This window comes from Rutidosis leptorrhynchoides, chromosome 9, assembly GCF_046630445.1.
Source record: "Rutidosis leptorrhynchoides isolate AG116_Rl617_1_P2 chromosome 9, CSIRO_AGI_Rlap_v1, whole genome shotgun sequence".
NCBI lineage: Eukaryota > Viridiplantae > Streptophyta > Magnoliopsida > Asterales > Asteraceae > Rutidosis > Rutidosis leptorrhynchoides.
Window position 1 is genome coordinate 18,887,305 of NC_092341.1, and position 72,089 is coordinate 18,959,393.

At 36.8% G+C, this 72,089-nt stretch overlaps 2 protein-coding genes across 2 annotated transcripts; both read left to right on the forward strand.

Moving 5' to 3' along the window:
* The first annotated feature begins 8,738 nt into the window (after nt 1-8,738).
* Nucleotides 8,739-9,368, forward strand: LOC139867800 (uncharacterized). The gene has a single exon (XM_071856151.1). The coding sequence runs from the start codon at nt 8,739-8,741 to the stop codon at nt 9,366-9,368; it is 630 nt and encodes a 209-aa protein (XP_071712252.1).
* Nucleotides 9,369-9,398: 30 nt separating this feature from the next.
* Nucleotides 9,399-27,245, forward strand: LOC139867801 (uncharacterized). The gene is made up of 5 exons (XM_071856153.1): nt 9,399-9,779; nt 24,577-24,816; nt 24,922-25,288; nt 25,897-26,687; nt 27,051-27,245. The coding sequence occupies exons 1-5, from the start codon at nt 9,399-9,401 to the stop codon at nt 27,243-27,245; spliced, it is 1,974 nt and encodes a 657-aa protein (XP_071712254.1).
* Nucleotides 27,246-72,089: the final 44,844 nt, after the last annotated feature.

The window sequence follows — 72,089 nt, forward strand, 5'->3', positions numbered from 1 at the left end:
AATCTTGTGGTTCACTTGTACTTACTTACTTAAACCTATGATTTCACCAACGTTTTCGTTGACAGATTTCTATGTTTTTCTCAGGTCCTTGAACGATACATGATACATGCTTCCGCTCATTATTTGATACTTGCTTTGGATGTCGAGTATATGTGCATTTCATGGAGCGTCTTTTGACTTTACTTTAAACCGTGTCGCCTAGATTTCATTCGTATTATAACGTTGTAACTTAACTATTGGTTGAACAATTCTTGTAAACTTTGGGAACAATCTTTATTTTGAAATGAAGGCGACATATTTTGGTCAAACTTTGTCTTAAAGACTTATGACCACGTAACGGGACCTAAGTAGACGGCGCCGTCAAACATGATTTGGTCGGGTCGCTACAGATGGTATCAGAGCGTTGGTTGTAGGGATTTAGAGTTCATTAGTGTCAACCCCGAGTCATAGGGTACATTGGTGAGTCTAGACTACAACCGGCATATAGACTTGAAGTAGGAATTACTTGACTACTTGTGCATTTATACTCGAACGCTTCTACTCATATCTACTCTTAGTTCATCTTAATCTCACGTTGTTTAATTTGATTGACGCGCCACCTTGACTATATGAAACGATGTCGAATGCACATATGAATCAGGGTAATATAATTTCCGAGATTATATTACGGTGACTCATATGAACGTTCCGACATTATGACATAAAGAATTTAAGGCGAGTCGAGGAAAAACTTCTCTTTATCTTTATTCTATATCACGGTTAGTATTATTGAGAATACTAATCAATGATATTCTTGTGTCTTGAAGGAACAATGGCTCCTCGTCGTGTACGCCGCAATGAAACTCCCGAACAAGCTCTCGAACGGATGATAGCCACCGCCGTAGATGCGGCCATGGCCGGTCATTCATCCAACAACAATAATAATAACAACCACAACAACAACAACAACAACCACCAAGGAGCCGGTAACTCTAGCGAAGGGTGCTCCTACAAAGCTTTCATGGGGTGCAAACCCCACACTTATGATGGAACCGGGGGACCGGTTGTGCTTACTCGTTGGTTTGAACAAACCGAGGCCGTCTTTAGCATAAGCGGTTGCCGAGATCAAGACAAGGTCAAATACTCCACTCACACTTTCTCCGGAATTGCTCTAACATGGTGGAACACCTATGTTCAATCGGTGGGTACCGATGAAGCTCATGCCCTCTCTTGGGCCGATCTAAAGGAAAAGATGATTGTTGAATATTTTCCGCGCGAAGAAACCCGAAAGCTTGAGGAAGAACTAAGAGCTTTGAAAGCGGTCGGAAACGATCTTAAAGCTTATAATCAACGCTTCGCCGAACTATCCTTGATGTGTCCTAATCTTGTTAACCCCGAATCTCAAAGGATTGAGCTCTACATGCTCGGTCTTCCAAAAAGCATCAAACAAGGGGTGATGTCATCCAAACCCACTACTCATCAAGCCGCTATGAACATGGCTCGCCAACTAATTGAAACGGTTGACGAAATCGTAGTTCCGGCACCTAAGGCCGAGGATAAATCGGGCGGCAACAAAAGAAAGTGGGAACCCTCCCAATCAAGCAACAACAACTTTGCCAAGAAATCTTTCACTTTCGACGGCAAGAAGGGTTATGCCGGGAATCTACCTCTTTGCAACAAATGCAACAAACATCACTTTGGCGAATGTAGTAAGTTAATTTGCCACCGGTGCCAAGGAGTTGGTCATAAGGCCAACGATTGTAAAAGTGCCACTCCCGTCGCTCGAAAGTGGCCCAATGCACCAAAGACGGGCACTTGTTACGAATGTGGCCAAACGGGTCATTATAGAAATGCATGCCCAAAGAAGAAAGATAACCCCAATACGCGCGGCCGAGCTTTCAACATCAACACCGAGGAAGCCCGGGATGACACTGAACTAGTCACGGGTACGTTTCTTCTCAACAATTCTTATGTCTCTTGCTTATTCGATTCAGGTGCCGATAAATGCTTTGTATCCAAGACTTTGACTCATTCTTTTAGCACTCCACCTCTTCCATTAGATACCACTTATACCATTGAAGTGGCTAACGGGAAACTATTAAGTGCCGACACATATTACCGGGGGTGTACGTTAAACATTTTGGGTAAGGAATTTGAAATTGACTTGATACCCATGGAACTAGGAAGCTTTGATGTAATAATCGGTATGAATTGGTTAGTCAAAACGAAATCTCACATTCTTTGTGATCTTAACGCAATCCGAATTCCTATCGAGAATGGTGAACCTTTGATTGTCTATGGCGATAAGAGTTGCACCAGACTCAACCTCGTTTCGTGCCTTAAAGTTAGAAAACTGCTCCGTAAGGGTTGTTTTGCGATCCTTGCCCACGTTAAGAAAGTCGAGTCCGATGAGAAGCATATCGATGATGTGCCAATTGTTAGTGACTTTTCCGATGTATTTCCCGACGAATTGCCGGGTCTTCCACCTCATCGACCGGTTGAATTCCAAATCGATCTTATTCCGGGAGCCGCACCCGTAGCGCGTGCACCATATAGACTCGCTCCATCTGAAATGCAAGAATTGCAAAGTCAAATCCAAGAACTACTTGATCGTGGTTTTATCCAACCTAGCCATTCACCTTGGGGCGCTCCGATTTTATTTGTTAAAAAGAAAGACGGATCCCTACGAATGTGCATTGATTATCGTGAACTAAATATATTGACGGTTAAGAACCGATATCCTCTTCCTCGCATCGATGACCTCTTTGATCAACTACAAGGGTCTTGTGTATATTCGAAAATCGATCTCCGCTCGGGTTATCATCAATTAAGGGTTAAGGGGGAAGATGTCTCCAAAACCGCTTTCCGGACTCGCTATGGTAGTTATGAATTCCTCGTCATGCCATTTGGTCTCACTAACGCACCGGCGGTGTTCATGGATCTTATGAACCGCGTGTGCAAACCGTATCTCGATAAATTCGTTATTGTGTTCATCGATGATATATTGATCTATTCTAAAAATGAAGAAGAGCACGAACAACATCTCCGACTTGTGCTTGAACTCTTGAGACAAGAACGACTTTATGCCAAATTCTCCAAGTGTGAATTTTGGTTGAAGGAAGTTCAATTTCTTGGTCATGTTGTAAGTGATCAAGGCATTAAAGTCGATCCCACAAAGATCGAAGCCATTAGTAAATGGGAGACTCCTACTACTCCTACTCACATTCGTCAATTTTTGGGTCTCGCCGGGTACTATCGTAGATTCATCGAAAATTTCTCTTTGGTTGCACGTCCTCTGACCGCATTGACTCACAAAGGAAAGAAATTCATTTGGGCGACCGAACATGAATCCGCATTCCAAATCTTGAAAACGAAGCTAACCACCGCTCCTATCTTGTCACTTCCCGAAGGCAATGATGACTTTGTTGTATATTGTGATGCCTCGAAACATGGTTTTGGGTGTGTATTGATGCAACGAACGAAAGTCATTGCTTATGCTTCTCGACAACTCAAAATTCATGAACGAAACTATACGACACATGATCTCGAACTCGGAGCCGTTGTCTTTGCACTTAAAATGTGGAGACACTATCTTTATGGAACCAAGAGTACTATCTTTACCGACCACAAAAGCCTTCAACACATTTTCGATCAGAAGCAACTAAACATGAGACAACGAAGGTGGATTGAAACCTTAAACGATTACGATTGCGAGCTTCGTTACCATCCCGGGAAGGCAAATGTAGTAGCCGATGCCTTAAGTCGAAAAGAAAGAGCGGTGCCTCTCCGTGTCCGAGCTTTAAACATCACCATTCACACCAACCTTAATAGCCAAATTCGGGTAGCCCAAGATGAGGCTCTCAAGGATGAAAACATCTCTCTCGAACACTTGAACGTCCTCACCTCTCGATTCGAAGTTAAAGAAACCGGACTCCGATATTTCGCCGGAAGGATTTGGGTGCCTAGTTATGGGGACCTACGAAGCCTTATTTTAGATGAAGCCCATAAGTCACGATACTCGATTCACCCCGGTGCCAATAAGATGTACCACGACCTTAAACAACTATATTGGTGGCCGAACATCAAAAGGGACGTAGCTACTTATGTTTCCAAGTGTTTGACATGTTCCAAAGTCAAAGCCGAACACCAAAGACCGTCCGGACTACTTCAACAACCCGAGATCCCGCAATGGAAGTGGGAAAGGATAACGATGGATTTTATCACCAAGCTACCAAAAACGACGGGCGGTTATGATACCATTTGGGTTATTGTTGACCGTCTCACCAAATCCGCACACTTCCTTGCCATGAAAGAAACGGACAAAATGGAGAAACTTGCACAACTTTACATTAAGGAGATCGTAGCCCGACACGGTGTACCTTTATCGATTATCTCCGACCGAGATGGCCGTTTCGTTTCTAGATTTTGGCGTACATTGCAAGAAGCGTTGGGAACGCGTTTAGACATGAGCACCGCATATCATCCTCAAACCGATGGACAAAGCGAACGTACAATTCAAACCTTAGAGGACATGTTGCGAGCTTGCGTGGTTGATTTCGGAAAAGCTTGGGACAAGCACTTACCTCTCGCCGAGTTCTCTTACAACAATAGTTATCACGCGAGTATTAAAGCCGCACCTTTTGAAGCGCTATATGGCCACAAATGTCGTTCACCTCTTTGTTGGGCCGAGGTAGGCGACGTGCAAATCACCGGACCCGAACTCATTCACGAAACCACCGAGAAAATCGTTCAAATCCGAGATAGGCTTAGGACGGCCCGAAGTCGTCAAAAGAGCTATACCGACAAACGACGCAACGATCTTGAATTTCAAGTCGGTGACCGAGTAATGTTAAAAGTCGCACCTTGGAAGGGTGTAATCCGTTTTGGGAAACGCGGGAAGCTAAATCCGCGGTATATTGGTCCTTTCGAAATCTTGGAGCGTATTGGAACCGTTGCTTATCGTTTAGATCTTCCGCCTCAATTGAACTCCGTTCATCCTACTTTCCATGTATCCAACTTGAAAGAGTGTCTTGCCGAACCCGATATCGTCATCCCTCTCGAAGAACTTACTATTGATGACAAACTTCATTTTGTGGAGGAACCGGTTGAAATTGTGGACACCTCCGTCAAGACATTGAAACAAAGCCGAATTCCGATTGTCAAGGTTCGTTGGAATGCCAAAAGAGGACCCGAGTTTACTTGGGAAAGACAAGATCAAATGCAAAGGAAGTATCCTCATCTATTTGTGAATTCAGAAACGCAAGATCTCGAGGCAGAAACAACGACTACTACGCCTACTTAAATTTCGGGACGAAATTTCTTTTAAGGAGTAGGTAATGTAACATCCCGCCTTTTTCCATTTACTTTTCCGTTATACTAATATAAAGTCCGTTATATGTTTATAACATTCTCCCGTTGATACGCGTTTTAAATTATCTCGTTTAGGTAATTCCCGCACCCGAACGAAAGTTGAGGGACTAAACTTGACAAGGGATCAAACCCTTGACTAGGTCAAAGGGTCAAACCCCTTTCACCCATTCATTTTCATCTCCATCTCTCTCTTTCTCTCTAGCAAGAACACACACACCCAAAAACCATATTCATTCATTCATCATCTAAATCCGGATTAGGGAGCTAGCAACCAAATAAATTACATATTCGTGATCCTCTCTTCATCCTCTTCATTTTGGTACCAACTTCATCTCATTTGGGTAACTTTCTAAAATCACTAATTTTATGTGTTCTTGAGATTTTTGAGTTATAAAGTTGTTAATTAGTGTCTATGGCTCATTGTGATGTCGTGTATGTAATTTGTATGCTCGATTCGTTGTTTTTGGTGTAACTAGTTCAATATGAAAATTACTTGCTAAATCCTTGATTTTGGATGATCAAATGTTGTTAGATTGTTAAAGTGCATGTTTTAAAAGTGTTACTAGTATCATTAGCTTCGTTTTGATGTATAGGTTAATTAAGGAAACTCCAAGAACATGATTAATGATTTTGTGAACTTGGATTAGGGTTTGATGAGCTTTACATGAACTTTTGATGCGTCAAATGCTATGAGATATTGTTGTTAAGTGTTTTGTTGCAATGTGTGTTTGATTACCTTCAAAACGGCATATCACATGTGTGAATTGGATTCCCGAAACTTAAAATGCATTTGATGAACTTGAAACTTTGAAAATGGATTCTTAATGATCACTTGACGGAAAATTGGTTATTGAAATTGATGTTTTTGTTTGATGAAACGTGTTTAGTTGTTTTCCTTGTCAAATTACCTTTCCGACGATATATAGTATGCATTTTGGATGTTTTCGGTTCATAAAATAGGTTAATTTGAGTTTTGGTTCGTGACTTGGTCTTTTTCTGCAAACTGCATGTTTCCCAGGTATTGCGCGCCGCGCATATACCCGCGCGCCGCGCAAAATTAGAAATCCCAGATGTTTGCCTTCGTGGTTAAGTTCTGACCAGGATTTACACTTGGGTGCGCGCCGCGCAACCCTTTGCGCGCCGCGCATATGCCCAGCTCATTTTAGTTTTCATTTTTCCTTTCACAAAATGTTTCCCGCTTAACCGTAACTCCGATTAACATGAAACTTGGCCATTCTGCTCATAAATGATTTCTCATCATGAGAAAATTGTCGGACACCCGATCCGACCCCGTTGACTTTGACTTTGACCAAGTTTGACTTTTAGTCAAACTTAACCAAACAATTATACGATCGTTCTAACATGCTTAGTTACTTGTATCGTGCATGAAACTTGACTAGTTGATTCACATGCTACATAATCGAGTCGTAACGAGCCATAGGACTAATTGAACATCTTTGACCTATCGTGTTTACCGTTATTGATACAAACCTATTGTTTAGGTCAAGACTAGCATTGTTCTTTGCACACGTTTACTTGTCGAAGTACTTTACTACTCGTGCATTCAAGGTGAGATCATAGTCCCACTTTTACTCTTTTTGAACTTATATTGGGATGAGAAAACATAAACGATTCTTTTGAACTAAGTGAACACAAGAACGGGAAAACAAACATTCTACATACGAGTTTAGAACAAAAATCCTCAATTCGATTATCATTAGTTACACTTGCCGGGTGTAAGCGAGAACTTATGTTATATGGCCATATGGGTTGACAACCCTCATCCTTGACGGTTCGCTACCGTCTACGGATGAAATATATTTTCGAGAATCAGTGTTTGTTCTAGCACTAAGTGATGGGGTATACTATGGAAGGAATGTTAAGCTTTGATAATTGGGTGCTCGTGAAACAAACTTTTGGAATGTATTACTATTATTTCATTGATGCAAATCTTGTGGTTCACTTGTACTTACTTACTTAAACCTATGATTTCACCAACGTTTTCGTTGACAGATTTCTATGTTTTTCTCAGGTCCTTGAACGATACATGATACATGCTTCCGCTCATTATTTGATACTTGCTTTGGATGTCGAGTATATGTGCATTTCATGGAGCGTCTTTTGACTTTACTTTAAACCGTGTCGCCTAGATTTCATTCGTATTATAACGTTGTAACTTAACTATTGGTTGAACAATTCTTGTAAACTTTGGGAACAATCTTTATTTTGAAATGAAGGCGACATATTTTGGTCAAACTTTGTCTTAAAGACTTATGACCACGTAACGGGACCTAAGTAGACGGCGCCGTCAAACATGATTTGGTCGGGTCGCTACTTTTGGCAGTTTTAGAAAATCTTTTCAACTAGTTCAAATTTGTTGGGTATGTTTAGGCGGTTTGGGATTCAGCCATTTAAATGTCTCTTATCATGGGTGTTTCGCCTGTGTAACATGTAGGAAAACTTACACGTGTAAGCATTCAGTGGGTTAGGATCTATAGCTAATTGCAGATTAAGGGTTGCTTATCTTTTTGTTATATTGTCAAAAGATACACGCTATCAAATGCTAGTCGATGATTTAAGCTTTTGACATAGTTGTCAATCTGAGACGTGTAAAGACGGGAGTTTTGTGTGCTTCAATTGTTTTTTATGAATCTAGTCAGTGAGACTCATAAATAATATGTATCAATTTCTACTAGATTATATAGTAATATCATTTTAATTTGTTTCTGATTTTTTTCATATGTAAATAATACGGAGTGAGTTGTATTCTAAAGGTGTATCTACAACACCTTTCCATAATAGAAGTCATGCTACAGGTCAAGCAAGTCAAGCTAAAGGTCACACTGACATGCACACTGTACAAGCCATATGCAAGACCACATCAGACTCACTCTCTGCAGCCTACATCAAACATCACCAATACTTAATTGACTGTAAATCCATGTAGATATTTATTTTACTCACGTGCAGAATAGTTAGTTAGATAGTTTGTTATTTTTTGGTAGTTAGTTATAGCTGTAGCAGTTACCAGCACTCTATTTTCTTATATACTGTACATTGCATCTCATTTGGATTAGGTGAAATGAATACAATCTTCTCTCTCTATCTTCATCTTCTTCAATCTCCATCTTCTGCAAATTACTTTATGGTATCAGATAATCAACAACGATCCACCAAAATTCACACAAAATCATGCACACAAGGTGTATGATTAAATTCCGCAACCAAAATTCACAACAATAATCAAAATCTTCTTATTCATAATTCATCATCTGTTTCTCCAATTCACAGATAATCACAATCATTAACCCTAAAATCACAAAATCTTACACAACATTCATTAACAACAACACAATATCGATCAAAGCATTCACTAACCTCAATCAATCATGGCGACTACAACTGCTACAGATTTCAACACAGAAGACACAAATTCAAGCAATCATCCTCTTTACTTACATCAAAATGATCATCCATGCCTTATCTCGAAAAAGCTAACAGGTTCAGATAACTATAGCAGTTGGAAACGATCTATGATGATTGTACTTAATGCCAAAAACAAGCTCAAAATTATCACAAAGGAATACAAAGAACTAGAAATCACATCACCTCTTCGAGCACTATGGGAGAGGAACAATGACATGATCATTTCATGGATCTTAAACACTGTCACAGAAGAAATTAGTAATAGCTTAAGTTTCATCAACTCTGCACATCATCTCTGGCATGAACTACATGAGCATTATTCTCAAATTGATGGTCATAGAATCTATCAATTAGCTCATGATATTGCCCAGCTCAAACAGAATAACAACTCCATAGAGATTTACTATCACAAGCTCAATGGTTATTGGGACGAAACAGATGCACTTGAAGATCCATACATGTGTATCTGCACCTGCACATGTGACAATGGCAGACTCAATGGAGAACGTGAACAAAGGAAGAGACTAATTACTTTCCTAATGGGACTTGATGACAGCTACTCCAATATTCGAGGTCAAATCTTGCTAATGTAGCCTTTGCCAAGCACTGCAAAGGCTTATGGTATGATCAAGGAGGAAGAAAAGCAAAGAGAAGGGATCTTGCCTACTCCAGCCACTCCAGCAATCATATCTTTTACTGGAAATGGATCTAGACAATTCAACAACAACACTTACCAAAGGTTCAATAAGACTCCTTCAACTAGCACTACTGAAAGAAGATCAAGCTTCAAACCTGGAGTCAAGTGTGGTACCTGCTTTAGAGAGGGGCACACAAAAGAGGAATGCTACAAGAACATTGGCTATCCACCAGGACACCCCCTGCATGGAAAATTTCCACCTAAAACTATTAACACTGTTTTTGTTGACAATGCAGCTATTACTCCAACCCCTCAACAGGATCAACCACAAGTAGGATCATCTTCAAATGATGTCATGGCTGCTGATGTGTGCAGCGGGGTGTACAAAATAGTATTATTTTTAGTGCGAAATACTATTAAATATGCTACAATTTTACACAAGTTATTTATTTATTTATCGAGTAGATATACTTAAACCTTGCTACAACACTTATAGGCAGTGTACCTAATCGTATTATAGTATAGTTTTTAGTAAGTCCGGTTCGTTCCACAGGGAGCTCGTGAAGTATAACACTATATTTTTTTACACACAATAATTGTAAAAATACAAATATATATATATAAGTAATATTATTATTATAAAGGGGGGTTTTTACCGTTTAATGACCGGTTTGTCGATTTTAAAACTTTAGTCGCAGTTAAAACCAAATGTAAGATATTAAAAATAAATACAAGACTTAAATTAAAGCATAAAGTAAATAACGATAATGAAATTGCGAATAATAAAAGTGCGATAAAATAAACTTGCGATAATTAAAAAAAATGCGATAATTAGAAGTGCAATTAAATATAAAATAAAGGAAATTAAATATGAAATAAAAGAATTATGCTTATTTAAACTTCCGTAATCATGATGTTTGACGTGTTGATTTTAGTTTTTTTTGCCCATGGGTTAATTGTCCTTTGTCCTGGATTATTTAATATGTCCGTCTGGTTTTTGTCCATAACAGTCCATCAGTTATAAATATAAAGTGCGAGTGTCCTCGTCAAATTATCCTTATACCCGAAGTTAAATATTCCAACTAATTGGGGACTTAAACTGTAACAAGATTTTAATACTTTGTTTAATATTTACACCAGGATGTCGACTGAGTGTAACCCAAAGTTTTAATATTTTGTTATCAAATATACCAAGTGTCCTTGTACATAATTTCACCCCTGTTTTAATTATTCTAGTGGCTATTAATCCATCCCCGTGTCCGGTTAAATGAACGATTATTCGTACATATAAATACCCCGCCCATCGTGTCCGATTGAGTGTATATGGTAAATTATAGGGACGCCCAATTGTAAATCTTTATATTAACATTAACAAACTATCATTTAGTTAAACAAATATAAAGCCCATTAATAGCCCATAGTCTAATTTCCACAAGTGTCGTTCTTTTGTCCAAACCCCAATTATGGTACAAAGCCCAATTACCCAATTTTAGTAATTAGCCCAACATCATGATTACTTCGTTTTAAATAAGCATAATAATAACTTAGCTACGAGACATTAATGTAAAAAGGTTGAACATAACTTACAATGATTAAAAATAGCGTAGCGTTACACGGACAGAATTTCGACTTACACACTCAAACGATCTCTATCATAAATCTTATTATTATCATAATTTAAAATTAAAATTAAGATTATTGTTATATCTTATTAAGTTAACATTATGATAGAGATATAGAATATAGATATTGATATTTGATATTAAGGGGAAAGATATAGAAATAGAAAGATAGATTTAGGATCGAAAAATGTTCTCTTCAATTCATCGTATTACATGCGAAATTAGAATTGAAATTTTCATTTACGACCCCTGAACTATGCTCAATTAACAACTTTTTATTATTTAATATTATTCTTATTATGAATTATTTAAATATTATATTTTATTCTTGTGCATAGTTGACTCGTAATTTTTACACCGTTGCGTCGAGCGCTGAAAGTTGGTTCATGTCCCGGTTCCGGATTTTCGAACGTCCTTTCGTATAATTTAATATCTTGTACTTTGCGTTTTGTAACTTGTACTCTTGTCATTTTTAGACGTTCTTCATCAATAATTTGAATCTTTTTGATTGTATCTTGTACTTTTGAGCTTTTTGGACCTTTGCGTCTTCAAGTCTTCGTTTTCGCCTTTTGTCTTCGCACTTATTTAAAATAAACGAATATTACTCGAAAATGGAACAATTGCAACTAAAATCTTGTCTTTCTTGGGGGATTTTGCTATGAAATATATGTTCCTTTTTAGCCTTATCAATATCCCCACACTTGAGCGTTGCTTGTCCTCAAGCAATACAGTCTTGAAATAATATAATACATCACACGAATCACTTCTTTATTCTTCACACTTTGTACATCAGTGATTTTGATAGAGCGGTATAAACAATGATATTAACAATAGAACCATGGTTAAAGGTGGGTGTGTCATCCACAGTTGCCTTGGGTTTAGGTCAACGACACTTGCAATCAAATAGCCGATTTACTTTCGGTTTCCAAAGCAAAGTGCACATTTGAAAGGCGGTTTACAGTCCCACATGACTATAAAAATGTAGATCCTTTAGGAAATTGGATCTTTATGAAAACATTTGATCTTTTGAGAATTCAAGCTAGATTTTACCCTAGACAAGTTTTCTGATTTGATCCATCATCGGTGTTGCAAAATATATTTGTGGATCATTATTTTGGCTAAAACTTTTAGGCTCGTGTAATCCACTGCTATCCCGGTATCGGAAAGCACACATCCAGTTTACTTGTTCCGTATATTACCTTTCGGTAAACTACCGTCCGGTTGTAAAGGAAAGCGATGAACAAGAAACTGTTAAGGCAATGTCCCGTGACATGCAGATGATTATGGTCTTTTAACGTGTCGGATGCTGGAACTATCCTTGGTAGGAGCAATAGTAAAGATCATCCTATGATTTTTCGGTCTGGCACAAGGTCCTGTCTCCGACCATGCTATGCAACCACCGTTCTTACAGTTGACACCCGATTTGGTTCAGGTGACCTAATGAATTCCAGGTGAATTCCTAGGATTTTACGTTCAATGGTAATGAACGCATTGAAAATGGTTTTTCAAAAAACAAATCGGTTTGTAATTTTTGATCAAAATATTTTCTCGTTCAAGCTCGAGTTTAGATATCATCGAATTCCATGAGTTTGAATTCTCAATCTTTAAGGTCAATCTCAAGGATTGAGTAATATCAGTCTTAAAAGCTGATTTTTAATCTTTAAGGAGATTATTCTTTTCTGGGGATCTGATTCATTAGTCTTATCCAGCTAATTTGCACGGTGCCCCCCATTGTACGAGATAAATCCTTCTCATGGTTAGGATAAATCTGACCACTTGGCGACCCTGTTTGATGCTGAGGTCCGTGGATTTCCAGCCGATTTTAGTGATGACTTTTCTAGATTTTTCGTCAACCTACAGCTGATCTGGACGACAACTTCATGACCTAAATCAAGAAGCGCGTGTCTTTTTCGGAAGACTTTACTTCTTTTTAATGATGGAATTGATTCATCGTGTAGATCCATCTCTTCTTTTCTTTCATCGGGTAAAACAGTTTAGTTTAGTCCAAAGCAAAAGTATTTTCAGTTATTTGTTACAGATAGATGTGACATATGTTTAAGATAACTTGGTAAATTTTCCCACACTTGGCTTTTATTTTCCTTTTTATCGTCCTCTATTACATTTTAAATGAATTTTAACATTTTGATTTGTTTCTCAATTTATGTCCTTTCCGAGGTAACAATAATTTCGGTGTTAAAACCTAGTTTTATCGTTCATAAATATGTATAAACATGATTTTGAGTTCATTTAATTGAAAATTTTGAAAAATTTTACTAGAATTGGGTAGTCGGTATATAAGACTAGGGATGTTCTTTATTATCAGAGAGCACTAGATTCTAATACAACTACTGCTTTACTAGTATTTTTAATGGTAACCAAGTGTATAAAGTAAAAAAAATTTTAAAATCCGAAAGAATTTAACCCCTTCCCACACTTAAGATCTTGCAATGCCCTCATTTGCAAGAAATCAGTAACAATTTAAATTATTGAGGGTGATAAGCGTAGAAAAGTGATTAAATTTTACCAAAGTTTCAAACATATTGTTGTTTGTTTGTTGAATGATAACTGGTGCACGTCATTTGTTTATTCCGTCTTGTTTGTTATTTCACACATATTTTGCATCTTGTCGTCAAAATTACTTGCTTTTGCTGAACTTAATGCCAGTCTTTAAAAACGCGTTGTTTTACCCTGTCTTGTAAGATAAACTACAAACAAATATATACATACTATTTTTTTTTATTTATAAAACCTTTAACTTATAAAACAAATATTAATTAATTTTAAAAATTTGTTTCTTTTAAGAATGAGGGCGTTTCGGAACGATGTCCTAGTCCGTCCCTCGACAAAATTTTAAAATTTGTCATTTTCAAGCAATTGTTTTAAAAGCTTAGATTTTTGGATTTTTTAATTTTTTTTGGCATACTTTAAATCAATAAGATTAAAAATAATGATAATAAAAGTTCTCGTCCCTCCCTCGGGTAAAGCAATTTCGGTTCAATGACCTAGTCTTCAACTTACGACGAATTTTAAAAATCATATTTTTAACTTAATGAGATAAAGTAAATTTTTGTTTTTAAATTCACACAATTTAAATATAAAATTCAAAATTAATATTAAAAATTCACACCAAACTTAAAATTTGAAATGCATAAAATTAAAAAATTCATATTTTTTTAAAAATTAAAAATTCACACCAAACTTAATTTAAAAATTCATATTATAAATTCACACCAAACTTATATTAATTTTTCAAATATTTACAATTTTAAATATATTGTTTTTTACAAAGTTTACAATATTAATTTAAGATTTATATATTAATTTTAAAAATATGGTAAAAATAAAATTAAAAATCTTTTTGGCTTTTTATCCCACTTTAATCAATCAAATATTATCAAAAATATGCGCCCCTCTTTTCGGTAAAGTAATTTCGGTTCCAAGACCTAATTTAACTCATGACGAATTTTTGAAATATTTTGGGTTGATTGATTAAAGATATTTATACCTTAAGAATAAACGTTAAATTTCGCAGTGATGTAATAAATTTTTGAATGATATCAATAATTTCAGTCGCCAAACCTAATTTTATTCAATACCAATTTAATACTTTTTAGCGAACAAATTAGCGTTTATTATCAAAAGGTTAAAAATAAAAATAAAAATAAAAACTGTACAGACATACCTGTGAAATAGATTTCTTAGTTATATGATCTATCCCATTCATAAGATAGTCGGTTTAATTGGTTTTCCATGGCTACATAGGCGTAACCTCGAGCATTCAGTGTCTTTTCTTCTAAACATATGAACGGTCCGTCTCTGCATAAAGTAACAAATTCGGTATTTGAATAGGTTTGATTATTTGAACATTTACCTCCATGTGACCATTTTCCGCATTTGTGACATCTTTCTAGGTGTCGTGCTCTTCTTTTCGCTGCGGATTTTGATTTTCCTTTACCAAATTGTAACTTATTATCTTCGCATCTGGATTCTTTTCTAACTCCGTCCATTCTTTCTCTGATTACTGATACTATTTCACTCGGTAGTATGTCATTATTACGTTTAGTGATCAAAGCGTGTAGCATTAGACCATGGTTTAGTTCACAGGCAGTCTTCATTTCCTAAAAAAAATAAAAATTCAGAATGGGGGGAGAAGACTAGTTCTTTAGGGTCTGCTAGGGAAAGACCATTCGGGTTCCATTTTCGAGAACTACACGAAAACAGACAATCTAACTCTAACAGAAATACATATTATCCTTTAAAGACTTGATTCTCCCCACACTTAGTTAGCTGTGGTGTCGAAATTGTGATTAACTTCGTTGTCGACTTCCATCGGACCATGTATGTAATGTTTAACTCTGTGACCATTAACTTTAAATTCAATCCCATTTGAATTTATCAATTCTATCGTTCCGTATGGGAAAACTCTTTTGACTATGAATGGTCCAGACCATCTTGATTTCAATTTTCCAGGAAATAGCTTGAATCGTGAATTGAAAAGAAGAACTCTGTCTCCTTCTTTAAATTCTTTTGAACTTCTGATTCTTTTATCATGCCATTTCTTCGTTCTTTCTTTATAGATTAACGAATTATCGTATGCTTCATGTCTTAATTCTTCTAATTCGTTTAGTTGACTTAATCGTAGACGTCCAGCTTCATGTAAATCAAGATTACATGTCTTCAAAGCCCAAAATGCTTTGTGTTCAATTTCTACTGGAAGATGACATGCTTTTCCATAAACAAGTCTAAAAGGTGTGGTTCCAATTGGAGTTTTGTAGGCTGTTCTAAAAGCCCAGAGTGCATCCTCCAATTTAATGGACCATTCCTTCGGATTTGATCCTACGGTTTTCTCTAGAATACGTTTTAAAGCTCGGTTGGTATTTTCAACTTGTCCACTTGTTTGTGGATGATATGCGGTGGAGATTTTATGAGTTACTCCATATCTTTTAAGAACTTTCTCAAGTTGATTATTACAGAAATGAGTACCCCGATCACTTATTAAAGCTTTCGGTGTTCCAAACCTTGCAAAAAGACGTTTTAAAAAGTTGACTACAACTCGTGCATCGTTAGTTGGGAGAGCTTGTGCTTCCGCCCATTTAGATACATAATCAATGGCTACGAGTATATATAGATTATTATGAGATTTTGGAAATGGACCCATAAAGTCAATACCCCAAATATCAAATACTTCACATACTTGGATGACATTTTGTGGCATTTCATCACGTTGACTTATTTTTCCGGCCCTTTGACAAGCATCACAGGATTTGAAAAGAAGGTGTGCGTCTTTGTAAATTGTAGGCCAATAGAATCCAGCATCATAAACTTTTCTTGCTGTTAGTTGAGGCCCATAATGCCCTCCTGTTGGTCCTGTGTGACAATGGTTTAATATTTTACTGGCTTCATCTCCGAATACACATCGGCGTATTATTCCATCGGGACAACTTTTAAACAGATGTGGATCTTCCCAGAAATAGTGTTTTATATCACTGAAGAATTTCTTTCGTCTTTGGTACGATAATCCTTTTTCAAGGAATCCACAAACTAAGTAGTTTGCATAGTCTGCAAACCATGGAATTTCTTTATAATCTATCTTCAATAGATATTCATCAGGAAAGTTGTCTTGTATGGCTGATTCATTTAGAACTTCTAATTCGGGATTTTCAAGACGAGAAAGATGATCAGCGGCGAGATTTTCTGCTCCCTTTTTGTCTCTAATTTCAATATCAAACTCTTGTAAAAGTAAGATCCAACGAATTAATCGTGGTTTGGCATCTTGTTTAGAAAATAAGTATCTAAGAGCAGAATGGTCGGTATAGACTATTGTTTTTGATAGAACGAGATACGAACGAAATTTGTCAAAAGCAAAGACAATAGCAAGGAGTTCTTTTTCAGTAGTTGTATAGTTCGTTTGTGCTCCTTGTAACGTCTTACTAGCATAATATATAGGTTGAAATCGTTTTTCAATCCTTTGTCCTAAAACGGCTCCCATTGCAAAATCACTTGCATCGCACATTAGTTCAAATGGTAGATTCCAATTTGGTGTTATCATGATCGGTGCATTAGTGAGTTTCTCTTTAAGAATATTAAAAGATTTGATACACTCATCTGAAAAGATGAATGGAGCATCCTTTTCTAGGAGTTTATTCATAGGAGTGGCAATTTTTGAAAAATCTTTTATGAAATGTCGGTAAAAACCGGCATGCCCTAGAAAACTCCTAACTCCTCTAACATTGGTGGGATGTGGAAGTTTAGCAATTACATCTACTTTAGCTCTATCCACTTCGATTCCTTCTTTTGAAATTTTATGTCCAAGAACGATGCCTTCTTTAACCATGAAATGGCATTTCTCCCAATTAAGTACTAGATTTGATTGTTCACATCTAATAAGCATTCGTTCCAGATTAACTAGACATGATTCAAATGTATCACCGAAAACTGAAAAATCATCCATGAAAACTTCCATGCATTCTGCTATCATGTCGTGAAAAATCGCCATCATGCACCTTTGAAAGGTTGCAGGGGCGTTGCAAAGTCCAAATGGCATTCGTTTGTAAGCAAAGGTACCATAAGGGCACGTAAAAGTGGTTTTCTCTTGATCTTCGGGTGCTATTGGAATTTGAAAGTATCCGGAAAAACCATCTAGAAAACAATAGTAACTGTTTCCTGCTAACCTTTCCAACATTTGATCAATGAAAGGTAAGGGAAAGTGATCTTTTCTGGTGGCGTCATTTAATTTTCTATAGTCAATACAAACACGCCATCCTGTTACAGTCCTAGTAGGAATAAGCTCATTTTTCTCATTTGTAATGACAGTCATGCCACCCTTCTTAGGCACGCATTGAACTGGGCTTACCCATGGACTATCAGAAATTGGATATATCAAACCTGCATCTAGCAGTTTAATAATCTCTTTCTTAACTACATCTTGCATATTAGGATTTAGTCTTCGTTGGCGTTGCACATACGTTTTATGACCTTCTTTCATAAGGATTTTATGTGTGCAATACGAAGGACTTATTCCTTTAATATCATGAATCTTCCATGCAATGGCTGGTTTATGAGCTTTCAACACAAAAATGAGTTGTGATTTCTCATTTTCAGTAAGAGAAGATGATATTATTACAGGTAATTCAGATTCACCATGTAAATAAGCATATTCCAAATGGTTTGGAAGTGGCTTTAACTCTAATTTCGGAGGTTCTTCTATCGATGATTTGTATCGATATTTGTCTTCTTCTTTTAGCATTTGAATTTCTTCTGTTGTTGATTCATATCCATTAGCTATAAGTGTAGCTAACATTTCAGCTTCATCAATTGGTTCATTATCTTCTCCTAAAGAGCATTCTCCTGTTCCTTGTAATTCTGGAAATTCTTCTAATAATTCTGCATGTGCATCTATAGTTTGAATATAATAACATGTATCATCTGCAGATTGTGGTTGTTGCATTGCTCTATCAACTGAAAAGGTAACACTCTCATCCTCTATACTTAGGGTCAGTTTCTTACCGAACACGTCTATCATTGCTTTAGCCGTGTTTAAGAATGGTCTTCCTAATATGAGAGGAACTTGAGAATCTTCTTCCATGTCCAGAACAACAAAATCTACTGGGAATACTAAAGTACCAACTTTAACTAGCATGTTTTCCATTATCCCTCTAGGATATTTTATTGATCTATCGGCTAGTTGTATGCTTATTCTGGTTGGTTTTAATTCTCCAAGGTCTAGTTTAGTGTATAGTGAATACGGCATTAGATTTATACTAGCACCTAAATCTGCTAATGCTTCTATTGAACTAAGACTACCCAGAAAACATGGAATTGTGAAACTTCCTGGATCAGATAGTTTTTCTGGTATCTTATTCAACAGCATTGCTGAACAATTAGCATTCATAGTAACAGCCGAGAGTTCTTCCATTTTCTTTCTATTTGAGATTAGATCTTTCAAGAATTTAGCATATCTAGGCATTCCTGAAATCACATCAATGAAAGGAAGATTTACATTTATCTGTTTAAACATATCCAAGAATTTGGATTGCTCGGCTTCAAGTTTTTCTTTCTTCATTTTACTCGGATAAGGAAGTGGTGGTTGATATGGTTTAACATAAGGTTTATCCTTAGCTGTGTTATCTTCATTAATCTTTTCAACTACCGGTTCTTTTTCCTTATCTTGATCAGGTTGTGGTTCTTGTGGAGTAGGAATAGAATCATCTGAAACTACAGGTATTTCAGGTGGTTTAAGTGTTGTACCACTTCTTGTGGTAATGGCTTTAGCTGTTTCATTCCGGGGGTTAGCATTTGTATCACTAGGTAGACTTCCCGGTTTTCTTTCACCTATTAACCTTGCTAGGTTACTTACTTCTTGTCCCAGATTTTGAATAGAAGCTTGTTGATTTCTAAATGCTTGAGCATTTTGTTCATTGGTTTGTTTCTGAGAGGTGAAAAACTGCGTTTGAGTTTCAACTAGCTTCGTCATCATATCTTCTAAATTCGGCTTTTTATCATCGGTTTGTTGTGGTGGTTTGTTTTGAAAATTTGGTCTTTGCTGATTGTAATTATTATTGGATACTTGTTGATTGCTAGGACCTTGTTGGTTGTTGTATGGAATATTTCGGTTATAATTTTGGTTTTGATTGTAAATCGGTCTTGGCGGTTGATAATTATTCTGATAATTATTTCCAGGCCTTTGGTTTATGTATGAAATATTCTCTCTTTGTTCCATTGTTAATTCAATACTGAGACAATCTTTTGTCAAATGTGGTCCTCCACACTGCTCACAACTAATTCGTATTGAGTGAATATCTTTAGTCATCTTTTCCATTCGTCTCTCCACAGCATCTATCTTTGTGAAAATGGAATCTAAGTCATGGCTAGAATCGGCTCTAGCTGCTTTAGATGATCTAATGATATCTTTTTCTTGGTGCCACTCATGTGAGTGGGAAGCAGTGTTATCAATAATTTTGTAAGCATCAGTTTCGGTTTTCTTCATAATAGAACCACCAGCTGCTATATCTATGTCTTTCCTTGTAGTGATGTCGCATCCTTGGTAGAATATTTGTACTATTTGACAGGTGTCTAAACCATGTTGCGGACATCCTCTTAATAACTTTCCATATCTTGTCCACGCCTCATATAGAGTTTCATTTGGTTTCTGTGTGAACGTAACAATTTCTGCTTGAAGTCTTACGGCTTTAGATGCAGGAAAGAATTGTTTAAGAAATTTGTCAACTAAAACATCCCATGTATCAATCGCCCCTTCAGGTAACGATTCCAACCAATCTTTGGCTTCTCCCTTTAAAGTCCAGGGAAATAACATGAGATATATCTGTTCATCCTCCACTTCTCGGATTTTAAATAGTGTGCAGATCCTATTAAAGGTACGTAGATGTTCATTAGGATCTTCCTTCGGCGCACCACTAAATTGGCATTGATTAGTCACCATGTGTAGAATTTGTCCTTTGATTTCATAATCTGGCGCATTAATGTCTGGATGAGTAATTGCGTGACCTTGGCCAGTGCGTTTAGCTCTCATTCGGTCTTCCATACTTAGAGGTTCCAGATTCTCCGTAATTGAATTTGTTGAATCGGTATCACTAGATGATTCTGATTTAATGGTTCGTTCCTCAACAATCTCTGTTTGAATGATTGGTGGTTCCGGAGGAAAGTTTAATGGTTCAGGATCTACGAACCGTTCCTGAATATTCTCTGGATTCTCAATTGTGAGGTTGGGTTCAAAAAATGGATTATCGGAAATTTGAACTGAAGTACTTGGTCGACTGGATGACGATTCTAAAGAAAAATCAACGGCGGTTATATTTGCTAAATGTCTTGATCTAGTTACAGGTGGTGAACGTACAAAAGGTGGTGAACGTCTTGCTCGGTGCATTCACTGAATATCCTATTAGTTTTTAAAAGGAAAGAAAAATTATAATAAGTTATCCAATCAATAGACTTTTCTGATTTTGCCCACGTTTCGAATAGCCAAAAGATGCAGCAGAGGGGCAGGATTCGTTTGGTCTCAATATAATTGAGGACTGTTTGGCTCCAATAACCCGGTCCACGTACAAATCCAACTATTACTACGAACCAGAAAATTTTGATGTCTATCAATTTAACCACTTAAAATAAATTTTCGTAATTTTAAGAAATTTAGAGAAGAAGTAGAAAAAAAATCTAAGTCCTAAAAACTAGAATGGCGAGAAATAAGAGAGAAAAAGATTGCGCGTCGAAAAGTGTCGAAAAATGAAAAAGACGAAGAGTGGTTTGTAAACACGCGGTTAATCCAACCTTATAACTATCACTATCTTAAAATTAAAACTACAAATAGAGATCACTAATTGGAATTGTAATTGATACATAGGTAAAAGACGTCGAAGAAAAAAAAAAATAAAAAAAAAAAAAAAAATAGCACGAAAAATGGCGTCGCAAAATTCTAAAGCACCTAATACTTAGTCTAAGGAATAAGCACTTAAGGGATTTTACGGCAATCCTAAGAATTCTAGAAATAAAAAGTAAAACTACGGCAAAAATTATGACTAAAAACTAAAAGTTGCGACTATAGTCTAAAAAAAAACTAAAGGTAATAAAACTAAAAATAAATTTTTTTTTTTTTTTTAAAACGTTTACATCATATATCACATAAAAGAAGAGATGATACGTTTACAATCATAGATTTTGTTGAAAAGGAACAAGGGTAAAATCTAGCCAAAAAGTTGTGATAATTTTAAATTCTTAGTGATGGTATTTGCCTTTATTTATAATAAGTGTTAGCTGTCTCCCTTTTTTTTTTTTTTTTTTTTTTTTTTTTTAAACCGTGACAACCCCACATGGGTGGGTCCCAAGATTTACAACAATCATTGAAGAATTTTGAAAATAATTGGAGATTTTTTTTTTTTTTAAGAGAATAGATAATTTTTGGATATTGAAAAGAAAAGGTGTGTTTCAATTCGATTATGGCCTTTTAGAATACTTAATGTCTATAAAAATACTATAGTCGTTAGAATCTCCCAATATCCTTTTTAGACTATTCTGTTTTCTGTTTTCGTAAGCTTCACAATGCAAGGATGTTTTTGTTTTATATTAGTGGAAGGAAAAGATGATGATGCATTTAATCATAAAAATAGTGAAACTTGTGCGTTTCTTTTTCTTCTTTTGTTGGCCAAGACAAACCCCACTTGACTTAAATAAGTATTGAATGATGATAAAGATGAGAGTAGGTGCACATTTGTTTGTATTCAATTCAAAAATGCATCATAAAGTAAAAATACTCAAACTCAAATTTGCTAAATCACTAAATTAGCCTAAACCTTGCTAATTTAGCGTATATGGACAATCCCTAAGTGTCCGAAATACTATGCTCAAGTGTTTAATAGTATTACAACGTCTTGTACCTTTTTAAAGAGTAGGTGCACACACTAATCGTATTACCCTTTTTTTTTTCTTCAAAATATATCTTAAAATAAGGTAACTAGTTGTCTAGATTCCTTTTTTTATATAGCGTTTCGCTTCGGCGTTCCCCGGCAGCGGCGCCAAAAACTTGATGTGTGCAGCGGGGTGTACAAAATAGTATTATTTTTAGTGCGAAATACTATTAAATATGCTACAATTTTACACAAGTTATTTATTTATTTATCGAGTGGATATACTTAAACCTTGCTACAACACTTATAGGCAGTGTACCTAATCGTATTATAGTATAGTTTTTAGTAAGTCCGGTTCGTTCCACAGGGAGCTCGTGAAGTATAACACTATATTTTTTTACACACAATAATTATAAAAATACAAATATATATATATAAGTAATATTATTATTATAAAGGGGGGTTTTTACCGTTTAATGACCGGTTTGTCGATTTTAAAACTTTAGTCGCAGTTAAAACCAAATGTAAAATATTAAAAATAAATACAAGACTTAAATTAAAGCATAAAGTAAATAACGATAATGAAATTGCGAATAATAAAAGTGCGATAAAATAAACTTGCGATAATTAAAAAAAATGCGATAATTAGAAGTGCAATTAAATATAAAATAAAGGAAATTAAATATGAAATAAAAGAATTATGCTTATTTAAACTTCCGTAATCATGATGTTTGACGTGTTGATTTTAGTTTTTTTTGCCCATGGGTTAATTGTCCTTTGTCCTGGATTATTTAATATGTCCGTCTGGTTTTTGTCCATAACAGTCCATCAGTTATAAATATAAAGTGCGATTGTCCTCGTCAAATTATCCTTATACCCGAAGTTAAATATTCCAACTAATTGGGGACTTAAACTGTAACAAGATTTTAATACTTTGTTTAATATTTACACCAGGATGTCGACTGAGTGTAACCCAAAGTTTTAATATTTTGTTATCAAATATACCAAGTGTCCTTGTACATAATTTCACCCCTGTTTTAATTATTCTAGTGGCTATTAATCCATCCCCGTGTCCGGTTAAATGAACGATTATTCGTACATATAAATACCCCGCCCATCGTGTCCGATTGAGTGTATATGGTAAATTATAGGGACGCCCAATTGTAAATCTTTATATTAACATTAACAAACTATCATTTAGTTAAACAAATATAAAGCCCATTAATAGCCCATAGTCTAATTTCCACAAGTGTCGTTCTTTTGTCCAAACCCCAATTATGGTACAAAGCCCAATTACCCAATTTTAGTAATTAGCCCAACATCATGATTACTTCGTTTTAAATAAGCATAATAATAACTTAGCTACGAGACATTAATGTAAAAAGGTTGAACATAACTTACAATGATTAAAAATATCGTAGCGTTACACGGACAGAATTTCGACTTACACACTCAAACGATCTCTATCATAAATCTTATTATTATCATAATTTAAAATTAAAATTAAGATTATTGTTATATCTTATTAAGTTAACATTATGATAGAGATATAGAATATAGATATTGATATTTGATATTAAGGGGAAAGATATAGAAATAGAAAGATAGATTTAGGATCGAAAAATGTTCTCTTCAATTCATCGTATTACATGCGAAATTAGAATTGAAATTTTCATTTACGACCCCTGAACTATGCTCAATTAACAACTTTTTATTATTTAATATTATTCTTATTATGAATTATTTAAATATTATATTTTATTCTTGTGCATAGTTGACTCGTAATTTTTACACCGTTGCGTCGAGCGCTGAAAGTTGGTTCATGTCCCGGTTCCGGATTTTCGAACGTCCTTTCGTATAATTTAATATCTTGTACTTTGCGTTTTGTAACTTGTACTCTTGTCATTTTTAGACGTTCTTCATCAATAATTTGAACCTTTTTGATTGTATCTTGTACTTTTGAGCTTTTTGGACCTTTGCGTCTTCAAGTCTTCGTTTTCGCCTTTTGTCTTCGCACTTATTTAAAATAAACGAATATTACTCGAAAATGGAACAATTGCAACTAAAATCTTGTCTTTCTTGGGGGATTTTGCTATGAAATATATGTTCCTTTTTAGCCTTATCAGCTGCAAGGATGGATCAGTTACAAAACCAACTTAATCAAATGATGCTCATGATGCAACAGACTTCACAAGTTCAGTCACATGAGGGTATAATTTCTTTTGTTTCTTCTATTTTCTCAAATTTTGACAATGTTTGGGTTATAGACACTGGGGCTACAGATCACATTTCCATTTCCTTACACCAAATGCACAACATTCAACATCATACTACACCTATTCTAGTCCACCTTCCTAACAAACACACAATTAAAGTTTTCACCACTGGATCTGTCACATTAACGCCAACTCTCACACTTCACAATGTCTTTTATATTCCCACATTCACTTACAATCTTTTGTCTATTAGCACAATCACACATTAATCACAAATTAATGTGAATTTCACTCACTTTGAGTGCATATTTCAGGACAACAACAAGAAAGTTGCCCATGGGATTCTCTGTGATGGACTCTACATCATCCATCCTGCAACCAACTACAAATCATTCCTCAACTCCACCACTTCCACTACTGCCAACAAGGCTCTTTTATGGCATATTAGATTAGGACATTGTTCATACCATACTCTCACAAAAATAGAATCATTAGGTCTTCATAACTGTAATTCAAACTCTTTCTGTACTATATGTCCAACTGCAAAACAACATGCTTTACCCTTTCCATCTAGTGATTCACATGCTAGCTGTAAATTTCAATTAGTTCATGCAGATGTATGGAGACCATACAAACACCCTACTATCAATAAATGTACTTACTTTCTTACTCTTGTTGATGGTTTTTCACGTGCTACATGGACCTACCTTTTACCATCTAAACATCATGTTACAATCACTATTAAAACATATCACAGCTATGTTCAAAATCATTTCAACACCAAAATACAAACACTAAGATCAGATAATGGCACTGAATTTATAAACTCACAACTTCAACTCTATTTCAATCAAATGGGAATAATCCACCAGACATCCTGTCCATACACACCACAATAAAATGGCCGTGTAGAAAGAAGGCACAGAACAATTCTAGAAATGGCTAGGTCAATTCACCTACAAGCTCACTTTCCAATTCATTTCTGGGGCTACAGTGTCCTTGCTGCAACCTATTTTACCAACAAACTACCATCTAGAGTCCTTCAAAACAAAAGTCCCTTTGAATTACTTCACAACACCCCGCCAATCTAACCCACCTAAGAGCAATAGGTTGTCTAGCCTTTGCACATCAACACACAAATGACAAATTTGGCCCAAGGGGCATACCCTGCATCTTTATAGGCTATCCAGCTAATCAAAAAGGGTACCTACTCTATGACAAAACGACTCAAAAAGTACTCACATCCAGACATGTGATTTTTCATGAACACATATATCCTTTCAAAACAGAATCCAATGCCCCTACTTCACCTACCATTGACTTTCAACCTATATACTTTCCAATTCAACCTACTTCCCCTTCTGAATCAAATACAACTTCCATCAGACCACCTTCACCTAATCCATCACCTCAAATATCACTTACTCAAAATACACAGCCATCTCCACAAACCACATCTGTCTTAAATCAAACACAACCTACATCCACTTCCACATCTAGCACTCATCCATCTGCACTAACTAAAAGAACTTCCAACAGAGTTAAATCTCTTCCAACTAAACTAAAAGATTACCATATCTCAATCCCTAAGCACACTACTAATTCAATCACTCACAAACATCACATTTCACATTTCTTAAATTACTCAAACCTACACAAAACTCACAACAAACACTTCATCCAATCCTTAAATACTGAATCTGAGCCCTACTCCTATAAACAAGCATCTAAAGAAATGAGGTGGGTAGAAGCAATGAATAAAGAAATAACTGCATTGGAATCCAATCAGACATGGGAACTTGTTACACTCCCACCAAACAAAGTTCCAATTGGATGCAAGTGGGTATACATGATTAAACACAATGCAGATGGCTCCATAGAGAGGTTCAAAGCCAGACTAGTTGCCAAAGGATTTACTCAAAAAGAAGGCATTGATTTCAAGGAAACATTTGCTCCAGTAGCTAAAATGGTCACAGTTAGAACCTTTCTAGCAATTGGTATTCAAAAAGGTTGGCACATCCATCAACTTGATGTCAACAATGCATTTCTTCATGGTGATTTACATGAAGAAGTCTACATGGTATTACCACAGGGATATCCCAAACCAACAGCATTGAACCAAGTCTGCAAATTGAAAAAGTCACTATATGGGTTAAAGCAAGCAAACAGATAATGATTTACAAAGCTTTCATCTTTCCTGACATCATTGGGATTCACTCAAAGCTATGCAGATACATCATTATTCACACTCAACCACAAGACTAACACCATTCATCTACTCATCTATGTGGATGACATCATCCTCACAGGCAGCAATCTAACCCTAATTTCCAAAATTAAAAACCAATTACACATCAAATTTAGCATTAAAGACCTAGGACCTCTTCATTATTACTTGGGAATTGAATTCCTCAGAAATACTCATGGTTTATCTATTACACAGAGGAAATATGCTTTAGAGTTATTGGAACATGCAGGTCTCACACATGAAAAACCATCTAATACACCCATGGATCCCCAACAAGTTCTTTCTACTGATGACACCACACCTCTCCCAGATCCATCCCTCTATAGAACTTTGGTTGGTAAACTAATATACCTGACTATCACCAGACCAGATTTATCCTTTGCTACTTAAGCCTTAAGCCAATTTAGTCAAAAACCTTCTACTATTCACATGAAAGCACTATTCAGGGTTCTGAGATACATCAAACTTTGTCCTGGTCAAGGGTTATTCTTCCCATCATCCAACAATCTAACATTAACTGCTTTTTGTGATAGTGATTGGGCAAATTGTAAAATCTCAAGAAGATCCATTTCAGGTTACTGTATTTTCTTGGGTCCCAGCCTAATCTCCTGGCAATCAAAGAAGCAATCTGTTGTCTCAAGATCCTCTACTGAAGCTGAATACAGATCCTTGGCAGACTGCACTTGTGAAATAACCTGGCTCAAATGTTTACTCAAGGATTTCAATATCTCCTGCACAGGTCCAACCACTATTTTCTGTGACAATGAATCCACAATTGCTTTAGCTTCCAACCCTGTGCAACATGCTAGAACCAAACATATTGAGATTGATTGCCACTTTGTCCGAGACAAAATCAGAAATGGTCAAATTTGTCCCACATATGTTCCATCAAAAGCACAGGCAGCTGATATCTTAACCAAAGCTCTACCAAATACTTTATTTCACAACAACATTTCCAAGTTGGGAATGTGTGATCCTTACACATTGCCAACTTGCGGAGGGGGTAACGGTGTATCTACAACACCTTTCCATAATACAAGTCATGCTACAGGTCAAGCAAGTCAAGCTAAAGGTCACACTGACATGCACACTGTACAAGCCATATGCAAGACCACATCAGACTCACTCTCTGCAGCCTACATCAAACATCACCAATACTTAATTGACTGTAAATCCATGTAGATATTTATTTTACTCACGTGCAGAATAGTTAGTTAGATAGTTTGTTATTTTCTGGTAGTTAGTTATAGCTGTAGCAGTTACCAGCACTCTATTTTCTTATATACCGTACATTGCATCTCATTTGGATTAAGTGAAATGAATACAATCTTCTCTCTCTATCTTCATCTTTGTAACAACCCAACCCTTATGCAACCGAAATATGCAAAAATAAAAAATAAAATTTGTTTGTTCAGCAAATGGCGCGGCGCGCCAAACTGGTCTGTCCAAAAAGTCTTTAAACGTGAAAAAGATTGGCCACTTCCCGACATATTTAGACGAAACGCTTTTACCCACATCTTCAAATATGTAAAACTAACACGATTCAAACATAAAGTAAGTTTTACAAAGTGGGGCCCACATCGGCCGTTTTACGAGTTTCATACAAAAGTTTGAGTTTCGACCACATTAGTTTAATTTCCAAACAAACTACGAGCATGATGTTTGGGGATAAACTACCCAAATCCTAGGCCGAATCCACAAGTAATCCAAGCAAGCAACCAAAAAGGAAAATCATCTAAATCCCGAGCATACCCTTGCCACGTCCGCCTCCGAACCTAAAAATGTAAACAACGAGAGGGTAAGCTAATGCTTAGTGAATGCAATACTTATACGCATGCATACATAATCCAATTACTTGCATACACCTACACAACAACACAATAACATTAGCAAACCGCAATATCGAATAAACGAATAATCGTACGTACAACAAGTCAACATCATTAGCATAGAGATCTCAACAATAATATACGCCAAATACAAATACGTACAATGCTAATAAAATTATACATCCCAATATACCCAATGTAGACATTCGACTCGATGGTGGCCGACGAAGAGTAGTAGGTCAAAATCGTTAACTACTCACCACCCATCGCACGCGTACGTGGCCGACGAAGAGTAGTAGGTCAAAATCGTTAACTACTCACCACTACGCACCATGAGGCCGACGAAAAGTGCAACCAAAATGTTAACACTTACCTCAATCACAAGGATGGCCGACAAAAATCGAAACCGCTTCCATCCCACGATAAGTGACCAACGAAGAGCGGATCCCCAAACGGATAACACTCACCACTTACCCCAACACACATATGTGGCCGACGAAGAGTGATAGGTCAAACATTAATCACTCACCACATATCTAAACATACACATGTAGCCGACGAAGAGTGATAGGTCATACGTTAATCACTCGCTACATGCCCAAACACACACATACACACGTGGCCGACAAAGATCGATAGGTCAAACGTTAATCACTCGCCACAACCACAAAGCGAATATAGCCAACGAAGAGCTATCCACACGGATATCACTCACTATATTTTCCCATCTCAATCGTGGTCCACGAAAAGTGAATCCTAACGGATGTCACTTACCACATCGCACACAAGCAACCAAATTATATACATAAGCGTATAAATATTCCACTCACCTTGATTACTTGAAAAGCAATCCCGCTTGAGCTCCTAATCGTCCAAATGCAAATTACCTAAGTAATTCACAAACAAATAAGCTAAACACTATAGCTTATGCCCAAAACACCAATAAGTGCAATTTCGACCCATTTGCACTTCCAAGCACAAACTGCGCCCAAACTAACCAATAATCACTAACACAAGTGAGAATGGTCCTAATATGCCAATCAAACCCAATCATAGGTGTTAAACACCTATCTTGCCCAAAATGACACTTAAACCCTAATTTGACCCATAAGAAGTCAATATCACGCCATTAGCAAGTTTTGACACCAAAACATATTTAACTTGGTTCTATGTTTCAACTTAATCCATTTTAAGTTTATAAACCTTATTAAATCGGCAATTGAGTCATAATCATCAACAAACCCTAATTTTGACTCTAGTCAAAATTAGTCAACCATAAGAACCCTAATGGTTTCCAAAACACCAATAATCACTAACACTAGTGATTATACACCATTTACAAGTCTTAAACATGGTTAAATCATTAACCAACCTAAAACCCGCCAAATATCAAAATAGCAAGTTTCCATAAACCCTCTTCATCAACCAAATGGGTTTTACAACTAACAATCTCAAACCCTAACTTGAATATCAAATCTAACAAATGAAATTCGGAGTTAGAGCTTACCAATACTACCAAAACATAGCTAGGAGCGAGATGAACAACTTTAAAACCCGAGCTTTGGTGAGAATCCAACTCCTTCTTCTCCAATTCAAGCTCTCTCACTCTAGAACTCTTTCTCTCTCTCTAGATATGGATGAGAGTGTTTGTGTGGATGAGAAATGAGCTCCAATGGAGTTCTAGATCAGTTTTGGTGACCCTAAACCGACCCTAAATGAAAAGACCAAAGTACCCCTCATTTGAACCTTTTAAAAAGGCTGAAAAATGCTTCAGGGGCAATCGGCGCGCCGCGCCAAAAGGTGGAGCGCCGCTCCAAACAACTTGAATTTGTGGTCGAGCCCAAAACAGGTTTCAGCAACTTGTTTTGGCCATAACTTTTCGACCGTAACTCCGTTTTCGATGAATCAAATATCGTTGGAAATGTAATAAGATTTCCTTTCCAATGGTAAGGCTTTGAAACATCAACACAAACTTTATTTGGGGTTGAAAAGATACGTACACACCTTGTCACTTCAGACAACGTCTAGTTTCCTTCGGCGTTCGAGCAAGCAACACGTACCCTTCATACACGCATCGTACACCATAAATACATTATGTACAATAAATATTTGGGTCTTACAACTCTCCCCTACTTAAACTCGATCACGTCCTCGTGATCTTCTCCACTTAACCAATCTGGACCTACTCAACGGTCCTCAATCATAAGTCCCAATCCGAACTTTCCTAGACAATTCTTCCCAATGAATCACCTTTAACAACTAAATCGTCACCCGCGATTTATCAAATCCACCAACCGAGCACTAAAACCTTGCTCAATCCCTCACATCGGGAAAAACTCGACCAATCTCGAACCGAGATATCAATTCCTTAGCGTACCTTTACCAAGGACCACGCTAAAAGCGACCAAGTCTCAACCTAAAGTCAACAATCCGAACGTTGAAGATCGAACCACATGAATCCTTACGGACCCACCATCGGTGTATAAAACAACCGATAGATCACTCAACACCGGATGAAGTCAGCGGACCCCGTCAACGGTCATGCTTCACCGATATAACACTACACCCATGATGAAGTCAGCGGACCTCGAAGGTCATGCTTCACCAATCAACAATACCATGATGAAGTCAGCGGACCCCGAAGGTCATGCTTCACCAATCAACAATACCATGATGAAGTCAGCGGACCCCGAAGGTCATGCTTCACCAATCAATGCCCTTTTGGCCTCGAACAACGAGTAACGTAACAATGCGCTCTGCTACGCCATAGTGAATCCTAACGGATACCACTAACCATTCACACAATCGAGCAAGAATCACCTATATCGAACATAGGCACAAAACAAAAATTCTCTAAAAGAGAATCCGCCACACACATCCCTTAACCAAGGGATTTCACCTTGCTCGCCAAACACGTCCTTTATCTCTCAACGAGATTTACCACATTACCACCCCGGTGATAATTCAAATCCAAAATCATAAGTACAATTTAACCGAAATTGTACTCTACCACAAATCGACCAAACTAGGTCCCAACACAAGTTTCGGATCTACCATAAGCATTATCCGAATTCTCACCCTAAGGTCCCCTCGTGCGGGAGTATAACTCCCCCACTTGGAACTACGTTCCATATCCACAACTCGTACAATGCTACCAAAAGTAGACTTTACCAACAATTGGGTTCACACGACCCATCACCATATCTTGCTCTAATCTTGAGCACCCGAAGGATTTCAATCAATCCTTAAACACTTCGAACGAAAGGTGTAACACAATTACACAAACCATACCCCCGCAATCATCCAATTGCTTTAGTTTGTCAAATTTCACCTAGTCACTCATGTACCTAAGGGTTTCTCCTTGGTACCCTAAGTACAATGTAACCGCAAAACAATCGGAGTCGAACACCACGCTAGTAAGTATAAAAGAGGCACCTAATGTCGCGTCACGTAGACTCCTTTACCAACATACATCGAGATCAACACTCGATTTCTCGGGTTTCATCCCACCCGTCGAACCTCATGGTTCATCAACTTCAACACAAAAGCGAACACGCTCTAACATCCGAACACCAAAACCCACCCATATGGCTTGGTATAAACATTTCCCAAATATCAAGGAATGCTTGGTTGCACCAAGTCTTACGCCCTTCGCCCTATAACCAGACCATCAACATAGGGTAATTCCACAAGAAACGCTACCCCTCATTACACTACGCACTAACACAAAACGCATTACACAACATCATAAGTACGTTTCAATAAGATAGTCGAAAAGTACCTGAACACCGTCGTCAGGTTCTCATGCATCACCAACTAGATCCGTGCACGCCGACTTTCGGTGTCCCTCCTTTCGACAATTAAAACAAGTAACCTTGTTAGACTTCGCATTCGTACATTCACGCGACAAATGACCCCGTTCCCCGCAATTATAACACGTGGGCACAAAACAACCGCTGCCACTCTTCTTCACACTTCCGCCACCCTCGGAAGTGCTCTTACTTTTCTTGTTCGAATGCATCGTAGTCTCGGACTTCTGCTTACTAACATCGGGAACACTTTTCCTAAGGACAAGCGCCTCAAAACCCTTCGCCATGTCAAACAACTCGTCAAAAGTTTTCACCACGTTTACGCTAATCTTCTCTTAATAACCATCGTTCAAGATTCGATAGAAGTCTTCCTTCAACATTTTATCATTACCGACATACTCCGGACAAAATTGGGTCTTTGACAAAAACACGGATTTGAGAGTGTTCAAATCCATCGACCCTTGCCTCAAGGAACGTAACTCGTCCTTAAGCCTTGTAAGATCGGCCGAAGTTCGGTATTCGTCGAAAAACTCTTTCTTGAATTCATCCCAGGTGAACTCCATGCATTGTTCTTCGCCATAAAGTCGGATCTTCGCGTCCCACCACAATTTAGCATCACCTCTTAACATGCTACAACCATATCTCGTCTTTTTATCGAGAGGGCATTCACACGTACGAAAAGCCCCCTCCATATCGGAGATCCAACGGGCACTCTTAAGTGGGTCCCGTTCACCTTCAAAGGTGGGAGGTTGAGAATCCTTTAAATTCTTAAAGAAAAAGTCCCGTCTCCTCACATTATCCTCTTGAAGAACGGCCTTAACTTGCTCCTTTACCACATTGACTAGTTGCTCGTCAATTGTATCTAGGAACATCTTCTTAACATCTTCGAAAAACTCCGCTTTTTGACGTTTAAAGATGGCCTCAACTTTGGCCGTGAACTCAACGTCCTCACTCGTACTTCCATCATTGGTGTCGTGTCCATTTCTCATCTTCATTCTATAAAATGAAGTAATTAAGCAACGAAACGAAAGGACATAACACATAGGTATATACATATACACCACACTACCCCATATTGCTCAATAATCATCTTACATCGCTCGTTTGACACGATTTGAACCCGTAACAATGGTAGCTAATCATTGTTACGCGAACACGTCGCATTAACTCGCTAGTACAACGTCCATCTCGCTTGATGATTGCTAAACACAACACAAATCAATTAGCACAATGTTAGTTCATATAAATCAAAGCACTAACAATTCTCAATTAGACCCAAAGTCCTACAAGTCCCGTATAAAGCGTACACACAATAAAGTCTAAGTCTAGGCACCTATCTCAAGTCGCCTAAATCCCTTAGACCATGCTCTGATACCACTTGTAACAACCCAACCCTTATGCAACCGAAATATGCAAAAAAAAAAAAAAAAAATGTTTGTTCAGCAAATGGCGCGGCGCGCCAAACTGGTCTGTCCAAAAAGTCTTTAAACGTGAAAAAGATTGGCCACTTCCCGACATATTTAGACGAAACGATTTTACCCACATCTTCAAATATGTAAAACTAACACGATTCAAACATAAAATAAGTTTTACAAAGTGGGGCCCACATGGGCCGTTTTACGAGTTTCATACAAAAGTTTGAGTTTCCACCACATTAGTTTAATTTCCAAACAAACTACGAGCATGATGTTTGGGGATAAACTACCCAAATCCTAGGCCGAATCCACAAGTAATCCAAGCAAGCAACCAAAAAGGGAAATCATCTAAATCCCGAGCATACCCTTGCCACGTCCGCCTCCGAACCTAAAAATGTAAACAACGAGAGGTTAAGCTAATACTTATACGCATACATACATAATCCAATTACTTGCATACACCTACACAACAACACAATAACATTAGCAAACCGCAATATCGAATAAACGAATAATCGTACGTACAACAAGTCAACATCATTAGCATAGAGATCTCAACAATAATATACGCCAAATACAAATACGTACAATGCTAATAAAATTACACATCCCAATATACCCAATGTCGACATTCGACTCGATGGTGGCCGACGAAGAGTAGTAGGTCAAAATCGTTAACTACTCACCACCCATCGCACGCGTACGTGGCCGACGAAGAGTAGTAGGTCAAAATCGTTAACTACTCACCACTACGCCCCATGAGGCTGACGAAAAGTGCAACCGAAACGTTAACACTTACCTCAATCACAAGGATGGCCGACGAAAAGCGAAACCGTTTCCATCCCACGATAAGTGGCCAACGAAGAGCGGATCCCTAAACGGATAACACTCACCACTTACCCCAACACACATATGTGGCCGACGAAGAGCGATAGGTCAAACATTAATTACTCACCACATATCTAAACATACACATGTAGCCGACGAAGAGTGATAGGTCATACGTTAATCACTCGCTACATGCCCAAACACACACGTACACACGTGGCCGACAAAGAGCGATAGGTCAAACGTTAATCACTCGCCACAACCACAAAACGAATATAGCCAACGAAGAGCTATCCATACGGATATCACTCACTATATTTTCCCATCTCAATCGTGGTCCACGAAAAGTGAATCCTAACGGATGTCACTTACCACATCGCACACAAGCAACCAAATTATATACATAAGCGTATAAATATTCCACTCGCCTTGATTACTTGAAAAGCAATCCCGCTTGAGCTCCTAATCGTCCAAATGCAAATTACCTAAGTAATTCACAAACAAATAAGCTAAACACTCTAGCTTATGCCCAAAACACCAATAAGTGCAATTTCGACCCATTTGCACTTCCAAGCACAAACTGCGCCCAAACTAACCAATAATCACTAACACAAGTGAGAATGGTCCTAATATGCCAATCAAACCCATTCATAGGTGTTAAATACCTATCTTGCCCAAAATGACACTTAAACCCTAATTTGACCCATAAGAAGTCAATTTCACGCCATTAGCAAGTTTTGACACCAAAACATATTTAACTCGGTTCTATGCTTCAACTTAATCCATTTTAAGTTTATAAACCTTATTAAATCGGCAATTGAGTCATAATCATCAACAAACCCTAATTTTGACTCTAGTCAAAATTAGTCAACCATAAGAACCCTAATGGTTTCCAAAACACCAATAATCACTAACACTAGTGATTATACACCATTTACAAGTCTTAAATATGGTTAAATCATTAACCAACCCAAAACCCGCCAAATATCAAAATAGCAAGTTTTCATAAACCCTCTTCATCAACCAAATGGGTTTTACAACTAACAATCTCAAACCCTAACTTGAATATCAAATCTAACAAATGAAATTCGGAGTTAGAGCTTACCAATACTACCAAAACATAGCTAGGAGCGAGATGAACAACTTTAAAACCCGAGCTTTGGTGAGAATCCAACTCCTTCTTCTCCAATTCAAGCTCTCTCACTCTAGAACTCTTCCTCTCTCTCTAGATATGGATGAGAGTGTTTTTGTGGGTGAGAAATGAGCTCCAATGGAGTTCTAGATCAGTTTTGGTGACCCTAAACCGACCCTAAATGAAAAGACCAAAGTACCCCTCATTTGAACCTTTTAAAAAGGCTGAAAAATGCTTCAGGGGCAATCGGCGCGCCGCGCCAAAAGGTGGAGCGCCACTCCAAACAACTGGAATTTGTGGTCGAGCCCAAAACAGGTTTCAGCAACTTGTTTTGGCCATAACTTTTCGACCGTAACTCCGTTTTCGATGAATCAAATATCGTTGGAAACGTAATAAGACTTCCTTTCCAATGGTAAGGCTTTGAAACATCAACACAAACTTTATTTGGGGTTGAAAAGATACGTACACACCTTGTCACTTCAGACAACGTCTAGTTTCCTTCGGCGTTCGAGCAAGCAACACGTACCCTTCATACACGCATCGTACACCATAAATACATTATGTACAATAAATATTTGGGTCTTACAATCTTTTTCAATCTCCATCTTCTGCAAATTACTTTATATTCATTTGCATCTTTAATTTTAGTTGAGATTCAAGGGACAAATCTCAGCCCTTGTATCAGATTTCCATCACATGTGATTGGATTTTACAATCAAATGTGATTGAATTTGAAATGCAAAATCAAATGCGACTGGCATGCAGAACACATGTGATTGACTTTTTCCAATCACATGTGATTGACTTTTATCGAATTGTACTGATGATGAACAGTAGCGAGCGAGAGTCTTCATATGAATTTGAAGAGTGATTTTTCGAAACAAGCACTTTCAAGCTGTGATTCCTTCATCAAAGTTGTTCAAAATCAATCCATAAACACTCTTGAATCATTAACTGAAGCTAAATCATCACAAAATTCATGAATTTAATGATGAACACAAACTTTTGACTTTTTTTCTCGAACCTTTGACCTTGAAATTCGAATTCGTTTCTTCGATTTAGGAACTGAGATTTTGCAGATAGTTTCACAATGAGATTGTGAACACTTCTACATTTTCACATTTCCTCAAATCGTTCTTGATTGATCCGGAGACCTAATCGCCTGACTTTCAAATCTGTTGTTGTTGATTCAATTTGATGATGAACAAGGTTTAGAATTATGATATAGATCATGTATTTCATCTCAATTCATTGTAAGAAACATGAGAAGAATTCATAATTTAAAGGTATTGAAGAACATGAAGAACAATTTGAAGGTAATGTTCCCCCTTTACCCTTGAATTCCACCCAAGGGTGCCTTTCGCACATCGCGTTGTGGGGGCAGTGGGGTAGAGGTTTTACCGTTATGCCCTCGGATTGGACCGGGTTTTCTCCTGGAAAGCAGTTGGGGGCGAGTTATGCAACAACATAGAGATGAATACGTGGGTGGTTAAGTCCCCCTGGATGATCTCGTATTGCTGTTCAAAAAAAAAAAATGAAGAACATGAACGTACTGTTGCAGTTTCTCACAATTTGAAGGTGATGAGAAATCATCTGCAATTAATTTAAGGGCTGAAATTTATCCTTTAGATCTCAAATTAATTTATGTATTCAAATGAATATTTTGAATATATTTCAGATTTAAAATCAAATACAGTAAACAACGGAGTACAGAGTAATATTTTTAGAACTTAATGGATTAATTAGAAAAGTTAGCCATGCTATGAAAAATATATGTAACTGTAGCACCATAGTTATACAACGTGGCTTACAAACTTCCAAAACCCTAACCCAAATAACTGAACTACCATTGTGGCATGATCTTCTTCTTCTCTACTGACTACTAATCCTCCATTTTTTGTCTGTTGCTAGCACCACTCCGTCTTCATCGTATAATTGAAGTAATTCATCATATCTTCATACCTGTTAGTCTCCTTTTTGCTTAATTGCCCTAGAAATCCCTAATTACATTTTCCCCAAATCATGTCTGACCTAAATCGCCTACCACCAGACCTCATCGAAGAAATTCTACCTCTTATGCCAGCTAAATCCCTAGGCCGTTTCAAATCGGTTTCAAAACGATGGTACTCCCTTATTGATCAAGCATATTTCTGCCTAGGATAGAAATACGCTTGAGTGCAATAGAGGAGGGCTTTATTAGTTCAGCGGCGTTAACGTACGGTCCGGATACCGTGATAACCCTAGCGGAAATGATGGTCTCGGGAGGGTGGCTAAGGGCTGACCGCTGGCCGATGGACGGCGCTCCGATTGGCGGCGAGGGGAAAAACCCTACCAAGAGTGAAAGGTAAAAACCCTAGTGAAGATTGTGTGTAAATTGGGTCCCCTAATTGATTGGTGACCCTTCTATTTATAAGAGGGAATTAGGGTTTAGGAGGGAGACTTAATAGCGACCCATGGACCAAGCCCAATTACTAGGCCCGATGGGTACCGCCCATCATCAAGTCCCCCAAGTTCGGTGTGACATATGAATGTCATATCGAAGTTACAAATATGCCACCACAAATAACTCATCACATAACCCGCACCGACTACGAAGTCAAATGCATACCGAATCCACATAGTAATGTGATGACGCGATGTAATAATTCCGCATGCCATGCAGTCATGAGGTGAGCGGGGATCCGTAGGGTGGAACCCTACGCAGTACGGCCAACACATCATAACTATGCGCGACACAGCCCCGCGCATTGCAATCATGCGTGATACGACCAAATGTGGCCCATGCATGTTAACCACAACTACTCGCGATGCATCATTGCGCTTAACGCAATGCAGCGATGTGAGCATGCTAACTTCCACTACCAATCCGCAATGCACAAAGTAGCGACGTAGCAAAAACAAAACTGAAGGGATACTGATAGTATACCATCATTCCCCCCAGTTCGGTATGAAATGTGCAAACATATCATGGCGAACTATAAATAAGACCACGTTAAAGTGACATCATGTAACAAGTAGTTGATCAGAACTCGTAGTTGTATACAAGGCATCTCAAACTCGCGGAGTCCGATCTCAGAGTCATATTGAGTCATCCTTACCACATATTTGTGAGGGGTATCAAGTAACCATGCGCTTACGCAGCGTAATCATGGACTTTTATGCATGTGTATGCATGTGATTGTAATTGCCTGATATCGCAAATTAAGACAATTCCCACAATGTGTGCATAAGTTAACTAAAACTTATGCACAATTTCGGGCGCTGCATAAAATAAACCAATATTTTAACAAAAATACTGTGTGTGAGTCCGCACGAAAAAAGTTTATACTCATAAGTTACAGCATCACTTGCTCTGTCACGTACTAGGGGTGCACTTAGTTGTGTGGTAAGGCAATGCTAACTAAAAACAAACCAATGTTTTTATACTTAAGAGTTTCCCCAAGTAAACCAATACTTAGGATAATTTAATGTGCACAAGCAAACCAATGCTCGTATTTTAAGTCGACTTGGCAGTCTTCTAGTCTGCGTGGCGCTTGGCTAGGGGAAACCCAATTCCCTTCACCTGCCGTTTGAAAGGACCCGTCTTAATCCATCCGGACGAAGTCCATATCGATTATAAACGATTCCCAACAGTTGATTACATCGCGAGGTACTTGACCTCTATATGATACATTTTACAAACATTGCATTCGTTTTGACAAGACAATCTTTCATTACATCGAAAGTTGACGGCGTGCATACCATTTTATAATATATTTAACTACAATTGACTTAATAATAATCTTGATGAATTCAACGACTCGAATGCAACGTCTTTTGAAATATGTCATGAATGACTCCAACTAATATCTTTAAAATGAGCAATTGCACAGCAGAAGACTTCTTTCATACCTGAGAATAAACATGCTTTCAAGTGTCAACCAAAAGGTTGGTGAGTTCATTAGTTTAACATAAATAATCATTTACATCATTTTAATAGACCACAAGAATTTCATTTTCAATTCTCATAAATATACGTCCCATGCATAGAGACAAAAAACATTCATATGGATTGAACACCTGGTAACCGACATTAACAAGATGCATATAAGAATATCCCCATCATTCCGGGATCCTCCTTCGGACATGATATAAATTTCGAAGTACTAAAGCATCCGGTACTTTGGATGGGGCTTGTTGGGCCCGATAGATCTATCTTTAGGATTCACGTCAATTAGGGTGTCTGTTCCCTAATTCTTAGATTACCAGACTAAAAAGGGGCATATTCGGTTTAATAATCCAACCATAGAATGTAGTTTTAAGTACTTGTGTCTATTTCGTCAAACATTTATAAAAGTTTCGCATGTATTCTCAGTCCCAAAAATATATATAAAAAGGGAACAATGAAAATCACCTAATGTATTTTGTAGTAAAAATACATATGACAATATTGATCAATTGAACAATGCAGGGTTTGGCCTCGGATTCACGAACCTATATCAAGTATATATATATTAACACGTATAATTGTAATCGGAGAAATTTATATATATATATAATTAGTGATATGGATTTTATATGAAAAGAAAATTATAGGTTTCCTTAATAAATTAAATACATTTATTTTATATAAAGACAATATTAATATTGTGAAGTTATATGTATTGCGTATAGTTTTTATTAGTTATTTGTTAAATTGATAATATTAAATAATTAGTTGTATTATCTTCTAATAATAATAATTGTATTTATTTTTAATAATAATAATTATAGTAATAATAACCATGATAATAATAATATTAATAATGTTAAGTTGTATTATTTTTATAATTTTAAGTATTAATAGCTATATGTAGAATAATAATTTTTAATAGTATTTATTATAGTAATAATAATGAAATTTTAATAATAATAATACTTTTAATTTTTTTTTGTAATCATGTTGATAATAATATTAATGATAATAATAGTAATATTAGTAATAATCATTTTTATGATAATATTGTTAATAATAATTCTAATAATAATAATAATAATAATAATAATAATAATAATAATAATAATAATAATAATAATAATAATAATAATAATAATAATAATAATAATAATACGGAGTACCTAAATAAATAAATAAAAACACGCGGTTTGCTTCCCAAATCAGATCGAAGAGCAGAGGAAACGCACACACAGCCGATAACACAATTTTAGGGTTTCTTCTCTTTATCACAAATCAATCACTCTAACAACAATCGTTGGTGTTCAAAAGGTCATGGATTTATCATCATCGCCGTTCCACCGTCATCATCAATCCTATTCATCATCGTTATTGAATAACACAGACAATCGAAGCAGTAATTGGTGTTTGATTTTTGTCTGTTCAAATTAGGAAGAATGAATACACATCGCAGCGAGTGGTAACTGTGATTGTATCATCATCAATCGATTATGCTTGGTCCAGTAATTAATCAATTAGGTAAATGATGTTCTTGTTATCTATATACTTATTTATTTAAATCAATTTTTATATTTTTATCAATCATTATCGTTCATTGTAATATAGTAATTAATTCATCCAGGTTTATGATTATGTAAATTATCTGTTTGATTCAATTGTTGAAAACAGGAGTGAAAGAAAAAAAAAACGTCAGGGAGCTGTAGAAGTAATCATTTAGAAGTGACATTTATAAATTAATTTATTTGATGTGTTTTATTATGATTTAAACAGGAAGACAGTATTGAATCTAACAGTTGAAGTAGTGATCTTGACAGAAGGCAGAGGGTTACCTATCGTAGCAGTAGCAGCAGCAACAGCTTGTCAAGTGAGTATTTGGTTAATTGAGTAATTTAGGAAATAATGAATCATAGTTGTTTTCAATAATCGATAACAAGGTTATGGTTGTGTGATTGTAAAACGAAGGTGAGGTTGGTTTGTTTTGACAGGAATCAGGATAATCAACTATAGCAGCAACGTCTGCTGATAATGATTCGATGGATGTTCAACTTAATGACTGTCTAACTGCACCAGTGTAACGACCCAAACCAACCCACGAACAAACCACGTGAAAATACAAAATAAAAAAAAAATTGCTGCACAGTGAACTGGCGCGGCGCGCCAGGATGGCCGCGCGGCGCGCCATTCGGGTCTGTCCGGAAAGTCTCAAAATGCGAAAAAGATTGACTAGTTCCCGACACTTTTAGACGAAACGCTTTTTACCACACCTCCAAATATGTAAAACTAACCTGTTTCAAATATAAAATCAATGTTTTACAAGCGGGGCCCACATCGGCCGTTTTACGAGTTTAATACAATTTACGAGTTTCGACCACCAAAAAGTTTAAGTTCCAAACTACACAATGAGCATGGCGTTTGGGATTAAACTACCCAACTATCGGTCAAACTCCAAGAGCTACTAAAGCCAAAAGCGTCCCCTAGCATCAAGCGGGATCTCTAGTCCAAAACGATGCCCTTACCCTTGTCCAAAACCGAACCTATAAAAATAGTAAACAACGAGAGGGTAAGCAAAGCTTAGTGAATGCAATAATTATACGAATACATATATAATTATACCTACTTGCATACACTTACACACCAAACCGCAAACACGCTAGCATACACATTTAGCTTATCGTCACAATAACAAGCTATAAATCTCCAATACCACAAGCTAGCATAACAACCGCATATGAATATAACTCGAATAATATAATACGCTTACAACACAAATAACCATGGTCGACCAATAGTACAAGGGAACGGCGCTCGCGAAAACGCCATCGGTGTTCATAACATCCGTTAGGGCACTTAACACCTCGCACCACTAACCCCTAGGGTGGCACCTTAACACCTCGGCACATCACCCTGAGTGGCATCTTAACACCTCGATGCATCACTCATTATTTTTATGGAGTGGTGTCTTAACACCTCGACACTACACTCCTAGGTGGCATCTTAACACCTCGATGCTACACCCGAGTGGCATCTTAACACCTCGATGCTACACTCTTCACGTGAAACGTGGTGTCTTAACACCTCGACACTACACATTTCACGCTACAACAAATAGATACATTATATACCTACACATATAATTATTCCACTCACCTTGTTGCCTTGAAGAATGCTACCGAATAATCTGCAACTCGTCAATGGAAAGTACCTATTCCATTATCACAAATTCAACAACACACTTAGATTGGATTTACAAACCAACCCAATTTGACACTTAGTGCAAATTTGACCCAAATGCACTTCCAAGTACAAACCGCGCCCAAAATTAACCAATAATCACTAACACAAGTGAGAATGGTCTTAATACGCCAATTAAACCCAATCATAGGTGTTAAACACCTATCTTTCCCATAAAGACACTTAAACCCTAATTTGACCCATAAGAAGTCAATAACACGCCATTAGCAAGTTTTGGCACCAAAACATATTTAACTCAGTTTTATACTTCAACTTAATCCATTTTAAGTTTATAAACCTTACTAAATCGACAATTGGGTCATAACCGTCACCAAACCCTAATTTTGACCCATAGTCAAAATTAGTCAACCAAATAACCCTAAATGGGTTCCAATACTTCCATAATCACTAAACCTAGTGATTAAACCCAAATTCAAGTTCTAAACATAACCAATTTGTTCACCAACCCAAAATCCACCAACACTAACAATAAACCCGATTACTAGCATCACTAAACCCACTTCATGAGTCTAAATGGGTTTATCAACAAATCAAGTTCAAACCCTAACTTTGAATAGCAAAATCAACAATGAAATTCGGAGTTAGAACTTACCAATACCGCCAAAATGATGCCGTTGACGAGTAGAACAACTTTAATGCTTGAGGTTTGACCCGAAACAACCTCCTTCTTCTCCAAATGGAGTTCTCTCTCACTAGAACTCAATCTCTCTCTAGGGTTTGAGGATGGGAGTGTTTGTGTGGGTGAGAAATGAGCTCCAATGGAGTTCTAGGTCAGTCTTGATGACCCCAAACCGACCCTAATTGAAAAGACCAAAGTACCCCTCATTTAAACCTTTTAAAAAGGCTGAAAATTGCCTCTGCAGCAATCGGCGCGCCGCGCCAGAAGGTGGAGCGCCGCTCCAAATAACTGGAAATTGTGGACGAGCCCAAAACAGGTTTCAGCAACTTGTTTTGGCCATAACTTTTCGACCGTAACTCCGTTTTCGATGAATCAAATATCGTTGGAAACGTAATAAGATATTCTATCCAATGGTAAGGCTTTGAAACATCAACTCAAACTTTATTTGGGGTTGAAAAGATACGTACACACCTTGTCACTTCGAACAACGTCCAGTTTCCTTCGACGTTCGAGCAAGCAACACGTACACTTCATACACGCATCGTACACCATAAATACATTATGTACAATAAATATTTGGGTCTTACAACTCTCTCCCACTTAAACTCGATCACGTCCTCGTGATCTTCTCTGTAGTGACCCGAACTTTTCCATGTTTATATATATTAATTGAGATTGATATTTACATGATTAAATGTTTCCAACATGTTAAGCAATCAAACTTGTTAAGACTTGATTAATTGAAATATGTTTCATATAGACAATTGACCACCCAAGTTGACCGGTGATTCACGAACGTTAAAACTTGTAAAAACTATATGATGACATATATATGGATATATATATATAGTTAACATGATACTATGATAAGTAAATATATCATTAAGTATATTAACAATGAACTACATATGTAAAAACAAGACTACTAACTTAATGATTTTTAAACGAGACATATATGTAACGATTATCGTTGTAAAGACATTTAATGTATATATATCATATTAAGAGATATTCATACATGATAATATCATGATAATATAATAATTTAAAATCTCATTTGATATTATAAACATTGGGTTAACAACATTTAACAAGATCGTTAACCTAAAGGTTTCAAAACAACACTTACATGTAACGACTAACGATGACTTAACGACTCAGTTAAAATGTATATACATGTAGTGTTTTAATATGTATTTATACACTTTTGAAAGACTTTAATACACTTATCAAAATACTTCTACTTAACAAAAATTCTTACAATTACATCCTCGTTCAGTTTCATCAACAATTCTACTCGTATGCACACGTATTCGTACTCGTACAATACACAGCTTTTAGATGTATGTACTATTGGTATATACACTCCAATGATCAGCTCTTAGCAGCCCATGTGAGTCACCTAACATATGTGGGAACCATCATTTGGCAACTAGCATGAAATATCTCATAAAATTACAAAAATATGAGTAATCATTCATGACTTATTTACATGAAAACAAAATTACATATCCTTTATATCTAATCCATACACCAGCGAGCAAAAACACCTACAAACACTTTCATTCTTCAATTTTCTTCATCTAATTGATCTCTCTCAAGTTCTATCTTCAAGTTCTAAGTGTTCTTCATAAATTCCAAAAGTTCTAGTTTCATAAAATCAAGAATACTTTCAAGTTTGCTAGCTCACTTCCAATCTTGTAAGGTGATCATCCAACCTCAAGAAATCTTTGTTTCTTACAGTAGGTTATCATTCTAATACAAGGTAATAATCATATTCAAACTTTGGTTCAATTTCTATAACTATAACAATCTTATTTCAAGTGATGATCTTACTTGAACTTGTTTTCGTGTCATGATTCTGCTTCAAGAACTTCGAGCCATCCAAGGATCCATTGAAGCTAGATCCATTTTTCTCTTTTCCAGTAGGTTTATCCAAGGAACTTAAGGTAGTAATGATGTTCATAACATCATTTGATTCATACATATAAAGCTATCTTATTCGAAAGTTTAAACTTGTAATCACTAGAACATAGTTTAGTTAATTCTAAACTTGTTCGCAAACAAAAGTTAATCCTTCTAACTTGACTTTTAAAATCAACTAAACACATGTTCTATATCTATATGATATGCTAACTTAATGATTTAAAACCTGGAAACACGAAAAACACCGTAAAACCGGATTTACGCCGTCGTAGTAACACCGCGGGCTGTTTTGGGTTAGTTAATTAAAAACTATGATAAACTTTGATTTAAAAGTTGTTATTCTGAGAAAATGATTTTTATTATGAACATGAAACTATATCCAAAAATTATGGTTAAACTCAAAGTGGAAGTATGTTTTCTAAAATGGTCATCTAGACGTCGTTCTTTCGACTGAAATGACTACCTTTACAAAAATGACTTGTAACTTATTTTTCCGACTATAAACCTATACTTTTTCTGTTTAGATTCATAAAATAGAGTTCAATATGAAATCATAGCAATTTGATTCACTCAAAACGGATTTAAAATGAAGAAGTTATGGGTAAAACAAGATTGGATAATTTTTCTCATTTTAGCTACGTGAAAATTGGTAACAAATCTATTCCAACCATAACTTAATCAACTTGTATTGTATATTATGTAATCTTGAGATACCATAGACACGTATACAATGTTTCGACCTATCATGTCGACACATCTATATATATTTCGGAACAACCATAGACACTCTATATGTGAATGTTGGAGTTAGCTATACAGGGTTGAGGTTGATTCCAAAATATATATAGTTTGAGTTGTGATCAATACTGAGATACGTATACACTGGGTCGTGGATTGATTCAATATAATATTTATCGATTTATTTCTGTACATATAACTGTGGACAACTAGTTGTAGGTTACTAACGAGGACAGCTGACTTAATAAACTTAAAACATCAAAATATATTAAAAGTGTTGTAAATATATTTTGAACATACTTTGATATATATGTATATATTGTTATAGGTTCGTGAATCAACCAGTGGCCAAGTCTTACTTCCCGAAGAAGTAAAAATCTGTGAAAGTGAGTTATAGTCCCACTTTTAAAATCTAATATTTTTAGGATGAGAATACATGCAGGTTTTATAAATGATTTACAAAATAGACACAAGTACGTGAAACTACATTCTATGGTTGAATTATCGAAATCGAATATGCCCCTTTTTATTAAGTCTGGTAATCTAAGAATTAGGGAACAGACACCCTAATTGACGCGAATCCTAAAGATAGATCTATTTGGCCTAACAAACCCCATCCAAAGTACCGGATGCTTTAGTACTTCAAAATTTATATCATATCCGAAGGGTGTCCCGGAATGATGGGGATATTCTTATATATGCATCTTGTTAATGTCGGTTACCAGGTGTTCACCATATGAATGATTTTTATCTCTATGTATGGGATGTGTATTGAAATATGAAATCTTGTGGTCTATTATTATGATTTGATATATATAGGTTAAACCTATAACTCACCAACATTTTTGTTGACGTTTTAAGCATGTTTATTCTCAGGTGATTATTAAGAGCTTCCGCTGTCGCATACTTAAATAAGGACGAGATTTGGAGTCCATGCTTGTATGATATTGTGTAAAAACTGCATTCAAGAAACTTATTTTGTTGTAACATATTTGTATTGTAAACCATTATGTAATGGTCGTGTGTAAACAGGATATTTTAGATTATCATTATTTGATAATCTACGTAAAGCTTTTTAAACCTTTATTGATGAAATAAAGGTTATGGTTTGTTTTAAAATGAATGCAGTCTTTGAAAAACGTCTCATATAGAGGTCAAAACCTCGCAACGAAATCAATTAATATGGAACGTTTTTAATCAATAAGAACGGGACATTTCAGTTGGTATCCGAGCGTTGGTCTTAGAGAACCAGAATTTTGCATTAGTGTGTCTTATCGAGTTTGTTAGGATGCATTAGTGAGTCTGGACTTCGACCGTGTTTACTTGAAAAATGATTGCTTAACAAATTTTGTTGGAAACTATATATTTTTAACATGTGAATATTATGTGATATATTAATCTCTTAACGCGTTTGATATTATGTGATAGATGTCTACCTCTAGAACAAGTCCCATTGACTCACCTAATAATAATAAAGAGTCAAATGTAAATTGGAATGATTCGTGGACTGATTCACAAGTTCCCGAAGAGGAACCGGAAGAAGAGTCGGAACCGGTAGAAGAGTCGGAACCGGAAGAAGAATCGGAACCGGATGAAGAAATAGAACCGGTGGGAGAAATAATAAAACGGTTAAGTAAAAAAAAATCCTCAACCAATCGACCAAGGTTAATTATGGTCAATGGTGTTTCCGCCAAGGAAGCAAAATATCAGGAGGATTACCAATTCACCGATGAATCGGATTCCGACGAGAATTCCGATGATGTTATAGAAATTACCCCAACTAAATTTAAAAAGGCAAAAGAAAATAATAAGGGAAAGGGCATAAAAATAGAGAAATCTAATTCCAACCCCGATGAACTTTATATGTATCGTCAACCCCCGAAGTCCTTAAGTTGTAATAATGACCCGGGAACCTCTAAACCACCAGGTTTTTCTAAACCAATGTGGATAACGACGGCTCGTATTAGGGGAACATCATATATCCCTAGAAACTTGACAAAACGAACCAGAACCGAAGAAGAAGAAACAAGCGAGTCGGAATGAGATAGTTGTATTCGTGTGGTGTAATATATGTAATATAGTGTGCTTATGCTTTATGATATATGTAAAAATTGCTTGTATTAATAAGTATTTTTTTTATGAATCTAACTCTTGTCTATTTTACAGTATAAAAACACAAAATGGATAGACAACCCAATATTTTAAGAGACCTACCCGGAGACATGATTGATGAAATCTTGTCTAGAGTCGGTCAGAATTCTTCGGCACAACTATTTAAGGCGAGATCAGTTTGTAAGACATTCGAAGAACGTTCCAAGAATGCCTTGGTTTATAAAAGGCTTTCGTTCGAAAGATGGGGGATATCACATTGGGAAATCCATAAGTTACGATGTGTTTACTTTGACGCATATATTGCGGGGAACCCAAATGCTATTTTACGCAATGGGTTAAGAAATTATTTAGACTCAATATATCCGAATATTGGACTTCGTGATTTAGAAAAAGCGGCTAACATGCAACATAAAGAAGCATGTTATGCTTACGGATTAGTAATGTTCGCTTCTCACCAAAGTGAGAACAAGAACATCGGGCTACAACTATTAAACAAAACGTTCCCACAAGTGACGGAGTCGGTAATTGGGGTAAGAAATGAGGTTTTTAGATTGTTACGGGACTGTTGGACATTACGTAACCCTCGTCCCTTTGACGACGTTACAACACGCTGTCTTATCAACGGCCATAACGGTTATGTTCCACAAGACCAAGGATGGGAAGTAATCCTAGTAAAACCAGAATGCATGACTTGTTTCTGGACGTATGAATTACGTGTCTTTATTGCCTTTGCTGAACGACTTGTGTACTAGCTAGAATTATCTTCACAACCATCTTGTATCAAATTTATTGTGTGCTATATTTCATGCTATATGTAAAATAAGCGGTATTGTAAGTTTGTAAATTATTGTGTAAAAGTTTGAACGCGAAATATTATTATAATCAGTTTTTCATATAGAATTGTAGTAGTTGAATTGTATATTAGCTACTAAGTATGAACTTAACGGGTAGGTACTACCCGAATTTAAACTTGTAAAACGCTAATATGAAGAAAAAGCTTTTATAAATGAGTTCATATTATGCTACGAAATACTATTAACTACTCTTAATATTCTGTATGATTAACTTGTTCCATTTAACTATTTTGAAGGAAATGGCACCGACTACTCGACACACCGTGAATATGAATGAAGAGGAATTCCATACTTTTCTAGCTTCAAACATAGCCGCAGTACAGGCTGCGCTACATACCAACAATAACCTTGGATCTAGCAGTACAGGAAATCGTGTAGGATGCACCTACAAAGAATTCACTGCCTGCAAACCTTTGGAATTTGATGGAACCGAAGGACCGATCGGATTAAAACGATGGACCGAGAAGGTCGAATCGGTGTTTGCCATAAGTAAGTGTACTGAAGAGGACAAAGTGAAGTACGCTACGCATACCTTCACAGGTTCTGCGTTAACATGGTGGAATACCTATCTAGAGCAAGTGGGACAAGACGATGCGTACGCACTACCGTGGTCAGCATTCAAGCACTTGATGAATGAGAAGTACCGTCCCAGAACCGAGGTCAATAAGCTCAAGACATAACTTAGAGGGTTACGAACCCAAGGATTTGATATTACCACATACGAAAGACGATTCACAGAATTGTGCCTATTGTGTCCGGGAGCATTCGAAGATGAGGAAGAGAAGATCGACGCGTTTGTGAAAGGATTACCGGAAAGAATCCAAGAAGATATAAGTTCACACGAGCCCGCCTCCATACAACAGGCATGTAGAATGGCTCACAAACTCGTGAACCAGATTGAAGAAAGAATTAAAGAACAGACTGCTGAAGAGGCCAATGTGAAGCAAGTCAAAAGAAAGTGGGAGGAAAACGGTGATAAGAATCACCAATACAACAACAACAGCAATTACAACAATAATCGCAACAATTATCCCAACAATCGCAACATCAATCGCAACTACAACAAACGGCCCAACAACAACAACAACAACAACAACTACAACAATCATCCCAACAACAATAATAACCGCAACAACAACAACAATCAGAAGCAGCTATGCCAAAGGTGTGAAAAGAATCACTCGGGGTTCTGCACCAAATTTTGCAACAAGTGTAAAAGAAATGGTCATAGCGCGGCGAAGTGTGAGGTCTACGGACCAGGGGTTAATAGAACGAAAGGAACAAATGGTGTCGGAACGAGTAATGGCGGAGCAAGTAGTGTCGGAGCAAGTTATGCCAATGTAGTTTGTTATAAATGTGGAAAACCGGGCCACAATATTAGAAATTGCCCGAACCAGGAGAACACGAATGGACAAGGCCGTGGAAGAGTTTTCAATATTAATGCGGCAGAGGCACAGGAAGACCCGGAGCTTGTTACGGGTACGTTTCTTATTGACAATAAATCTGCTTACGTTTTATTTGATTCGGGTGCGGATAGAAGCGATATGAGTAGAGATTTTTGTGCTAAATTAAGTTGTCCATTGACGCCTTTGGATAGTAAATTTTTACTCGAATTAGCAAATGGTAAATTAATTTCAGCAGATAATATATGTCGGAATCGAGAAATTAAACTGGTTAGCGAAACATTTAAGATTGATTTGATACCAGTAGAGTTAGGGAGTTTTGATGTGATAATCGGTATGGACTGGTTGAAAGAAGTGAAAGCGGAGATCGTTTGTTACAAAAATGCAATTCGCATTATACGAGAAAAAGGAAAACCCTTAATGGTGTACGGAGAAAAGGGCAACACGAAGCTACATCTTATTAGTAATTTGAAGGCACAAAAACTAATAAGAAAAGGTTGCTATGCTGTTCTAGCACACGTCGAGAAAGTACAAACTGAAGAAAAGAGCATCAATGATGTTCCCGTCGCAAAAGAATTTCCTGATGTATTTCCGAAAGAATTACCGGGATTACCCCCACATCGATCCGTTGAATTTCAAATAGATCTTGTACCAGGAGCTGCACCAATAGCTCGTGCTCCTTACAGACTCGCACCCAGCGAGATGAAAGAACTACAAAGCCAATTACAAGAACTTTTAGAGCGTGGTTTCATTCGACCAAGCACATCACCGTGGGGAGCTCCTGTTTTGTTTGTCAAGAAGAAAGATGGTACATTCAGGTTGTGTATCGACTACCGAGAGTTGAACAAACTTACCATCAAGAACCGCTACCCACTACCGAGAATCGATGACTTATTTGATCAACTACAAGGCTCGTCTGTTTATTCAAAGATTGACTTACGTTCCGGGTATCATCAAATGCGGGTGAAAGAAGATAATATTCCAAAGACTGCTTTCAGAACACGCTACGGTCATTACGAGTTTATGGTCATGCCGTTTGGTTTAACTAATGCACCAGCTGTGTTCATGGACCTTATGAACCGAGTGTGTGGACCATACCTTGACAAGTTTGTCATTGTTTTCATTGATGACATACTTATTTACTCAAAGAATGACCAAGAACACGGTGAACATTTGAGAAAGGTGTTAGAAGTATTGAGGAAGGAAGAATTGTACGCTAAGTTTTCAAAGTGTGCATTTTGGTTGGAAGAAGTTCAATTCCTCGGTCACATAGTGAACAAAGAAGGTATTAAGGTGGATCCGGCAAAGATAGAAACTGTTGAAAAGTGGGAAACCCCGAAAACTCTGAAACACATACGCCAGTTTTTAGGACTAGCTGGTTACTACAGAAGGTTCATCCAAGACTTTTCCAGAATAGCAAAACCCTTGACTGCATTAACGCATAAAGGGAAGAAATTTGAATGGAATGATGAACAAGAGAAAGCGTTTCAGTTATTGAAGAAAAAGCTAACTACGGCACCTATATTGTCATTGCCTGAAGGGAATGATGATTTTGTGATTTATTGTGATGCATCAAAGCAAGGTCTCGGTTGTGTATTAATGCAATGAACGAAGGTGATTGCTTATGCGTCTAGACAATTGAAGATTCACGAACAAAATTATACGACGCATGATTTGGAATTAGGCGCGGTTGTTTTTGCATTAAAGACTTGGAGGCACTACTTATATGGGGTCAAAAGTATTATATATACCGACCACAAAAGTCTTCAACACATATTTAATCAGAAACAACTGAATATGAGGCAGCGTAGGTGGATTAAATTATTGAATGATTACGACTTTGAGATTCGTTACCACCCGGGGAAGGCAAATGTGGTAGCCGATGCCTTGAGCAGGAAGGACAGAGAACCCATTCGAGTAAAATCTATGAATATAATGATTCATAATAACATTACTACTCAAATAAAGGAGGCGCAACAAGGAGTTTTAAAAGAGGGAAATTTAAAGGATGAAATACCCAAAGGATCGGAGAAGCATCTTAATATTCGGGAAGACGGAACCCGGTATAGGGCTGAAAGGATTTGGGTACCAAAATTTGGAGATATGAGAGAAATGGTACTTAGAGAAGCTCATAAAACCAGATACTCAATACATCCTGGAACGGGGAAGATGTACAAGGATCTCAAGAAACATTTTTGGTGGCCGGGTATGAAAGCCGATGTTGCTAAATACGTAGGAGAATGTTTGACGTGTTCTAAGGTCAAAGCTGAGCATCAGAAACCATCAGGTCTACTTCAACAACCCGAAATCCAGGAATGGAAATGGGAAAACATTACCATGGATTTCATCACTAAATTACCAAGGACTGCAAGTGGTTTTGATACTATTTGGGTAATAGTTTATCGTCTCACCAAATCAGCACACTTCCTGCCAATAAGAGAAGATGACAAGATGGAGAAGTTAGCACGACTGTATTTGAAGGAAGTCGTCTCCAGACATGGAATACCAATCTCTATTATCTCTGATAGGGATGGCAGATTTATTTCAAGATTCTGGCAGACATTACAGCAAGCATTAGGAACTCGTCTAGACATGAGTACTGCCTATCATCCACAAACTGATGGGCAGAGCGAAAGGACGATACAAACGCTTGAAGACATGCTACGAGCATGTGTTATTGATTTCGGAAACAGTTGGGATCGACATCTACCGTTAGCAGAATTTTCCTACAACAACAGCTACCATTCAAGCATTGAGATGGCGCCGTTTGAAGCACTTTATGGTAGAAAGTGCAGGTCTCCGATTTGTTGGAGTGAAGTGGGGGATAGACAGATTACGGGTCCGGAGATTATACAAGAAACTACCGAGAAGATCATCCAAATTCAACAACGGTTGAAAACCGCCTAAAGTCGACAAAAGAGCTACGCTGACATTAAAAGAAAAGATATAGAATTTGAAATTGGAGAGATGGTCATGCTTAAAGTTGCACCTTGGAAAAGCGTTGTTCGATTTGGTAAACGAGGGAAATTAAATCCAAGGTATATTGGACCATTCAAGATTATTGATCGTGTCGGACCAGTAGCTTACCGACTAGAGTTACCTCAACAACTCGCGGCTGTACATAACACTTTCCACGTCTCGAATTTGAAGAAATGTTTTGCTAAAGAAGATCTCACTATTCCGTTAGATGAAATCCAAATCAACGAAAAACTTCAATTCATCGAAGAACCCGTCGAAATAATGGATCGTGAGGTTAAAAGACTTAAGCAAAACAAGATACCAATTGTTAAGGTTCGATGGAATGCTCGTAGAGGACCCGAGTTCACCTGGGAGCGTGAAGATCAGATGAAGAAGAAATACCCGCATCTATTTCCAGAAGATTCGTCAACACCTTCAACAGCTTAAAATTTCGGGACGAAATTTATTTAACGGGTAGGTACTGTAGTGACCCGAACTTTTCCATGTTTATATATATTAATTGAGATTGATATTTACATGATTAAATGTTTCCAACATGTTAAGCAATCAAACTTGTTAAGACTTGATTAATTGAAATATGTTTCATATAGACAATTGACCACCCAAGTTGACCGATGATTCACGAACGTTAAAACTTGTAAAAACTATATGATGACATATATATTGATATATATATAGTTAACATGATACTATGATAAGTAAATATATCATTAAGTATATTAACAATGAACTACATATGTAAAAACAAGACTACTAACTTAATGATTTTTAAACGAGACATATATGTAACGATTATCGTTGTAAAGACATTTAATGTATATATATCATATTAAGAGATATTCATACATGATAATATCATGATAATATAATAATTTAAAATCTCATTTGATATTATAAACATTGGGTTAACAACATTTAACAAGATCGTTAACCTAAAGGTTTCAAAACAACACTTACATGTAACGACTAACGATGACTTAAAGACTCAGTTAAAATGTATATACATGTAGTGTTTTAATATGTATTTATACACTTTTGAAAGACTTTAATACACTTATCAAAATACTTCTACTTAACAAAAATGCTTACAATTACATCCTCGTTCAGTTTCATCAACAATTCTACTCGTATGCACCCGTATTCGTACTCGTACAATACACAGCTTTTAGATGTATGTACTATTGGTATATACACTCCAATGATCAGCTCTTAGCAGCCCATGTGAGTCACCTAACACATGTGGGAACCATCATTTGGCAACTAGCATGAAATATCTCATAAAATTACAAAAATATGAGTAATCATTCATGACTTATTTACATGAAAACAAAATTACATATCCTTTATATCTAATCCATACACCAGCGACCAAAAACACCTACAAACACTTTCATTCTTCAATTTTCTTCATCTAATTGATCTCTCTCAAGTTCTATCTTCAAGTTCTAAGTGTTCTTCATAAATTCCAAAAGTTCTAGTTTCATAAAATCAAGAATACTTTCAAGTTTGCTAGCTCACTTCCAATCTTGTAAGGTGATCATCCAACCTCAAGAAATCTTTGTTTCTTACAGTAGGTTATCATTCTAATACAAGGTAATAATCATATTCAAACTTTGGTTCAATTTCTATAACTATAACAATCTTATTTCAAGTGATGATCTTACTTGAACTTGTTTTCGTGTCATGATTCTGCTTCAAGAACTTCGAGCCATCCAAGGATCCATTGAAGCTAGATCCATTTTTCTCTTTTCCAGTAGGTTTATCCAAGGAACTTAAGGTAGTAATGATGTTCATAACATCATTCGATTCATACATATAAAGCTATCTTATTCGAAGGTTTAAACTTGTAATCACTAGAACATAGTTTAGTTAATTCTAAACTTGTTCGCAAACAAAAGTTAATCCTTCTAACTTGAATTTTAAAATCAACTAAACACATGTTCTATATCTATATGATATGCTAACTTAATGATTTAAAACCTGGAAACACGAAAAACACCGTAAAACCGGATTTACGCCGTCGTAGTAACACCGCGGGCTGTTTTGGGTTAGTTAATTAAAAACTATGATAAACTTTGATTTAAAAGTTGTTATTCTGAGAAAATGATTTTTATTATGAACATGAAACTATATCCAAAAATTATGGTTAAACTCAAAGTGGAAGTATGTTTTCTAAAATGGTCATCTAGACGTCGTTCTTTCGACTGAAATGACTACCTTTACAAAAACGACTTGTAACTTATTTTTCCGACTATAAACCTATTTTTTTTCTGTTTAGATTCATAAAATAGAGTTCAATATGAAATCATAGCAATTTGATTCACTCAAAACGGATTTAAAATGAAGAAGTTATGGGTAAAACAAGATTGGATAATTTTTCTCATTTTAGCTACGTGAAAATTGGTAACAAATCTATTCCAACCATAACTTAATCAACTTGTATTGTATATTATGTAATCTTGAGATACCATAGACACGTATACAATGTTTCGACCTATCATGTCGACACATCTATATATATTTCGGAACAACCATAGACACTCTATATGTGAATGTTGGAGTTAGCTATACAGGGTTGAGGTTGATTCCAAAATATATATAGTTTGAGTTGTGATCAATACTGAGATACGTATACACTGGGTCGTGGATTGATTCAATATAATATTTATCGATTTATTTCTGTACATATAACTGTGGACAACTAGTTGTAGGTTACTAACGAGGACAGCTGACTTAATAAACTTAAAACATCAAAATATATTAAAAGTGTTGTAAATATATTTTGAACATACTTTGATATATATGTATATATTGTTATAGGTTCGTGAATCAACCAGTGGCCAAGTCTTACTTCCCGACGAAGTAAAAATCTGTGAAAGTGAGTTATAGTCCCACTTTTAAAATCTAATATTTTTGGGATGAGAATACATGCAGGTTTTATAAATGATTTACAAAATAGACACAAGTACGTGAAACTACATTCTATGGTTGAATTATCGAAATCGAATATGCCCCTTTTTATTAAGTCTGGTAATCTAAGAATTAGGGAACAGACACCCTAATTGACGCGAATCCTAAAGATAGATCTATTGAGCCTAACAAACCCCATCCAAAGTACCGGATGCTTTAGTACTTCGAAATTTATATCATATCCGAAGGGTGTCCCGGAATGATGGGGATATTCTTATATATGCATCTTGTTAATGTCGGTTACCAGGTGTTCACCATATGAATGATTTTTATCTCTATGCATGGGATGTGTATTGAAATATGAAATCTTGTGGTCTATTATTATGATTTGATATATATAGGTTAAACCTATAACTCACCAACATTTTTGTTGACGTTTTAAGCATGTTTATTCTCAGGTGATTATTAAGAGCTTCCGCTGTCGCATACTTAAATAAGGACGAGATTTGGAGTCCATGCTTGTATGATATTGTGTAAAAACTGCATTCAAGAAACTTATTTTGTTGTAACATATTTGTATTGTAAACCATTATGTAATGGTCGTGTGTAAACAGGATATTTTAGATTATCATTATTTGATAATCTACGTAAAGCTTTTTAAACCTTTATTGATGAAATAAAGGTTATGGTTTGTTTTAAAATGAATGCAGTCTTTGAAAAACGTCTCATATAGAGGTCAAAACCTCGCAACGAAATCAATTAATATGGAACGTTTTTAATCAATAAGAACGGGACATTTCATTCTCCACTTAACCAATTCGGAACTACTCAACGGTCCTCAATTATAAGTCCCAATCTGACTTTTCTAAGCAATTCTTCCCAATGAATCGCCTTTAACAACTAAAATCGTCACCCGCGATTTTATCGAAACTAAAATCCGAGCACTAAAACCTGCTCAATCCCCCATACATCAGGAAAACTCAACCGATCTCGTACCGAGATATCAACCCTATAGTGTACCCTTTGCAAGTACAATGCTAAAAACAACCAAATATCGACCTAAGGTCAACAACCCAAACGATGAAGACCAAGTAAAGACGAATCCTTACAGATCACACTTACCATCTAACACCCTTAGTAGTGCGCAAACATAGCTAATACGCAACTACCCAATTACGTGAGCAAAATACGGCTATTACATCACTAATCACACAACATGGTCCTTACGACCGAACCATCAGAGCTTAAAACAACCAGTGGTTCTCAAGTCCAACAACGCCAAGGTTAGTTCACACGAAACCCATGGTGTACAAAAACGGCTATCGTGGTATATCCGTAGTGTGCAAAAACGGCTATTGCAACACTACCAACCATATGTGAGCGAAACACGGCTATCGCATCACTATTTATCAACGTGTGAGTAAAAATCGGCTATCACTCACAACCACGAGTGGTTAACGAAGAGCTAATCCTTCCGGATATCTCTCGTCACCTATCTTAAGTCAAACGTGGTCAACATAGAGATAACCCCAAATAAACACCACATAATCACCTTGTAGTTCACAAAATGGCTATTGTGTAACTACCACCCAAAGTATATGATAATGAGGCATCGTAATCTTTTTCAAAGTCCCATTACTCTATTCCCAAAGGTAACCACACGGCTATCACAATCGAGCCAAGAACCGCCCACATTACTCATAGACACAACAATAATTCCCTAGAAGAAAATCCGGCATACACATCCCTTTACCGAGGGATCTTACCTTGCTCGTCGAACACGTAAATTATCTCCCAATGAGATTTACCACCTTACCACCGCGGTGATAATTTAAATCCAAAAACCGTAAGTATAATTTATTCCAAATCGTACTTTTACCACAATCGACCAATGTAGGTCTCAACACTAGCTTCGAATCCCTACGAGCATCGTCCAAATATCACTGCAATAGAACACCTTCGTGCAAGAGTACAAACTCCCCCACTTAGGACTCCGCTTCGTAACCACATCATCGAATAATAGCATCCCGTGGAATGACCACTAACCTAACAACTAATGCGCCAAATCGCATTACCGTAACTCCTATGAGAGAGACGAGGTTCACCCGTCTTGCATCTCTTAATACGCACGTTACCATAATCTTGCTCCAACCTTGAGCATACGAAGGAATTTAACCTATCCTTAAACTCTTTGAACGAAGAGTCTACCACAATTTACACAAACCTTACACTTGCAATAATCCAATTGCTATAGTTTGTCAAATTTCCACCTAGTCACTCATGTACCTAAGGGTTTCTATCCGGTACCCTAAGTACAATGTATCCGCAACACCATCGGAGTCGAATACCACGCTAGTAGGTATGAAAGAGGCACCTAACGTTGCGTCCCGTAGACTCCATTTCCAACATACATCGAGACCCAAAACACTCGATCTCATGGGTTCTATCCACCCGTCGAACCTCATGGTTCAACAACTTCAACACGAAAGCAAAACACTCTAATAATCGAACACCAATGCACATACCTATGGCTTGGTAGAAACATTTCCTAACACTAAAGAATGCTTGGTTGCACCAAGTCTTACGCCCTTCGCCCGACAACCAAACGTCATCATAGGGTGTTTCCATTAGGAATGCCACCCATACTAATACTACGTATTACCGCCATGCATTCGTCCCCAGGGCGCATTTCCACGAGTCAACGACTCAAAAGCTACCCCGGTGCACTATCATCAAAATCGCTAACAAACCGAATCTTCACCGAGTTCACTAATCCCGCACCCTTATGGGTATCTTTGAAACATACACTCACTTGAGACTAATTAGACCACGAAACAAAGTTTAAGTCTCTAATACATACATGAATCCATCGGTACACAATAAACAATAATAAGGCATATTTGTACCAAAGACGAAAATACCTGAAACATCATCGTTGGACTTCTGTGCTTCACTATCCATCGAATACTCGCGCTCTAACCTCTTAACTCGATCGGCGAACGATTAGGAACACTCCGACCTTTTGTGTCCCTCCTTCCAGCAATTAAAGCACATGATCGTACTTGAAGGCATATTTGCACAATCGCGTGTCATATAACCTCGTTGTAGATGATCATAACCCGTAGGCGCGAAATCCCCCAACTTACAATCTCTTTTAGCAATCAATTTAGGACACTTTGGCTTTTGGTGCCCTTCCTTCCAACAGTAAAAACATAACTTCTTGCCCGACGGGCACTCGCGAGCCTTATGTCCCCTTTGCCCACATTTGTAACACTTCAACCCACAGGGGCCCGACGCTCCCTTCTTCATGCTACTAGCCGCCTCAATTACACCTCTACTTTGATTATTAAACAACTCGGGACACTCCGACTTCCGGTGTCCCTTTTTTCGACACTTGAAGCATATGTCGTCTTTAGGAGGCGCAAGCGTGCAATCACGCGACAGGTGACCCTTTTCAGCACAATTATAACACGTAGGTACATAACCTCCCTTACTCCTCTTCTTCACGTTTTCGACGCCTTCAGGCGCACTTCTTGTCCTCTTATCAGTAGCACTTGGCTCCAATCTTGCAAGTACATCCTCATTACTACTACCTCGAGGTTTAGAAAACCTCTTCTCAAACTCTTCCCTTACAACCTTAGTCACTTGGTCTCGGACCATTTCGGTTACTCGTCCTTCGATTGACTCTTTGACTACTTGACCAACTCCTTTGGCGAAACCCAAGACACATTGCTCAATCGCGGCGTCAACCATTACCGCTAACTCGCCCTTCCTTTCATGAGTAGGCCCTTCCGTTCCGTATCCATCTTCCGTCTTCATTCTTAAGAAATGAAATAGATTAACCAATGGAACGAAAAGATATAACACGTATGTATATATATATATATATATATACATATACCACACTACCCCATCTTGCTCAACAATCGTTGTACATTGCTTGTTTGACATGATTTGCACCCGTAACAACGGTAGCTAGTCGTTGTTACGCGAGCACGTCGCGTTAACTCGCTAGTACAACGTCTATCTCGCTTGATGATTGCTAAACACAACACAAACAATTAGTACATGATTAGTTCACATAAACCTATGCACTAACCAATCCCGTTCCGACTCAAAGTCCTACAAGTCCCGCATAATGCGCACACAAAAAGTCTAAGTCTAGGCGCCTATCTCAAGTCACCTAAATCCCTTAGACCATGCTCTGATACCACTTGTAACGACCCAAACCAACCCGCGAACAAACCACGTGAAAATACAAACAAAAAAAAAATTGCTGCACAGTGAACTGGCGCGGCGCGCCAGGATGGCCGCGCGGCGCGCCATTCGGTTCTGTCCGAAAAGTCTCAAAATGCGAAAAAGATTGATTAGTTCCCGACACTTTTAGACGAAATGCTTTTTACCATACCTCCAAATATGTAAAACTAACCTGTTTCAAATATAAAATCAATGTTTTACAAGCGGGGCCCACATCGGCCGTTTTACGAGTTTAATACAATTTACTAGTTTCGACCACCAAAAAGTTTAAGTTCCAAACTACACAATGAGCATGGCGTTTGGGATTAAACTGAAATGTCCCGTTCTTATTGATTAAAAACGTTCCATATTAATTGATTTCGTTGCGAGGTTTTGACCTCTACATGAGACGTTTTTCAAAGACTGCATTCATTTTTAAAACAAACCATAACCTTTATTTCATAAATAAAGGTTTAAAAAGCTTTACGTAGATTATCAAATAATGATAATCTAAAATATCCTGTTTACACACGACCATTACATAATGGTTTACAATACAAATATGTTACATCGAAATCAGTTTCTTGAATGCAGTTTTTACACAATATCATACAAACATGGACTCCAAATCTTGTCCTTATTTTAGTATGCAACAGCGGAAGCTCTTAATATTCACCTGAGAATAAACATGCTTTAAACGTCAACAAAAATGTTGGTGAGTTATAGGTTTAACCTATATATATCAAATCGTAACAATAGACCACAAGATTTCATATTTCAATACACATCCCATACATAGAGATAAAAATCATTCATATGGTGAACACCTGGTAACCGACAATAACAAGATGCATATATAAGAATATCCCCATCATTCCGGGACACCCTTCGGATATGATATAAATTTCGAAGTACTAAAGCATCCGGTACTTTGGATGGGGTTTGTTAGGCCCAATAGATCTATCTTTAGGATTCGCGTCAATTAGGGTGTATGTTCCCTAATTCTTAGATTACCAGACTTAATAAAAAGGGGCATATTCGATTTCGATAATTCAACCATAGAATGTAGTTTCACGTACTTGTGTCTATTTTGTAAATCATTTATAAAACCTGCATGTATTCTCATCCCAAAAATATTAGATTTTAAAAGTGGGACTATAACTCACTTTCACAGATTTTTACTTCGTCGGGAAGTAAGACTTGGCCACTGGTTGATTCACGAACCTATAACAATATATACATATATATCAAAGTATGTTCAAAATATATTTACAACACTTTTAATATATTTTGATGTTTTAAGTTTATTAAGTCAGCTGTCCTCGTTAGTAACCTACAACTAGTTGTCCACAGTTAGATGTACAGAAATAAATCGATAAATATTATCTTGAATCAATCCACGACCCAGTGTATACGTATCTCAGTATTGATCACAACTCAAACTATATATATTTTGGAATCAACCTCAACCCTGTATAGCTAACTCCAACATTCACATATAGAGTGTCTATGGTTGTTCCGAAATATATATAGATGTGTCGACATGATAGGTCGAAACATTGTATACGTGTCTATGGTATCTCAAGATTACATAATATATAATACAAGTTGATTAAGTTATGGTTGGAATAGATTTGTTACCAATTTTCACGTAGCTAAAATGAGAAAAATTATCCAATCTTGTTTTACCCATAACTTCTTCATTTTAAATCCGTTTTGAGTGAATCAAATTGCTATGGTTTCATATTGAACTCTATTTTATGAATCTAAATAGAAAAGTATAGGTTTATAGTCGGAAAAAATAAGTTACAAGTCGTTTTTGTAAAGGTAGTCATTTCAGTCGAAAGAACGACGTCTAGATGACCATTTTAGAAAACATACTTCCACTTTGAGTTTAACCATAATTTTTGGATATAGTTTCATGTTCATAATAAAAATCATTTTCTCAGAATAACAACTTTTAAATCAAATTTTATCATAGTTTTTAATTAACTAACCCAAAACAGCCCGCGGTGTTACTACGACGGCGTAAATCCGGTTTTACGGTGTTTTTCGTGTTTCCAAGTTTTAAATCATTAAGTTAGCATATCATATAGATATAGAACATGTGTTTAGTTGATTTTAAAAGTCAAGTTAGAAGGATTAACTTTTGTTTGCGAACAAGTTTAGAATTAACTAAACTATGTTCTAGTGATTACAAGTTTAAACCTTCGAATAAGATAGCTTTATATGTATGAATCGAATGATGTTATGAACATCATTACTACCTTAATTTCCTTGGATAAACCTACTGGAAAAGAGAAAAATGGATCTAGCTTCAATGGATCCTTGGATGGCTCGAAGTTCTTGAAGCAGAATCATGACACGAAAACAAGTTCAAGTAAGATCATCACTTGAAATAAGATTGTTATAGTTATAGAAATTGAACCAAAGTTTGAATATGATTATTACCTTGTATTAGAATGATAACCTACTGTAAGAAACAAAGATTTCTTGAGGTTGGATGATCACCTTACAAGATTGGAAGTGAGCTAGCAAACTTGAAAGTATTCTTGATTTTATGAAACTAGAACTTTTGGAATTTATGAAGAACACTTAGAACTTGAAGATAGAACTTGAGAGAGATCAATTAGATGAAGAAAATTGAAGAATGAAAGTGTTTGTAGGTGTTTTTGGTCATTGGTGTATGGATTAGATATAAAGGATATGTAATTTTGTTTTCATGTAAATAAGTCATGAATGATTACTCATATTTTTGTAATTTTATGAGATATTTCATGCTAGTTGCCAAATGATGGTTCCCACATGTGTTAGGTGACTCACATGGGCTGCTAAGAGCTGATCATTGGAGTGTATATACCAATAGTACATACATCTAAAAGCTGTGTATTGTACGAGTACGAATACGGGTGCATACGAGTAGAATTGTTGATGAAACTGAACGAGGATGTAATTGTAAGCATTTTTGTTAAGTAGAAGTATTTTGATAAGTGTATTGAAGTCTTTAAAAAGTGTATAAATACATATTAAAACACTACATGTATATACATTTTAACTGAGTCGTTAAGTCATCGTTAGTCGTTACATGTAAGTGTTGTTTTGAAACCTTTAGGTTAACGATCTTGTTAAATGTTGTTAACCCAATGTTTATAATATCAAATGAGATTTTAAATTATTATATTATCATGATATTATCATGTATGAATATCTCTTAATATGATATATATACATTAAATGTCTTTACAACGATAATCGTTACATATATGTCTCGTTTAAAAATCATTAAGTTAGTAGTCTTGTTTTTACATATGTAGTTCATTGTTAATATACTTTATGATATGTTTTCTTATCATAGTATCATGTTAACTATATATATATCCATATATATGTCATCATATAGTTTTTACAAGTTTTAACGTTCGTGAATCACCGATCAACTTGGGTGGTCAATTGTCTATATGAAACATATTTCAATTAATCAAGTCTTAACAAGTTTGATTGCTTAACATGTTGGAAACATTTAATCATGTAAATATCAATCTTAATTAATATATATAAACATGGAAAAGTTCGGGTCACTACAGTACCTACCCGTTAAATAAATTTCGTCCCGAAATTTTAAGCTGTTGAAGGTGTTGACGAATCTTCTGGAAATAGATGCGGGTATTTCTTCTTCATCTGATCTTCACGCTCCCAGGTGAACTCGGGTCCTCTACGAGCATTCCATCGAACCTTAACAATTGGTATCTTGTTTTGCTTAAGTCTTTTAACCTCACGATCCATTATTTCGACGGGTTCTTCGATGAATTGAAGTTTTTCGTTGATTTGGATTTCATCTAACGGAATAGTGAGATCTTCTTTAGCAAAACATTTCTTCAAATTCGAGACGTGGAAAGTGTTATGTACAGCCGCGAGTTGTTGAGGTAACTCAAGTCGGTAAGCTACTGGTCCGACACGATCAATAATCTTGAATGGTCCAATATACCTTGGATTTAATTTCCCTCGTTTACCAAATCGAACAACGCCTTTCCAAGGTGCAACTTTAAGCATGACCATCTCTCCAATTTCAAATTCTATATCTTTTCTTTTAATGTCAGCGTAGCTCTTTTGTCGACTTTGGGCAGTTTTCAACCGTTGTTGAATTTGGATGATCTTCTCGGTAGTTTCTTGTATAATCTCCGGACCCGTAATCTGTCTATCCCCCACTTCACTCCAACAAATCGGAGACCTGCACTTTCTACCATAGAGTGCTTCAAACGGCGCCATCTCAATGCTTGAATGGTAGCTGTTGTTGTAGGAAAATTCTGCTAACGGTAGATGTCGATCCCAACTGTTTCCGAAATCAATAACACATGCTCGTAGCATGTCTTCAAGCGTTTGTATCGTCCTTTCGCTCTGCCCATCAGTTTGTGGATGATAGGCAGTACTCATGTCTAGACGAGTTCCTAATGCTTGCTGTAATGTCTGCCAGAATCTTGAAATAAATCTGCCATCCCTATCAGAGATAATAGAGATTGGTATTCCATGTCTGGAGATGACTTCCTTCAAATACAGTCGTGCTAACTTTTCCATCTTGTCATCTTCTCTTATTGGCAAGAAGTGTGCTGATTTGGTGAGACGGTCAACTATTACCCAAATAGTATCAAAACCACTTGCAGTCCTTGGCAATTTAGTGATGAAATCCATGGTAATGTTTTCCCATTTCCATTCCGGGATTTCTGGTTGTTGAAGTAGACCTGATGGTTTCTGATGCTCAGCTTTGACCTTAGAACACGTCAAACATTCTCCTACGTATTTAGCAACATCGGCTTTCATACCCGGCCACCAAAAATGTTTCTTGAGATCCTTGTACATCTTCCCCGTTCCAGGATGTATTGAGTATCTGGTTTTATGAGCTTCTCTAAGTACCATTTCTCTCATATCTCCAAATTTTGGTACCCAAATCCTTTCAGCCCTATACCGGGTTCCGTCTTCCCGAATATTAAGATGCTTCTCCGATCTTTTGGGTATTTCATCCTTTAAATTTCCCTCTTTTAAAACTCCTTGTTGCGCCTCCTTTATTTGAGTAGTAAGGTTATTATGAATCATTATATTCATAGATTTTACTCGAATGGGTTCTCTGTCCTTCCTGCTCAAGGCATCGGCTACCACATTTGCCTTCCCCGGGTGGTAACGAATCTCAAAGTCGTAATCATTCAATAATTCAATCCACCTACGCTGCCTCATATTCAGTTGTTTCTGATTAAATATGTGTTGAAGACTTTTGTGGTCGGTATATATAATACTTTTGACCCCATATAAGTAGTGCCTCCAAGTCTTTAATGCAAAAACAACCGCGCCTAATTCCAAATCATGCGTCGTATAATTTTGTTCGTGAATCTTCAATTGTCTAGACGCATAAGCAATCACCTTCGTTCGTTGCATTAATACACAACCGAGACCTTGCTTTGATGCATCACAATAAATCACAAAATCATCATTCCCTTCAGGCAATGACAATATAGGTGCCGTAGTTAGCTTTTTCTTCAATAACTGAAACGCTTTCTCTTGTTCATCATTCCATTCAAATTTCTTCCCTTTATGCGTTAATGCAGTCAAGGGTTTTGCTATTCTGGAAAAGTCTTGGATGAACCTTCTGTAGTAACCAGCTAGTCCTAAAAACTGGCGTACGTGTTTCGGAGTTTTCGGGGTTTCCCACTTTTCAAGAGTTTCTATCTTTGCTGGATCCACCTTAATACCTTCTTTGTTCACTATGTGACCGAGGAATTGAACTTCTTCCAACCAAAATGCACACTTTGAAAACTTAGCGTACAATTCTTCCTTCCTCAATACTTCTAACACCTTTCTCAAATGTTCACCGTGTTCTTGGTCATTCTTTGAGTAAATAAGTATGTCATCAATGAAAACAATGACAAACTTGTCAAGGTATGGTCCACACACTCGGTTCATAAGGTCCATGAACACAGCTGGTGCATTAGTTAAACCAAACGGCATGACCATAAACTCGTAATGACCGTAACGTGTTCTGAAAGCAGTCTTTGGAATATCATCTTCTTTCACCCACATTTGATGATACCCGGAACGTAAGTCAATCTTTGAATAAACAGACGAGCCTTGTAGTTGATCAAATAAGTCATCGATTCTCGGTAGTGGGTAGCGGTTCTTGATGGTAAGTTTGTTCAACTCTCGGTAGTCGATACACAACCTGAATGTACCATCTTTCTTCTTGACAAACAAAACAGGAGCTCCCCACGGTGATGTGCTTGGTCGAATGAAACCACGCTCTAAAAGTTCTTGTAATTGGCTTTGCAGTTCTTTCATCTCGCTGGGTGCGAGTCTGTAAGGAGCACGAGCTATTGGTGCAGCTCCTGGTACAAGATCTATTTGAAATTCAACGGATCGATGTGGGGGTAATCCCGGTAATTCTTTCGGAAATACATCGGGAAATTCTTTTGCAATGGGAACATCATTGATGCTCTTTTCTTCAGTTTGTACTTTCTCGACGTGTGCTAGAACAGCATAGCAACCTTTTCTTATTAGTTTTTGTGCCTTCAAATTACTAATAAGATGTAGTTTCGTGTTGCCCTTTTCTCCGTACACCATTAAGGGTTTTCCTTTTTCTCGTATAATGCGAATTGCATTTTTGTAACAAACGATCTCTGCTTTCACTTCTTTCAACCAGTCCATACCGATTATCACATCAAAACTCCCTAACTCTACTGGTATCAAATCAATCTTAAATGTTTCGCTAACCAGTTTAATTTCTCAATTCCAACATATATTATCTGCTGAAATTAATTTACCATTTGCTAATTCGAGTAAAAATTTACTATCCAAAGGCGTCAATGGACAACTTAATTTAGCACAAAAATCCCTACTCATATAGCTTCTATCCGGACCCGAATCAAATAAAACGTAAGCAGATTTATTGTCAATAAGAAACGTACCCGTAACAAGCTCTGGGTCTTCCTGTGCCTCTACCGCATTAATATTGAAAACTCTTCCACGGCCTTGTCCATTCGTGTTCTCCTGGTTCGGGCAATTTCTAATAATGTGGCCTGGTTTTCCACATTTATAACAAACTACATTGGCATAACTTGCTCCGACACTACTTGCTCCGCCATTACTCGTTCCGACACCATTTGTTCCTTTCGTTCTATTAACCCCTGGTCCGTAGACCTCACACTTCGCCGCGCTATGACCATTTCTTTTACACTTGTTGCAAAATTTGGTGCAGAACCCCGAGTGATTCTTTTCACACCTTTGGCATAGCTGCTTCTGATTGTTGTTGTTGTTGCGGTTATTATTGTTGTTGGGATGATTGTTGTAGTTGCTGTTGTTGTTGTTGTTGGGCCGTTTGTTGTAGTTGCGATTGATGTTGCGATTGTTGGGATAATTGTTGCGATTATTGTTGTTGTTGTATTGGTGATTCTTATCACCGTTTTCCTCCCACTTTCTTTTGACTTGCTTCACATTGGCCTCTTCAGCAGTCTGTTCTTTAATTCTTTCTTCAATCTGGTTCACTAGTTTGTGAGCCATTCTACATGCTTGTTGTATGGAGGCGGGCTCGTGTGAACTTATATCTTCTTGGATTCTTTTCGGTAATCCTTTCACAAACGCATCGATCTTCTCTTCCTCATCTTCGAATGCTCCCGGACACAATAGGCACAATTCTGTGAATCGTCTTTCGTACGTGGTAATATCAAATCCTTGGGTTCGTAACCCTCTAAGTTCTGTCTTGAGCTTATTGACCTCGGTTCTGGGACGGTACTTCTCGTTCATCAAGTGCTTGAATGCTGACCACGGTAGTGCGTACGCATCGTCTTGTCCCACTTGCTCTAGATAGGTATTCCACCATGTTAACGCAGAACCTGTGAAGGTATGCGTAGCGTACTTCACTTTGTCCTCTTCAGTACACTTACTTATGGCAAACACCGATTCGACCTTCTCGGTCCACCGTTTCAATCCGATCGGTCCTTCGGTTCCATCAAATTCCAAAGGTTTGCAGGCAGTGAATTCTTTGTAGGTGCATCCTACACGATTTCCTGTACTGCTAGATCCAAGGTTATTGTTGGTATGTAGCGCAGCCTGTACTGCGGCTATGTTTGAAGCTAGAAAAGTACGGAATTCCTCTTCATTCATATTCACAGTGTGTCGAGTAGTCGGTGCCATTTCCTTCAAAATAGTTAAATGGAACAAGTTAATCATACAGAATATTAAGAGTAGTTAATAGTATTTCGTAGCATAATATGAACTCATTTATAAAAGCTTTTTCTTCATATTAGCGTTTTATAAGTTTAAATTCGGGTAGTACCTACCCGTTAAGTTCATACTTAGTAGCTAATATACAATTCAACTACTATAATTCTATATGAAAAACTGATTATAATAATATTTCGCGTTCAAACTTTTATACAATATTTTACAAACTTACAATACCGCTTATTTTACATAAAGCATGAAATATAGCACACAATAACTTTGATACAAGATAGTTGTGAAGACAATTCTAGTTAGTACACAAGTCGTTCAGCAAAGGCAATAAAGACACGTAATTCATACGTCCAGAAACAAGTCATGCATTCTGGTTTTACTAGGACTACTTCCCATCCTTGGTCTTGTGCAACATAACCGTTATGGCCGTTGATAAGACAGCGTGTTGTAACGTCATCACAGGGATGAGGGTTACGTAATGTCCAACAGTCCCGTAATAATCTAAAAACCTCATTTCTTACCCCAATTACCGACTCCGTCACTTGTGGAAACGTTTTGTTTAATAGTTGTAGCCCGATGTTCTTGTTCTCACTTTGGTGAGAAGCGAACATTACTAATCCGTAAGCATAACATGCTTCTTTATGTTGCATGTTAGCCGCTTTTTCTAAATCACGAAGTCCAATATTCGGATATATTGAGTCAAAATAATTTCTTAACCCGTTGCGTAAAATAGCATTTGGGTTCCCCGCAATATATGCGTCAAAGTAAACACATCGTAACTTATGGGTTTCCCAATGTGATATCCCCCATCTTTCAAACGAAAGTCTCTTATAAACCAAGACATTCTTGGAACGTTCTTCGAATGTCTTACAAACTGATCTCGCCTTAAATAGTTGTGCCGAAGAATTCTGGCCGACTCTAGACAAGATTTCATCAATCATGTCTCCGGGTAGGTCTCTTAAAATATTGGGTTGTCTATCCATTTTGTGTTTTTAAACTGTAAAATAGACAAGAGTTAGATTCATAAAAAAAATACTTATTAATACAAGCAATTTTTACATATATCATAAAGCATAAGAACACTATATTACATATATTACACCACACGAATACAACTATCTTATTCCGACTCGCTCGTTTCTTCTTCTTCGGTTTTGGTTCGTTTTGCCAAGTTTCTAGGGATATATGATGTTCCCCTAATACGAGCCGTCGTTGTCCACATTGGTTTAGAAAAACTTGGTGGTTTAGAGGTTCCCGGGTCATTGTTACAACTTAAGGACTTCGGGCGTTGACGATACATATAAAGTTCATCGGGGTTGGAATTAGATTTCTCTATTTTTATGCCCTTTCCCTTATTATTTTCTTTTGCCTTTTTAAATTCAGTTGGGGTAATTTCTATAACATCATCGGAATTCTCGTCGGAATCCGATTCATCGGAGAATTGGTAATCCTCCCAATATTTTGCTTCCTTGGCAGAAACACCATTGACCATAATTAACCTTGGTCGGTTGGTTGAGGATTTTCTTTTACTTAACCGTTTTATTATTTCCCCCACCGGTTCTATTTCTTCATCCGGTTCCGATTCTTCTTCCGGTTCCGATTCTTCTTCCGGTTCCGACTCTTCTTCCGGTTCCTCTTCGGGAACTTGTGAATCAGTCCACAAATCATTCCAATTTACATTTGACTCTTCATTATTATTAGGTGAGTCAATGGGACTTGTTCTAGAGGTAGACATCTATCACATAATATCAAACGCGTTAAGAGATTAATATATCACATAATATTCACATGTTAAAAATATATAGTTTCCAACAAAATTTGTTAAGCAATCATTTTTCAAGTAAACACGGTCGAAGTCCAGACTCACTAATGCATCCTAATAAACTCGATAAGACACACTAATGCAAAATTCTGGTTCTCTAAGACCAACGCTCGGATACCAACTGAAATGTCCCGTTCTTATTGATTAAAAACGTTCCATATTAATTGATTTCGTTGCGAGGTTTTGACCTCTACATGAGACGTTTTTCAAAGACTGCATTCATTTTTAAAACAAACCATAACCTTTATTTCATAAATAAAGGTTTAAAAAGCTTTACGTAGATTATCAAATAATGATAATCTAAAATATCCTGTTTACACACGACCATTACATAATGGTTTACAATACAAATATGTTACATCGAAATCAGTTTCTTGAATGCAGTTTTTACACAATATCATACAAACATGGACTCCAAATCTTGTCCTTATTTTAGTATGCAACAGCGGAAGCTCTTAATATTCACCTGAGAATAAACATGCTTTAAACGTCAACAAAAATGTTGGTGAGTTATAGGTTTAACCTATATATATCAAATCGTAACAATAGACCACAAGATTTCATATTTCAATACACATCCCATACATAGAGATAAAAATCATTCATATGGTGAACACCTGGTAACCGACAATAACAAGATGCATATATAAGAATATCCCCATCATTCCGGGACACCCTTCGGATATGATATAAATTTCGAAGTACTAAAGCATCCGGTACTTTGGATGGGGTTTGTTAGGCCCAATAGATCTATCTTTAGGATTCGCGTCAATTAGGGTGTCTGTTCCCTAATTCTTAGATTACCAGACTTAATAAAAAGGGGCATATTCGATTTCGATAATTCAACCATAGAATGTAGTTTCACGTACTTGTGTCTATTTTGTAAATCATTTATAAAACCTGCATGTATTCTCATCCCAAAAATATTAGATTTTAAAAATGGGACTATAACTCACTTTCACAGATTTTTACTTCGTCGGGAAGTAAGACTTGGCCACTGGTTGATTCACGAACCTATAACAATATATACATATATATCAAAGTATGTTCAAAATATATTTACAACACTTTTAATATATTTTGATGTTTTAAGTTTATTAAGTCAGCTGTCCTCATTAGTAACCTACAACTAGTTGTCCACAGTTAGATGTACAGAAATAAATCGATAAATATTATCTTGAATCAATCCACGACCCAGTGTATACGTATCTCAGTATTGATC

Coding starts and splice junctions, on each gene's coding strand:
- LOC139867800 (XM_071856151.1), top strand. CDS start 8,739: ATGGCGACTACAACTGCTACAGATTTCAACACAGAAGACACAAATTCA.
- LOC139867801 (XM_071856153.1), top strand. CDS start 9,399: ATGATCAAGGAGGAAGAAAAGCAAAGAGAAGGGATCTTGCCTACTCCA. Junction 9,780..24,576: donor ATGATGTCATGGCTGCTGAT/GTGTGCAGCGGG, acceptor ATGATGCAACAG/ACTTCACAAGTTCAGTCACA. Junction 24,817..24,921: donor CAACTCTCACACTTCACAAT/GTCTTTTATATT, acceptor TGCATATTTCAG/GACAACAACAAGAAAGTTGC.